This window comes from Juglans microcarpa x Juglans regia, chromosome 4D (genome assembly GCF_004785595.1).
Source record: "Juglans microcarpa x Juglans regia isolate MS1-56 chromosome 4D, Jm3101_v1.0, whole genome shotgun sequence".
NCBI classification, from domain to species: domain Eukaryota; kingdom Viridiplantae; phylum Streptophyta; class Magnoliopsida; order Fagales; family Juglandaceae; genus Juglans; species Juglans microcarpa x Juglans regia.
Genome location: NC_054600.1, coordinates 19,954,252 through 20,026,340, shown reverse-complemented (window position 1 = coordinate 20,026,340; position 72,089 = coordinate 19,954,252). Strand labels below are relative to the sequence as shown.

General features: G+C 36.6%; 5 protein-coding genes, 2 long non-coding RNA genes and 2 pseudogenes across 7 annotated transcripts; 3 read left to right on the top strand and 6 right to left on the bottom strand.

Annotated features, from left to right (window-relative positions):
• Positions 1–5,298: 5,298 nt before the first annotated feature.
• Positions 5,299–6,648, bottom strand: LOC121260205 (disease resistance protein RPV1-like). Its single transcript, XM_041162045.1, has 3 exons — positions 6,320–6,648; positions 5,513–6,232; positions 5,299–5,412 (listed from the first exon to the last, which is right to left on the bottom strand). Exons 1-3 carry the CDS (start codon positions 6,455–6,457, stop codon positions 5,299–5,301), a joined length of 972 nt encoding a protein of 323 aa, XP_041017979.1. The 5' UTR covers positions 6,458–6,648.
• Positions 6,463–7,692, bottom strand: LOC121260204 (annotated as a pseudogene).
• A 9,426-nt stretch (positions 7,693–17,118) lies between these two features.
• Positions 17,119–19,647, top strand: LOC121260203 (annotated as a pseudogene).
• Positions 19,648–28,633: 8,986 nt separating this feature from the next.
• Positions 28,634–29,305, bottom strand: LOC121260202 (uncharacterized protein At4g02000-like). The gene has a single exon (XM_041162043.1). The coding sequence runs from the start codon at positions 29,303–29,305 to the stop codon at positions 28,634–28,636; it is 672 nt and encodes a 223-aa protein (XP_041017977.1).
• Positions 29,306–32,978: 3,673 nt separating this feature from the next.
• On the bottom strand, positions 32,979–33,755 carry LOC121260201 (disease resistance protein Roq1-like). Its single transcript, XM_041162042.1, has one exon. It carries the CDS (start codon positions 33,753–33,755, stop codon positions 32,979–32,981), a length of 777 nt encoding a protein of 258 aa, XP_041017976.1.
• A 5,432-nt stretch (positions 33,756–39,187) lies between these two features.
• Positions 39,188–40,467, top strand: LOC121260615 (protein FAR1-RELATED SEQUENCE 5-like). The gene is made up of 2 exons (XM_041162555.1): positions 39,188–39,338; positions 39,416–40,467. Exons 1-2 carry the CDS (start codon positions 39,194–39,196, stop codon positions 39,868–39,870), a joined length of 600 nt encoding a protein of 199 aa, XP_041018489.1. The 5' UTR covers positions 39,188–39,193; the 3' UTR covers positions 39,871–40,467.
• On the top strand, positions 39,883–42,086 carry LOC121260200 (protein FAR-RED IMPAIRED RESPONSE 1-like). The gene is made up of 4 exons (XM_041162041.1): positions 39,883–40,534; positions 41,136–41,241; positions 41,274–41,364; positions 41,833–42,086. Exons 1-4 carry the CDS (start codon positions 39,883–39,885, stop codon positions 41,857–41,859), a joined length of 876 nt encoding a protein of 291 aa, XP_041017975.1. The 3' UTR covers positions 41,860–42,086.
• A 256-nt stretch (positions 42,087–42,342) lies between these two features.
• LOC121260616 lies at positions 42,343–44,869 on the bottom strand. Its single transcript, XR_005939753.1, has 3 exons — positions 44,700–44,869; positions 42,685–42,856; positions 42,343–42,587 (listed from the first exon to the last, which is right to left on the bottom strand). It is a non-coding gene; the product is annotated as an uncharacterized LOC121260616 (long non-coding RNA).
• A 4,408-nt stretch (positions 44,870–49,277) lies between these two features.
• LOC121260617 lies at positions 49,278–50,641 on the bottom strand. The gene is made up of 3 exons (XR_005939754.1): positions 50,602–50,641; positions 50,416–50,500; positions 49,278–49,319 (listed from the first exon to the last, which is right to left on the bottom strand). It is a non-coding gene; the product is annotated as an uncharacterized LOC121260617 (long non-coding RNA).
• Between the last annotated feature and the right edge of the window lie 21,448 nt (positions 50,642–72,089).

Here is a 72,089-nt window from a genome sequence, read left to right as displayed (position 1 = left end):
AGTTGGTGAAGGTTTGACCGAACCATTTAATGTAGAGGATATGCTGGCATGATGCATGGGAACAAATTGTACAATGTCAATACCAATTTCCTCGTTTTTCTTTGACGCCGCCTCAGGTAGAGAGAGTCCATATCACATTCAAGTATTTTCCTTTCTCATTTACATGCCTAGGAAATGTCCGCCAACCTTAAATTCTATGGACCACACGCTTTTGAGGACTCATATGCTGTACATTTTGATGTTTTTTTAATTTTTTTTATCTTTTATTTTGAAAGGGATTGCTGTAAATTTGAAGCAATGGGACACCGTCTAGAAGTGTGTTTCGTCTTGGTTATTTTTTTATAAGTATAAATTTATTCATATCAATAGGCGTAGCCGAGTACATTGAATGTATACAAGAGAAAACACCTAACTAGAAAATAGAAATAGATACAAGGAAATCATGCACATTAAGCCTACGATATAGTTTTACTAGCCAAACCTTAAAAAAGATGTCAAGCAGTTCATTAGAAGTTGTGATTTGTGCCAAAGAGTTAAGGTGGAAAATACTCTGCCTAATGGATTACTGTAGCCACTACTAGTGCCATACCAACCTTGGACATATATCATTATGGATTTCATTTAGAGGCTTCCTAATTCAAAAGACTTTAACAACTTGTGGGTAGTTGTCGACAGACTCACTAAATATAGGCCTTCACACCCCTAAAACATCCCTACATTACCAAGATAGTGGCCGAGTAATTCCTAAAAAATGTGTTTAAATACCATGACCTACCCAACTCAATCGAATTGGACCGAGATAATACTTTTACCAATAGGTTTGACAAGAGTCTTTTCACTCTCCAAGGGGTGAAAATGAACATGAGTACTCTATATCATCCCCAAAGCGATGGACAAACAAAATTTGTCAACAATCTAAGGTGCTTCATGGGGGATTGACCAAAGGATTGGTCTATTTGGGTTCCCCTGGCCAAACGGTGGTACAACTCTACTCAACACCACTAAACCAAACTTACCCCCTTTGAAGCCCTCTATGGGTATCCTACACTGTGACTCCTCAGTTATGTGCCGAGAACTGCCCATTTGGAGGCTGTGGAAGTTAGCCTTTGAACTAGAGACCAGATCTTATAGATTTTGTGTCATAACCAGCACATGGTACAAGAAAGAATGAAAAAATATGCTAATCTAAGAAGTAAAAAACAAGATTATAGTATCAAAGATTGGGTGTACCTCCATCTTCAACCCTACCGGTAGATCTATGTGTCTCACTGCTGAAATCTAAGCTAGCACCCAAGTATTTCGGGTCCTTCAAGATCGTGCAAAGGATTGGCCATGTTGCTTATAGACTCAATCTGCCAACCACAACACGAATACACCCAACCTTCCATATCTCACAACTCGAGAAGAAATTGGGAAATAGGTTCACTATTGTGTCGATGCTTCCTCCAGTAGACTCCATGGACGTTTTGAAGCCGGAGGCCCGGAACCAGAAGAAGTTTTGGGGCACCTTCTGACGAAGGCCCAGAACTAAGCACGGGTAGAACTCTTTGTCCAATGACAAAGACATGAGGTAGACGATACTACATGGGAGCCCTATGATCAATTTAAAGAAGCATACCCGTACCTTGTGGGCAAGGTGGCATGAAGGGAGAGGGTTTGTCAATGGTGTGAAGGGAGTTAGAGATCAAGAAGGATCTGGAGCTTGTCTAACCTTAAGGCTCATGGGCCTCACTATGTTATTTCTTTATGCTTTTAGTCTTTATGTTATCTTAGTTGGACCTTAGTGTAGCAGTTAATGGGCTTAGGGCGTAGGCTTTATTTGCAGGTTGTTATTTACTTTGTTGTTCGGCCGAGGCCCGTGATAGGAACAATACCGTTAGAATATGCCACCTAGACGTAATGGACAGTGATGCTCTGCAAAGATATCTAGAAAGAAAACGAAAAATTCTTATTTCTATCTTTTCTCTCTTTTTTCATTGCAAAAATTAATTCACATTTCACAAGGAATTGTTACGGAGAGAGAGAGATTTTATAATTAATACTGCTAAGTGTTTTGGGTTTTCAAATCTTTTAGGCAAATGTTTTGCTAGGGACCAAATGAAATATGCTTATCTAGTGGTGCCTTGGGGAAAAAAAAGATTGCGTCTCATACACAAATTCCGTTATAGCTGTTGTATTGCAGGCACCTTGGGGCTGCCTCAAGCCTATTTGAATAGTAAAAATATTTCATCTTAACTCATCATTATAATTTTTTTTCTTATACACAAACTCCGTTTTAGCTGTCGTATTACGGTGACCTTGGGACTTCCTCAAGCCTGTTTGAATTGTGAAAGTGTTTCATTACAGCTTATCATTACAATTTTTTTAAATTTTCACATTAAAAATAATAAACAATTCAATTTTCTCAATTTTTATAATAATAATAATATTAAAAAATAATATTTTAACAATATTTTATTCAACTTTCATCTCAATTCATCTCATCTCGACTCATTATCCAAACGATACCTCAGTTGTTCCGAGTTTCAATTAACTATGTGTTCGATAATTCTATTCAGATGGTAGATTTCATAACCCACTTTATTTTAGATTCTAATTTACAGTAATATATCCAACCCTATTATTACGCCCACTATCACACTGTTGTTGACCTTACCAAGGAACCAAAGACAATATGCTATGCCATTAACCATGCCAGCTGGACTAGAGCACTACAAGATGAGATCCAAGCTATCCAAGACAGAAACACATGGACACTCGTGCCTCGTTCCCCTCACATGGATGTTATTGGTTACAAGTGGGTCTTCAAGACCAAAATCAATGCCGACGGTACTCTCAATCAGTTGAAAGCTCACATTGTTGTTAAGGGCTTCCACCAAATTGATAGTGTCAATTATATAAAGACGTTCTCTCCTGTAATCAAGCTCAGCACCATCCGGATCATTCTCAGTATTGCCCTTGTTCGCCATTGGGATATTCGCCAACTTGATATCAAGAATGCCTTCCTCCATGGTGATCTCCAGGTGGACATTTTTATTTACCAATCTCCAGCTTTTATCCATCCTACTTTTTCTTCTTATGTTTGCCAGTTAAACAAGGCCTTATATGGCTTAAAATAGATCCCTCACATCTGGTTTGTTAAGTTTAGTACTTTCCTTATTGTCTATGGTTTCTAGTATAGCTCTGCTAACCCTTCACTTTTCATATATCACTCATCTCTAGGCACTATCTTTTTACTCTTCTATGTAGATAATATTCTTCTCACTTGTTCAAACCCATCACATCTTAATGTCTTCACTACTACTCTTAGTCAACAGTTTGCAATGAAAGATCTGGTTCTCATACACTATTTTTTAGGCATTCAAGTCACCCGCAACTCCCAGGTGTAGTTTTATCTCAATCTAAGTATGTTCTTAAGATGTGATTAAGAAAATGATTATTAGTGAATTTGTATTTTTTCTTAATGATTAAGGATATTGAAAAAATACTTTAAAAAAATCATTTACATTAGTGTGCATATTTGAGAAGCACATTTGGTGCCGCCTAACATTATCCTAAAATAAAATAACAATATCTTAATAGGATTGGCCAACCAACTCTGATCTAGATGGGACCTATAAACTGATTGCTAACTTTCTAAATATTAAAGGTGGAAAAGGTTTGCACATTCTTTTAAGAAAAATGCTACTTTGCCAACTCAATTTGCTAATTCATTTTGACACCTCATGTATTTTTTTTTTAAATTTTTTTCTTTACTTAATAGTTAAGAAAGTGATTATTAGTGTATTGATATTTTTTTTTATATTTTTTAAAATGTTTTAAAATGAAAAAAAATATGAATAAAAATATTGAGAAAAAATAAAAATGTGATTTTGGCCTAGTGGTAAGTTGCAACGGGCTACTCTGAGCGGCAGAGTAGCACCGCTCTTCTTTTAATACACCTGAATGGCCGTGAGATTTGGACAATCTCTCCAAGTGGTAGTTCGAATAGTGACTACAAAGCCTTTTAAAATTAAAATTAGGAGGGATGCTAAACATCATCTCCCACGATACATTTTATATATTTTAGATTTTATTTTATTTTATTTTTACTAAACTAATTAAGTTGTTCTGCTCATTATTCATACATCACATACTTTTTATGAAAAAGAGAAAAAGATAAAATAAAAGAGATATGGTGTGTGGTGTATGGAATGATAAGAAAAATTATTATAAAATTAGAATTTATAAAGGTTTCGGGCTCATATTGTAGGATTTATTGATTCAGTTTATTGTAAAGTAATTAATGAAATCACGACGTGGTGATGTGTGATTGAAGAGCATAAAAACCATTTTTACATATAAAAGATTGAGATCAGAGGGGTTGAAAAAAAACCCTAATGAATTGTAAATGATATATGGTAGATTTTTATAAAATTTTAAAAATTTGTTTCTGTACATAATATTAGAAATATATTATAAACTCTTTTACACATGACACACATATATTTAGGAGGGCGGTCGATTTTGTTATAATAGAAATTTGTGGAAAAAATGTAAAGGAACACTGCTAAGGTCGGTCGATGTTAACCTAAGGGAAATTTTACCTGAATTAAATCTGGAATTGCTTAGCTGATCTCTTTTGTACAGTCGGAATGAAGAGTTGTATCTCATAATTAATGTACAATTGGTATAGAGCGCTGCAAATCTCACACTTCTGCATTCTCAAATTAACGTCTTGTCCATTCCCTGGCATTAAGATTTGATGAAGCCTTAATATATACATGAATTGCATCCATTTAAACAGCTTGGCCTGGAGTACTAATCCACCTCACATATTTTAATTCCTTACCATGCCTTAGAAACGAATAGGTACAACATTATGACTACCCATTTCCAAACAAGAAAGATGATGCCTAATTTCTAATTTTCTTTTTTTAGGAATATGGGTATGAATATAGAATTCAGAATAAGGATGTTGAGATACAAGGAGCGCCCTGCACTCTTTCACCTTCACGTTCGAGCTACTTATTTTAACTGATGCTCTAATGTAGCTCCATCCATCCAAATTATTTAACTGCTCCAAAAATCACTTGGCTGGTAGATACACCCCAACAATTGTCTACAAAAGGGTCTTCGGGGGCACGAAGGACTAAGGGTTCTTTTAGAGTACCTTCATTAGCCTCAAAATGATAAACAAACTCAAAAAACTGGCCTTCATTAGGATGACTGCCCTTGAAAATCCTTGGATTTGAATTCTCTACCTCATCATCAACTTCATAAATAGTAAGAAGAACATATCCCTCCCGCTTACTATTATTATCTAAGTTGATGTGTTACATGAGAACCAAAACTTGTCATGTTGAACCACTTTGGAATTTCAGCTCCCAAGGAAGATGCACACATTACCTTGGGATTAAAACAATTATTTTCCTGCATGTGAAGTAAGAACAAAAAACAGAAAGATGTTAATTGGAGTATATTAAATAACCACTCCCACAAAACATCTCATGAAGAGATCAAAGATACTCACAACGTCATAGCTTTTTTTCTGCAAATTACTCTCTTCATGATTCAAGCTTCTAATGTAGTAGACTCTGTCATCAAAACCAATATAGAAGGCCCCAACAGAGTCATCATTGATCATAAACATTTCTTGTGTATAGCAAGCATCATTTGAGCCAAACTCTGGCACTGCGAAAAACTTAGTGAATTTGATAGCAGTTCCACCTTTATACAATTGTTCCAGATACCCCTCACCATTCACGTCTTCAAATCCACGAAGTGCTAGGCAATCAGATACATCCATAATTTTAAGAGATGACAAACTACCAATAACCCTAGGAAAAATTGAGAGTTTTTTGCAATTATGTAAAGACAATATGGAAAGGCTGCATAAACTCTTAAATGATGGGGGTAGTTCCTTTATGGCAGTACCATCCAAATAAAGTAACCGCAATGAAGTCATGTTTCCCACAATGTCTGGAAACTTCTCAAATCTTGAACAATCAGAAAGATAAAAATATTCTAGAGACTCCAACCTAATCTCATTTGGAAAGCTTTTAAGGTGTTTGCAAGCATGTAGATTCAATCTTCTAAGTTGTTTGAGAACACCAATAAATTTGTGGACCTTAGATAAACTTGTACAACCTTCAAGGTCTAGTGTCTCGAGACTTGGGATTCCGGTGAAGTCTGGTGCCTCCAACAAGTTTTGAGAGCTGCTAAGATCAAAGCATTTCAAACTCCCAAAACTCTGTTATAAAACAATAAATATTGAAAAAAAGGCATTAACGAGCTTAGTACAGTTAGTAGAGAGAAGAACAAGAAGAAAACACCTCACACTAATTCCCTTCCATAGTTGCGTGATGTGACTGCATGGAAATCTAAGTTCAATAAGATTGTCTGCTTGAAAGCTGTTTGACAAGGATTTTGAAGGATATTCAAACCATTCTAGCACCCGTAACCCATGTATTGGCATGAATCTTAAAGGGTCGCCGCTTGCCAATGCAGATTCAATAACTTATCACAGAGATTAGAAAAACTCATGTTGACAAAACTTGTATTGCGAATTTTAAGAATTCTCAATTTCTTCATCTTTGAGAAGGCTCTAACACTGAATCGTTCCTCATTTTGAGTAGGTAAGTTTAGCACTATGTCTTCAATCACGCCAATTCCCTAAAAATCAAGAATAATAAAATTGTGTGACAAATATTTGCAAAAAACTTAAGAATTAGAATGAAAATACACTATACATTTATATCTGGATTAATCCACTTATAGTATTATTCTTTAACATGTGAATGACATCCTTATAATGCCACAATCTACTATGCCGGCCAGGCTCTTAGGGGGATTCATCATAAATTATTTCTTGACCCATTTTTTGTAGCAAATCATGCATCCTCAACCTTTTAGATGAGATGGTTATAAGTCATTTCTCCATGAGAATATTAATATTGAGGTATGGGTAGTAACCAAAACTTTCTAATATATCCATTAAAATGTTATCTAAAACCTCTCCATTGAAAAAACAAGCAATGTCTAAAAACAGTTTCTTTTGCAAATCCTCCAATCTATCAAAAGCTACTTGAAGTATATCTAAAATTCCTTTATTAGGATTTGCTTTCAGTTGATCCCAAGCACCTTTCCATTTCCATGCATTTGTTCCTCTACCAAACAAGGAGGACCCTACAACTTTGAGAGCTAAAGGAAGGCCTTGAGCATATTTCACAAAGCCTTTGGATAAATCCACATAATTTTCTTTAGGTTAAGGTTTCTTGAAAGCTGCAAAACTAAAGAGCTACAATGCTTCATCATTATTCAACTCATTAACCCAATAGATCTGATCATTCACTCCATGTATTTTCAATAAATGGTTATCTTTGCTCGTTAAAATGATTCTACTCCCCGGACCAAACCAATCATGGCTCCCTACTAATGCTGTTAGATGTTCTTCCCTGTCCACATCATCAAGGACTAAAAATACTTTTTTATAACATAGTCTATTCCGTATCACATTCATTCCCTCACGATTGTCCCATATGTTAATTTCCCTTTCCATGAAGATCTTATAAAGAAGTTGTTTTTGTAAAGAAACTAAACCACGATTTATAGTTTCTTCTCTAATACAGGCAATAAAGCTGCTAGCTTAAATTGGTAAGATATTCTATCATAAATGACTTTTGCCAAAGTTGTCTTACCCACTCTAGCCATACCATGAATTCCTACAAAGCGAACATCATCCAATCCAATACCAAGTATGTTTATCATTTCCTCCACACAGGATTCTATTCCAACAAGGTCCTTGGAAAGAGTTGAAAAGTTAGGACTCAATCCTTCAAGTATCCTTTTAATGATTTCTTGGACAATTGTTGATTCATACCTGGGAAAAATGATAAGATAATTAATTATTATGAGATGGTGATTGACTTTCAAGAGCCAAATGTATGATAATGTATTAATGTGCAATATAACACATTATAAGGAGCATGGTTTTGGGATTTTGGTTGTAACCTCGATGATCCCTTTGTATAAGGTATTACTCTACCATAAATAAGGGTTATCAATAAAATTAGAGTATTGTTCTCATATCTACAATATTATAGCACCTTAATAATGTTTAACTTTTGACCCTTACATTTCCATTGTCTTTTTGTGAGAATTAGGAGAGTTTGGGTGTTGTTTCTAAATTAGAATCCATAGGAGAATTGAAGGTTTTGACAAGGAATCAGGGCTTCTTGGTACGTTGGTGATCTTGGAGTTGCTGTTGATGCCAAATCCAAAGGGACAAGGCATCATGATGTAGTTTAATATAATTGATAGTATAAGTACAAGGGAATTGACTTTGGGAGCAATGTAATGATATGTAGTCAAAAGTAACTTATGCATATAGTAAAGTGGCCATAGGAAGGAAGTTGTAGCTTTCAGGATGAAGGGATGCCATGGAAATTATGACTTTTAGAGGAATGGATATGGATGCAAATTAAGAAGGTAGTCAAGTCCCTAGAGAGGAGGAACCATGAGTGATGATACTATTAATAGTCAGACAAATATACATATTTAAAAAAAATCCAACCAAGAGGGAAAATTGGGTGATAGCAATAGCTAAATGGCCAATGGTCGCAGATGATACGATTAATATTAGGGGGCAAGCACCAGTTGAATGGGCAGGCAGATCTCCCTTATCGTTTCCCTAAATTCATGGTCATCCACAACCAAAAGCAACCAAATAGATCTTGATTCGGAAACATTAAATAGATAATCAAATATTCAATCTGAATCTAGCGTACCACGTAAAGCCATATTAGTTAATAAATTTATTTTTGTGAATTCTCTTAAAGGGAGGCTTGGATACTGAGTTGAGATGAAAGTTGAAAGTTGTATAAAATATTATTGGAATATTATTTTTTAATATTATTATTCTTTTGAGATTTGAAAAAATTAAATTGTTTATTATATTTTGTATGAAAATTTGAGAAATTTGTAATGATCTAGATGAGATAAGATGAGATTGAGATGAAATATTTTTCGCATCCAAACCTAATCATGGCAGTAGCACTTCTCTAACAAAAAAGTAATAGATCATAAGGATCAAATGTTAAATTTATTTAATTAAAGGGATTAGATTTCACATCAAGAATTTATAATTTTTGTCACATGAGCTCGATCGCTAATTGATCAATGCGAGTCTAACATGTGTATTTATATGGATCCAATTAAATTTGATTGCTACAACTGGCCAGAATCCAATTTTATTGGGGTAAATATTTGAGAATCTCCAACATATCCATGCATGCTCTTGCTATAAGAATACAAGAAAACATGTTACCTAAGATGAAAATGCCATCCGGATATGTTGCCCACTTCTTTCAGAGCAACTCCCCACGTTTGCATATTCTCCATATCAATATTAGGGTCTTCTTCATGCCTAGCAAAAGCTTTTGCAAAAGCCCTAGTTTGGTTTCGTACCTCAAAGGGATCAACAAGGTAGAAAATAGGCAAAATTGTCAAACCTGTCTCTCTCATGCATTCGACAATCTGGGCAAGTTCAGTCAAGCACTATCTTGAGGAAGCATAGTTTTTTGAGATAATGGGGATGGCGTACATGGATTCACGTATTGCTTTCAAGAGCTCTTGAGAAATATGTTTTCCTCGCTCAAGTTTCTCGTCGTCTTTAAAGGTGATAATGCCTTTCTTTTCTAAAGCGATGTATAAATGGTTTGTAAAACTCTTGTGGGTGTCTTTGCCATGGAAATTGAGGAAAACATCATATATCCATTGAGGTCTTGGAGAAGTGGAAAAAGACCGTGGTACTGATGATGAGGCTCTTTGAGTGCTTAGGGGAACCTTTGGACACTTGAAATAAAAAAACTTGTTTAAAGAAATGTTTGCTAGTAATTTGGAGATCACTTGGAAAATTATCAGAAGAGCTAGCACTAACAGGCTAGCTAGAGATATATATAGGAAAGAGGCTCCCTTGCTTTCGTAACTATCAAACAACTTAACAAACATCACCGTTAGTGGGAATCAGGCCAGCTTGATCATGGGTTGATGTTAATTTCAGCCAAGAAGACGTAAACAAGACGGAAGAAAATTTGAGATTAGTTGACTTGGACAATTAATGGTCTTGGCCCGTGATAGGAACAATACCGTTAGAAATATGCCAGCTATATGTAATGAACAGTGATGCTCTGCAAAAATCGTCCAGAAAGAAAACGAAAGATTCTTATTTCTATCTTTTCTCTCTTTTTTCATTACAAAAATTAATTTACATTTCACAAGGAATTGTTACGGAGAGAGATATTTTATAATTGGTACTGCTAAGTGTTTTGGGTTTTCAAATCTTTTAGGCAAATCTTTTGCTAGGGGTCAAATGAAATATGCTTATCTAGTGGTGCCTTGGGGGAAAAATAAAGATTGTCACTTCTTTTTTCTCATACATAAATTCTGTTTAGTTGTCGTATTATAGGCACCTTAGGGCTGCCTGAAACCCGTTTGAATAGTGAAAGTGTTTCATCTCAGCTCACCATTATAATTTTTTTTTCTCATACACAAACTTCCTTTTAGCTGTCGTATTACGGGCACCTTGGGGCTGCCTCAAGCCCGTTTGAATAGTGAAAGTATTTATCTCAGCTCATCATTATAATTTTGTCAAATTTTCATATAAAATATAATAAACAATTCAACTTTCTCAATTTTTAAAATAATAATAATATTCTAATAATATTTTAGTCAACTTTTATCTCAATTTATCTCATCTCGACTTACAAACCAAATGACACCTCAGTTGTTCCAAGTTTCAATTAACTATGTGCTCGATAATTCTATTCAGATGGTAGATTTCATAATCCACTTTATTTTAGATTCTAATTTACAGTAATATATCCCCGATCCAAATATTATGCAGTTAACTTGTTGGATTTGTGAGAGAGTTTTTTGCTTGCTTGAGATCTTGATGCCTTCCTCACATGTTTTGCGCGATTAAGCCTCTCTCTTTGCACTCTTGTATTTCTCTGCACATCACTGGACCCTAATGTTAAATACAAAGAGTTAGATCTCTTACCATGCGCTAAGACCAGCGCATCCTTAGTGATCTTCCAAGCTCCTCCAGAGAACGATACTACAAAATCGCTGTCATCAAGCTGTCCCACAGAGATCAAGTTTTTTTTTTCAGATCTGGAACATATCTGACTTGCTGTAAAGTCCACACGCTCCTGTTTGGAAGTGTGATATGCACATCACCTACTCCCACTACACCCAATGCCTCTCCATCAGCCGCATAAATCTTCCCAAAATCACCAACAACATAATTCTGCATGATTTCTCAATGTGCGGTGCTATGGAACAAAGACCCTGAATCGAACACCTAATCATCAATTGGATTGTGCATTGCAAGAAGTAAGGCATCATGAATTTCTTCTATCACTACATTCACAATATCATCATCAGAACTTTCTTGATTCCTGCAATTTTTATTGATGTGACCCGGCTTGCCACAACTCCAGCACGTGATCTGCTGTCCAGATCTCATCTTGCTCTTCCTCTTGCTCTTGGATCTTGACCTACCATGTCCTCTGCCCCTATTGTCAACAATCAGGGGAGATCCTGAACCCGAGGACTCATCTGAGTCTCTCCTACGTACCTCTTCAGCAAGCATAATGTCACGTATGTCATCGTAGTTCAGTTTTGCCTTGCCAGCTGAATTACTCACAACCATCCTCATGGCCTCCCAACTATTTGACAGCGATGCCAATAGAACCAATGTTCTGATCTCATCATCAAACCCAATCTCTACAGAAGACATTTGATTTGTGATCGTATTGAATTCATTTAAGTGTTGGGCTACAAACATACATTCCAACATCTTCAGATTGAACAATTTCTTCATAAAGTACACCTTATTGTTTGCAAACGGCTTTTCGTACATACCTGACAAAGTCGCCATGAGATCCACCGTGGTTCTTTCCTTACTGACAATGTGCGCCACTATTCTAGATAAAGTCAGCCAAACAAGACCTAGAACTTGTCGATCTAATAGGGTCCAGTCAGCATCAGCCATGCTCTCCGGCTTTTTTCCCAACAGTGGAAGGTGGAGCCTCTTCCCGTAGAGATAATCCTCAATCTGCATCTTCCAGTGCCCAAAATCAGTGCCTTCAAACTTCTCGATCCCGAGTGAGTTCACTTTATCTCCAGCCATCATTCATCTTCAGATTCGACCTTGGCTCTTGATACCAGTTGTTGTGAAATGTTATGCAAACACACACAACAACGATGACAAATAAAGTAAAAACAACACAATCAAGAACACGACACACAATATACGTAGTTCGGCAAATTACCTACGTCCACAGAGCTGCAAAAATCTTATTAACAAGAGGAGATTACAATCACTCAATCTCAACTCATACTCTCTAGACAATTGTTCTCTCTCAAAATATGCTTGAGGCCGTCCAACACAAGTCTAATATGATATATTTATAGCGAGTGGCGCTGGAAACCTAATCTGTCAAAAACTGCATACTTCGCTTGAGCGAAGTGTTGAGTGAGACTCAAATGAACAACCAAATGAACATTGGCTCAAGCGGAGTGTCGAGCGAACACTAGGGTTTCTGTCTTGCTCGAGCAGAGTGTCGAGCATGACTTGAGCGAACTTTTCTGACTTGAGCTTAGCACGAGCTGTATGTCTGGCGACGTCGAGTGAACTTTGTCTTGAGCCAACTGTCAAGCCAACTTTCAGTTAAGAAATTTATTTTTGTGAAATTTCTTACGAGAGGTTTGGATAGTGAGTTGAAAGTTGTGAAATCTCTACTATACGTCCCAACTATGTTTATAAATCTCTTTATTTTCAGAGCAGTGCTATATACAGTCCTCCTCAAAGAACTATATTGCAGAGGACTGTATTGCAGTCCCAGTATAAAATGATCAAATTGTCCTATTTTTAGACTTGAATTGACTACATTACCCCTCTTTCTTCTACAACCTAAAGCCAAAATAAATTTCAGATTTTTGTTTTCTCTGCCGCACACCCCACAACCCAATCTCCTTCACCTTCGTCGACCACCACAAGCCAATCTCCTCCACCATTGACAAAACAACCACCTCCACTATTGACGAATTCACAAAGCAATGACAAATGTTGGGGTGTTGGATCACCATTGACCCCACGAAAATGGGCTTTCGATGGTGATCGAAAAAGTAGATAGATGCAGTGCACCAAGCTCCCTCGAATGCTAACTCACAGGTATCACTTTGGCAAAGCCTTGTTGATAAGAAAAACTGAGGGGTTGTGGAAAGTAGGAAGAAGCACAAATGGTCAATGGCCTTGATGGAGAAGACTTAAGATTTTTCTACAAACAGTTAGCTTTTCGTGTCAAAGTGGCTTTAGCTTTAAATGTAACCTTGGCTTCTTTTGCTAAGAGGGCTTGAGATAACCTTGGCAATTTGGCAACCTCTTTTGAACATGGGTTTTGGAGATCCTTAATCTGATTTTGTCAAGTGCGATTGGGATGACAAAGACATTTGATGGGAAGTTCAAAATATTACAACATTTGTCTCTAGTCAAGATGGATGGTTCAATTTCAACTAGTCCACTGGCTATCCAAAAATTCTCAGATCAAACCCATTTGAATTTGGCCAAACAGCTTATAGCTTAAGTTCGTAAACTTGTCATTGATGAAAAAAAACACCAAAACTAAAAAAGAAGATTGTAAAAATCTTCTGCTGAAAATTTACATTAAAACCTCAATTGCTTAATTGTATTGCTTGGAAAATTGTCGGGCATACAACACTCACATCAGCACGGCCCAATATAAAATCACGAGTATTGATCAGCACTCATATCCAAAGCATTCTGAGTTCTGCTACTTGTATTCACATTATTGACTTCTATCATACTTGTGTTCCTATCAGTGAAGTAGTTGGATGTCATCTTTTGAATGCCTTTTAGTTCTTCAAAGAAGTATCTAGGAAAGTACTAGTTTCATGCCAATTTTTCTCTCTTTCTACTTTAATTTGAGTCTAAAACCATTCTCTCATCACCTGAAGTTACTTCAAGTATGATACAAGAACTGATGTTCTATCTTTGTATCTTTTATTGTCGTATTTGGCATACACCAGAGGATGCTAGAAGGGTTTTGCTTGATGGGAAGAGAAGGCAACAACTATCAAGAGGGGATTCAGTGCGAATATATATGAGCCAGCTGGGAGGGGGGCTGCTTGTTGCAGATTTCACTTTCCCTCTAATGAAACGCAGCGTTTCATTATTAAATGAAACCAACGCAGTCTCAGAATGGGGACTGCAATAAGAATTTTCCTTATTTTATTTTTTCTCTTTTTAAAAAAATAAAAAATAAATATAAAAACTCTCCATCTTTTCTCCAAATCATCACAAAAACGTCACTCTATTGAGTCATCGGTCTAACATCCAAGTACACGACCAAATAAATATTTATAAGATGATCAACAAATGAAGACCACATGCTACCCATAAGAGAGCCGGCCTATCTTATCTTTTTCGGCTGCAAACATCCATTATTTCCATTTCCTATTTTTAGAGTATAGGGTATGTGGGCATGGAAAGCTCTCTTACATGCTCCAAACACCAAAGAAACCAAGTTTAGCATATCATTATTCATTACCACACCCTTGAAATATAGTATAACTTAATTATAACCGTCCCTAAGTCGTATTAACTATTTCATTTAATTAAGAAAAAATTATAGATATACAATTTTTTTAAAATGATTTATACAATTATATTTTAAATGAAAGACATTTTTATAAAATAACTTATAAAATTAATATCATTTTGTATAAATATTCTAATTTTATAACATTATTATAAAACGATTAGTTGTGTATATCATTCCATTATAAAATCTTGTTTTCCTAAAAAGGAAGAGCCCTAGCTAGCTGTTTAACTAGAAGTTTAGAAAGAAAGGTTCACTTGAGCAGGCAAAAAGTGCATAATTAATTAAGTAGATATTATAGGAAAGTTGTTCATATTTCCACGTGTACGGTCAACTTCGTCCGTTTTTAAAGTAGATGATACTCAATTATGGTGGTGCGTTGTGCACATCAAGATAATCATTGTCATATCACCTTGTTAAAAGGTTTTTAAATTATATGTATAAGAAAAGAATAGACTGAAATCGAAGAATCAAATGCTATACTTTGTAGTTATACTTTGTAGTGATTAAGAGTGCAATCGGTTCGGTTCGATTTGATTTTGAATAAAATTTAAGATTAAATCGGTATATATCGATTTTGTATTTTCGAATATTGATTACGCATCGATTACCTTCTTAAATCGGTACTTTGATTTTACCGATTCCGGTTTGGTTCGATCTGATTTTTCAGTTTTAATAGTTTTAGTATTAGGGCATAAAATGTAATTAATATACTAATATACATTAGTATACTAATTTATACTAATTAATTAAAATGAAATGTAATTAATATACTAATGTATATTAGTATTACTAATGTATTATATATTTATCAAAATGAATATGTTGAGAATTTATTAGGTCATAAAACGTTATTAATATATATATTTTATGTTTAAAGCATATGATCAAATAAATTTTCATGTTTAAGATTAAAATTTTATGTTATAAATTATAATAACATTATTTTATATGTAATTATAATTTATATTATTATATACAAAAATTATATATAATATTAAAATATTATATTTAATATTAAAAAAATTAATTTAAAATATATAATATAGTGAACCGGTTCGGTCCGGTCTGATCCTAAAAAGCATAGAATTGGAACCAGACCGGTACCGGCCAGTTTTGGAACTAAGGCAACAGTCCTGGACTGGACAGGTCCAAAACCGGACTAGTTCCACCGGTTCAAGCCAGTCCGGGCCGATTTTTCAGTCTTCCGCTTAATTTTTACATCCTTAAAAATGAGCCTTCGTTGTAAATATTGTGAATTGCTATTGGAATTTGGAAGGAAGATCGTAAGGCGTTGGGCAAGCTCATACTATCCTACCCACGATTTGTGAAAAGAGTAAACCAGAGGAATCTAAAGAAATTGGGCCCAGACAGCGTCCACCACGAGAAAGGGATTCGGTCAGCAGTTGGTCCCCTTTCCTCATTAATTTGGGCTCGATGCTTGTTATTGATGGCCTCATTAAATGTCGTATCTCGCCGTCACCATGAAAAGTGGGAATGATCGTTACATACGAGTTTCATGAGGAACGATGCAAAAGCGAACCCGTGACAATATTTAAAAAGGCGAAAAGCTACAAAAGACAGGAAAACGATACTCAACCCTGGATACTTGAAAAACAGAAGGAGAGTTCACTGACTTTGACATCGGATGCTTCCCAGCTTTAGCAAACCTTCCCCTCCTATTGCAGGTAGCAGGTTGAAGACAACTCCTTCAATGGGTAGTACACAAAACAAGTCCTAAAAGCTGGTGCCGTCTATGAGATCCAATCTTATTTGGCCTAACAACAATAGTGTGCCATTTGTATGTTGGACCCCACACGCTCACTCCCAACATTTGAGTAGCAATCCTCACTCACGAACATGGAAGGTAGAATGGTGGCGATGGAGGAACTAATAAAGAAACTGATAGCAGACACTGAGGCTCTGAGGCGAGAGGGCAAAGTGCTAAGGAAACGAGCGCGAAACTTGGGGAGGATGCTAGCCTGAGTAAAGTTAAGAAAATGGACAGAGAGTCACAGGCCGTTGGTGAGGTATGCAGACAAATGAGCGACGAGCTACGGGGCCTCAAAGACAAGTACGAGGAGATGTCGAATAGATTGGGAGGGTCCTTGTCTGTAGATCAAATACTAAGCAACACAGACTTGTTGTACAGTCTAGAGGTGATGGCAGTGCCACTCCTACCCAAGTTCAAAGCCCCCCAAATAGAAATGTATGACAGATCCAAGGATCTGACGAAACACTTAGAAACTTTCAAAACCCAGATGACACTAAATGGCTTCTCGGGAGAGATAGCGTGCCGGGCGCTCCCCCTCACGCTGAAAAGTTCTGCCCAACCATGGTTCGAGACTCTTCGATCGGGCTTCGTTCATAGCTTTGAAAAGCTTGATCGACAGTTCTTAACTTAATTCATGGCAGCCGAAACAAAAGACGACCAACCACTTACTTACTCACCATGAAGCAAAGGGAAGAAGAGAGCTTAAAAGCGTACCTATATCGCTTCAACAAGGAGTTTCTGGCCACCGACAATCAAGATGAAACAATAACGTTGGTAGCACTCCTGGGAGGCTTGTGGCCTTTCAGCTCAATTATGGTCGAAATCGAGAGGAAGACTTCTGTGACCTTGTGGGAATTCATCGATTAGGTGGACGATTTTGTCAATGCTGAAGACATCTTTCAAGTCACAAAGGGGGGGAATTCATGGAAGCTCCGTGCTCACTCTTCGATGGCTGAAGGGGGGAACCCCTTTCTGAAGTGTACCAGTTTCTCCGCTCTTGCCAGTGAGGTCGATCTCAGATCCCGCCTAGCCCCCGAGGCTGATTTTTCGTACTCGCACTTCGATGTCCTAAGGAAAGAAAACCTTTCCCAAGTGTCCCATTCTCTCCTCACCTGCCATGCAGTCGATGTCAAATTTTGCTTGACCCTTGAGGTTGATGCTCTACGCTCATGCCTTTATGGTTGAAGGGGAACACATCTCCCAAGTGTCCCATTCTCCCCTTGCTAGCTAGGGTGGTCGATCTCGGATCCTGCATGGCCCCCAAGGCCGATGCTTCACATTTACACCTCACCTGTGCCATGTGTCCCACTCTCTCATCCTCGCCAAGGACTGTTGACTTAGGCCTAAGTCACAAGGGAGAGTTCCATGCAAGGCCTGGGCTGGCCAGGGACAGCTTTTGCAGGTTTCGATAGCTATGCCTAGACTTACGATGAAAGGAACACAAGAACAAGGACGATAGACAGCAAAGCCAAGCACGCAAAAAGGAGAAAGATGAAAGTTCAAGAGGAAACCTCGTTCGTTGAAAACAAGTTTACAAATACTAGGTGGGAACCTTAGTAGAGGATTCCTAGGAAAAAAAGAGTTAGGGCCGTTGGCAAGGCAACGGGGCAGGGAAGGCGTCATGCATCAGACTGTGCCCCAAGGAATTAAGAGGGAGACAATCCGCCTGAGTCGGGGCAAACTGCGCAAGATCCAAAGCCCCAGTGAGAGTAGTGAGGATTGACATCCAGTGCTTCTTCAGTTTCTCTAGCCCTCGGGAGTATTCACGACTCCAAGCTTGGTTGCGGAGGCGCTTCGCCACTGTAAGCTTAAGAGTAAACGGGGCAAGTTTCACATTGGCCGCAACAAGCTCGACCTCCAATTTTGTCAGCCTTTTGCCCCGAGACCCCCCCTCTAGTTGCGTATGGGACTCCGACAACTCCAAGAGTTGGGACTCAGCAACCTCCTTACCTTCTCATAGCTCGAAACATTGTGCTGTTAGTGTGTCCTTTAGGACTACAGCCGGTTGAGGCACCCCTGTGAGTTACGGACTGCGTCCACCACCTTCATTAGGGTAGCGAAATACTCTTCTCCCAACATTTTTTAGACTCCTTTGCCTCCTCTTCGAGGCAGCGTATCATTGCCTGCTATAGCGCCCTTTCCTCTTCGGCGATGGTTGTAGTAGATAGTAGACAGGAGGTCTCCTACCTCAAAGACTCCTTTTCAGCTTGGAGATTAGACACCACCTTGTGTTGGTACTTATGGCGTAAAATGTCAAATTTTTATAGTTTGAACATGCAATGTGTGAATTTTGTTAACTTGAGGTACAAAATGTAAAAACTTTATAATTTGTTGATGGAAGAAAATATACTTTTACCTAAAAACAACTTTTGGCTAGCCAACATATGTGTGTGTGTGTGTAATCAGAACTTGACCATGTTTTGAATATGCAGAGTGGTGTACCCAGTTGGGAGGTTCCATTAGGATGATGGGACTCCAGAGGTGCAAGCTTGAGTGGCTCAAACAACAACATCCCAGCTCCAAACAACACATTCCAGACTATCCTCACAAAGTTCAAGTGACAAGGACATAATGTCGTTGATCTTGTTGCACTATCTGATAATATTTAAAGAGGTAGCTTGAACCTACCATTGTGCCAAACCATAATCTAGGTCCTTAATTTAAGGATAAATGATTGAGGGCATAGGTGTGGAGGAATCTAAATTACCCAGAACACACGTGATTAACATGGTTTAACTTCAAAACAAGTCACCATCTAAATTAACCTGGTTTAATTTAGTATGGCAAGAAGATTATTGATGTTTGAATAATTGTTACGTAGGGAGCCACACGATAGGAAATGCTGGTGCACCAGCTTCAGGCAGAGACTCTACAACCAGCCAGGCAATGGGTTACCTGACAACACAGTTGGTCAATCATATGTTGCCCAATTGAGAACCAGATGCCCAAGATCAGGTGGTGATCAGAACCTATTTTTCTTGGACTTTGTCAGCCCAACAAAATTCGACAACAACTATTTGAAGAACTTGTTGCATTCTAAAGGCCTTTTAAGATCTGATCAAGTTCTTCTCACAAAGAATGAAGCATCCATGGAATTGGTGAAGAAATATTCTGAAAACAACGAGCTGTTCTTCGAGCAGTTTGCCCAATCCATTGACAGGTTCAAGGGGAGAGATTAGAAAGCATTGCAGGAAGATTAACTCCTAATTAGCTCCATTATAATACTACAGTTCCATCAAGTGTCGTGTGTTTTTATCAATTAGCTAATTAACAATTGATTATTCTTATAATTATGAATTTTATGGTGTTAATTTTTCTACTAAGAAAAGGGCGACCAATTGCACATTGTTAAACGGATGAGTGAAGGGTAACTCATATGTACTGTCTTCACTACTTGAAGCACACTTCTCCACTCAATTTCGAATTGCTTCTAAAGAAGTGTGACATTAACGATTGGGACATCCCAAGCATCTGTACATAGTGTTCTTGGTTCTCAAAGCCTTATTTCTTGTTCTCAACAAAACTAAAAACAACTCTCTTTGTGAGAGTTGCCAATTAGGCAAAATGAGCAACTTTCATTTTTTCCCTTTTCTATTATTGGTTTAAATGTATTTCATAAAGTTTATTGTGATTTATGGGGACCCGTACTAATTTTATTTGTTGACAAATTTTAATATTATGCATGTCTGGTTGATGTTTTCTCTAAATATATGCAGTTTATTCATTTACAGAAAAAAATATGATTTCTTAATGTCTTTATTTTATTTCAAAAATTTGTTGAACGTCAATTCAATAAAAATATCAAAATCTTTCAAACCGATGGTGGTGGTTTGTTCACCAACGCCCAACTCAATCTTCACCTTCAATAGCAAGGTATTCTCCATCAATACTCATGCCTTCATACCCCAGAACAGAATGGCTATGTGGAACAACGATATTGAACAATTCGTGAATTAGGTATGACCTTACTTTTTCAAAGTAGTGTTCCAAAACCTTTTTGGGTCGAAGGTGAAAACCCTAAATTGACCCATTTGATTTTAATGTGATTTTGGAAGCCAACTAAATTTTTTTAGCTTGTGTTTTGGTGTAGTTAAATTCCTATATTGCAAATAATATGTATACCCTAGTTTTGGCCCAAACCGAACGGTATTATGGTTGTTTTGCTATGTATTTTTCTATATTTCGAAAATGCTATGTTGCTATTAAACTTGGTTTAATCATAGGTGATGATTAAAGTGATTTTAGTTTATATATGTTGGTACCATGTGTTTTGTGTTGAGGTTGGTTGGTAATCTATTTTTAGGATGCTAGAGGTTCGGTTTAGTGGTTTTGCTTGGGTCTTGTAATTTTATATCTTGCGTTTGAAAGGTATTAAGTGAGTAAAGCAAAAGGTTGAGTATTTAAAGGTTTTAAAGTTGCTTAATGGATAACCTTACTATACTTTATACTATTCTAATTTTAATGGGATATGTTATCTAAACTATTTAAAATATTTCTTGTGTGATTAGATTATAGCATAGTTGGTTTGGGTATAAGAGATTAATTGTGCATGATATATTACAATATGTAAAGCTGTCCAAGTACCTCTAAGCCCATGTCATGCCACGTCTTGATGTAAAAATAACCCATGTATGTTGTCCCTCGTTTGGTTAAATTCTACCTAATCCAAGAGTCCAAAATATTGATAAGCTAACCTTTTATAATGAGGGAGCACAACTTACCTTTTATAATGAGGGAGCACAAGTTCATTTAAATGGCATATTTCCTAAACTTGTTTAGCCTACTTGAGATGCCTAAATCAATTTTAAAGCCCATTGTTGAGAATTTTCAGATTTTATCTCCTAATGTCCATAACCCAAGTGAGCTTGAACCAAAGAGACCTTGCTTGAAGCCTACGAATTCTTAACTACTTTTCATGTAAGCTTTTTTAAATATCCTTCTGTGGACAGCTAACATATCTTAATATTTAATTTATTGCTCTTGTAAGTTGAGATGAGGAGTTGTCATCGGGTTAATACTATGCATAGAAGGGATGTTAGATTGTAATATCGTGACTCTCTCTTTTAAAGAGAGGGCTAAAGAATATTGTATGAGTATTAACACGCTTATGCTATTTATTGGAATAGGACCTATATTGACGTTGGAATCATCGAGGGGCATAGAGGTAAGTAGCTATGACCATGCTTCTTACACCAAGTTCTCTTCATGAAAAAGTGTCTCTCTCTCTGTTATTGAAAATGTTCTTCTAAAGAAAAGAACACATGGATATAGTATGTACAAGCACTTTCTTGATAGCCCATGTTAAACATCCTATAAGTTATGATTGGTTGTAAAGTATGAAATAGTGCATTCGCGAATTATTCTAAAATCATGAACTCTTATCATGCATGCTCTCTCAAGAAACTTATTGATTATTCCTATATGTAGTAGAGCATGAAAATGTATCTTGTTCATTAAAATGCATATGCATCAGACTAAGAAAGATGATGAAAATGTTTTGATTGCAAAAAAAATGAAAGGAAAGGACTGAAAAGAAATGAATGTTTTAATGTATGAAACCATGTAGTGGCCATGATTGATAAATCAATGATGGTACCAAAGCACTAGGCAGATTGCAATGTAGGGTAAGTAGTACTGGCAATGCACCCAGTGCTACCCCCTGACTGAGGGATTCCCAACCCACGCCTACTGGCGGAATCAGGTCCAAAGGAAGACCGTTAATCCTAATACACGGGGCGTAATAGTGTGTACCGGCCAAAAGGAAAGTGAAACATGAAAGCATTGTTATTTCTCAAAGATGTTTATGCATGAAAGTATTGCTTATTCCTTAAAATGTTTATGCATGAAAACATTTTCAAATTCTCAAAATTTTTATGTATGCATGTTTTCAAAAGAAAAAGAATAGGTGATTAGTACATTAACGACATGGTGTACTACTTACTGAGTATTAGAGTCACTTTGTATTTATGTTTTAAACGTTCAGGTAATGACGAAGAGGTTGAGGAGCAAGGCACTACTGCAGTGGGAGAGGTAGACACTTAGTGTCTTCCGTGTTGGTTCAACCTTGCATGGATGATGGGTTATATGTATAGATGCTTTTATGTTGGGATGGGTCCCTTGTTGGGACATTTTGTTGGGTTTGACTTTAAACCATGTATCTTTTGGTATGGTGTAACTGTTATGGTGGGGTGATGGTAATCCCATATACATTGACTTAGTTCCTTTTGTATGTATGGTAGGGACGGAGTCCTTTCCTAGCTAGAACTAGTTATGTTTTGTGTGATTATGATGAACTTAAGAGTTTTTTATGGATGAATGTTCAAATAGAATGTCTATCAGGTATTCCACTTTATTAAATTAGAAATTTAGAATACACGTGTGTTATGTTCATGCTGATCGCATATTATTAGAAAAAAAAAAAGAGAACACATATGTAAGTAGCGATTCCACCCTTCCCAGGGCGGGATTGTTACAAATCAAGCTCGGCACCATTCAGATCGTTCTTAGTATTGCCCTTGTTTGCCATTGGGATATTCACCAACTCAATGTCAAGAATGCCTCCACCATGGTCATCTCCAGGAGGACATGTTTATTGACCAATCTTCAAGTTTTATGCATCCTACTTTTTATTCTTAGGTTTGCAAGCTAAACAAGGCCTTATATGACTTAAAAACAGGCCCCTCATGTCTAGTTTGTCTAGTTTGATAAATTTAGTACTTTCCTTATTGCCTATGGTTTCCAATGTAGCTCTGCTGACCCTTCACTTTTCATATATCACTCACCTCTAGGCACTATCTTTTTACTATTATATGTAGATGGTATTCTTCTCACTTGTTCAAACCCTTCATATCTTAATGCCTTCACTAGTATTCTTAGTCAACAGTTTGTTATGAAAAATCTGGGTCCCATACACTAATTTTTGGGCATTCAATTCTGTCCAACTCCTATGGTGTAGTCTTTTCTCAATCTAACTATGCGCTTGAGATGTGATTAAGGAAGTGATTATTAGTGAATTCATATTTTTTTTCTTAATGATTAGGATGTTTAAAATATAGTTAAAAGAAAAATAGAAAAAGAAAAAAAATCATTTACATTAATGTGCATATTTGAGATGCATATTTTTTTTTTTTTTTGAAAAAACAGAGAATATGATTCCATTACTTCAAAGCAAAACAGTAAATGGCTTCTCAAACAAAGTGACTGACAAAACTTCCGGAGGGCCCTCCTTTATCCACACTGATTCACTATCTAAATACATGCCTAACTTTGCAGCAACATGAGCAACTTTATTTCCAGGTCTCTTAGTAAAAATCAAGCTCCAATCTGTAAGTCCATTCATTAAGAATTGTATGTCTTCAATCAAAAGCCCTTGCCAGGAATGGTTGTTGTTATAACCATTAACACTATCCACTACTGCCTTTTTTGCATCACCCTCGAGCACCACCTGGTATAAGCATAACTCTTGGCATAACTTGATGCTTCTTAAAAGTACATAGCATTTTAAAGAAAATGCAGAACAAACATGACTTTTTGGAGCAGAAACCACGGCTAGCACCTCACCTCTGTTGTTCCTCACCACTATGCCAATACCCATCAGCCTCTTCTCAAAATCAAAAGCAGCATCAAAATTTAACTTATAAAAGGGATCTGCTGGTGGCCTCCATTCTACTCCAGTGATCTGTTGAGGTATGTTGTCTGCAACATAGGTTAATCTCAACTGAGATTCATGAAAAACTTCTACATCATTCAAAGCTGATTTAACTAAAGCAAGAGGACTATTAAAAATGTTTTAAAGACAAAACAATTCCTTCTAGCCCAGATCTTGTAAAGAATAACAGCCACTCGATCTAGCTACACAACATCCAACTTGTTAACCATGTCCAACCATAACAATCTGAAAGCCTTATAATTAGAGCTCCATTTATTTAGAAGGCTCTCTCTCTCTCTCCCCAAACATCCATAGCAGCAGAACAATTCCAAAGAACATGAATAACATTCTCCTCATTGCCTTGACAGATAGGACATAAACCATCTTCCACAATTTGTTTTTTCAGTAACACCTGTTTTGTAGGTAGAATGTCAGTAAGTGCCTTCCATAGAAAGTGTTTGATCTTCCCTGAAACATGTAACTGCCATAGATTCCTCCATAGCTCTTCTACAGCCACTCCATTTGAAGCTTCCCCAACAGACTGTTTTGTCATAAGACAATCCAAGAAATAAGCACTATTCACAGAGAAAACACCCTTTACATTTCTTACCCATATCATTTTGTCACTGTCATTCCTCAGACTGAGTGGAATACTACAGATTAATTGTGCCTCATCGGAATTAAATACTCCTTCTACTAAGTCAGTCTTCCATGTTAAAATATCAGCATCAATCAGCTCAGCCACTTTTGAATCTGTAGATAGTCTATTGATAGGAGTTTGAACTCTATAAGTAAGAGGCTGTGGAAGCCATTTTTCATGCCATACTCGAATGCTATGTCCATTCCCTACATGCCACACTACCCCTTTTTTGACCAAATTAATAGAAGACCAAATGCTTTGCCAAATGTGAGAAGGAGAATAACCTGGCTTAGAGTCCAAAATATTACAATTTTGGAAATATTTCCCTTTGTAGATCTGTGCCACCAAGGAATTTGGTGCTTGAAGTAGTCTCCAAACTTGTTAGCCAATAGGGCCCTATTAAAACTAGTTAGATTCCTGAAACCCAGTCCTCCTTTATTTTTAACTTCCCCTAGTCTTGCCTAACTCCTCCAATGAATACCTTTACCTGTTTTCTTGTGACTCCACCAGAATCTAGAAATCATAGCTTCTATTTCTTTTAACAAAGTAGATGGTAAGCTAAACACACTCATGGTGTATGCCGGAATAGCTTGCAAAACACTCTTTATAAGGATTTCCTTTCCTGCTGCCGATAACATGTCTGTTTTCCAGCTATTAATTCTTCTCCAAACCTTCTCTTTCAAACATCTAAAAGTGTTGTACTTAGACCTACCTACCATTGTAGGTAAGCCTAAATACTTGTTGTACTTACCAAATAGTACCCCATTTGTAGACTCAATGATCAACTCTCTTGTTGCAGTGACAGTATTTGAACTAAAGAGTATAGATGTTTTTTGCTTGTTCATAGTCTGGCCTGAAGCACACTCATACTGCCATAGGATCTGTTCTATGTGACTCCACTCCTCTTGCTTTGCTTTACAGAAAATGACACAGTCGTCTGCAAAAAGAAGGTGATTAATGGGCATACCTCCCCTTGAAGCATCAACACCCTTAAGAAGACCATTTCTCTCAGCTTGTTGGAATAAAGAGTTGAGGCCTTCAGCACATAGAAGGAATAAATAAGGAGACAATGGGTCTCCGTGTCTAAGGCCTCTAGAAGGGAAAATAATGTTAACTAGAACCCCATTTACCTTAACAAAATAAGGAACAGATTTTACACAAGTCATTATCAAACTTGTCCACTTGTTACCAAATCCCAATTTCAACATCATGGCTTCCAAAAAATCACACTCCACCCTGTCATATGCTTTGGACATATCTAAATTAATGGCCATACTTCCCACCTTACTTTTTTTTCGAGACTGCATAGTATGAAGGAGTTCATAGGCTACTATAATATTATCAGTTATGAGCCTACCTAGGATAAATGCACTTTGGTTCCATGAAATAACCTTAGTCAGCACCTTTTTCATTCTGTTTGCCAAGACTTTTGAAATCAGCTTATATAATACATTACATAAGCTGATTGGTCAAAAATCATGCATAGAGGAAGGAGTATTAACTTTTGGCACCAAAGCAATCAAAGTATGATTTAGTCCTGCAGGCATAATTCCATTACTCAAGAACTCCAAGTCAGCATTAGAGACATCCGTTCCCACAATATCCCAGTGATCTAAAAAGAAACCAGCACTAAACCCATCTGCCCCGGGGGATTTAAAAGGAGACATTTGTTTCAATGCAAATAATACATCCGCACTTGAGAAACCCCTCTCCAGATCTAGTCTCATGTCATCAGAAATTCTAGTATCCACTCCTGCTAAACACAGCAAAATGATATCTCTATGAGGATGAGTAGAAAGAAATACCTGAGAAAAGTGCTGCCCAAAGCCAAGCAAAATTTCTCCAGGTTCTGTCAAAAGCACCCCTTCAGCAGTTACAACTTTTTTGATTGAATTTTTCTTCTTCCTCTGATTGACACATGCATGATAAAACTTAGTGTTACGATCCCCCTTTTCTAGCCAATGTTTCTTTGCCTTTTGCTTCCATTTGATATCCTCTTGATCTAGAAGAAAATCTATATCCTTCTGAAGCTGTTGCTGAGCAGTCATAGAACACGGGTCTTCATTTTGTTGAAGCTGATCCAACAGTATTGAATTTTCCTTTATGGCTTTAGTTCTATCACTATCCAAGTTCTTGCTCCATTTCTTAAGGCCCTTACTGCAATACTTTAGCTTGGACTGCACAGTTTCTAACATATTAGTCCCCACAGTTGCATTTCACCATTCTGATGCTACTAAAGCACTGCAACCAGCTTCTCTACCCCAATTATGTTTATACTTGAAACTGCTAGAACCCCATCTCCGAACTGCACTGCCCAAACCCCATTCAAGTAGAATAGGTCGATGATCAGAGCAAATAGCTACTAGAGAGTCAACCTTATACTGACTATTATCATCTATCCAGTTCTGAGTAGCCAGAACTCTATAAGTCTCTCCTTGGTGTAGGTAGCATCTCCATGTCGATTACTCCACGTATACTTCTCCCCTCTCCAGCCCAAATCATGTAACCGTCCCTATTCTAAAACTTGTCTAAACAACTCCATTTGACTCTCACTTCGCACACTGCCTCCCACCTTCTCATCATTGAAAAGAATCTCATTGAAATCTCCAATAACACACCAGCTTGATAGAACAGGTTTAAAAGAGTTTAATAAATCCCAAGATCTTCTTCTCTGACTAATCTCTAGATGACCATAAAAACAAGTAAGTAGCCATTTATTCTCACCACAAGAATCTGAAACCACGACATTAATATGCCTACTAGAGTAATTAAGCAATTCAATATTTTGATCATGTTTCCACATAAGCATAAGACCACCACTCCTTCCAATAGCATCCACCCCCAAGCAATTGTCATACCTTGCTTTTGTTGCTATTAATCTTGCACGCTGAACTGATAGCTTCGTCTCCATAACAAATACAACCTCGGGCCCTTTAGCCTTCACTATGGAGCAATGGCTTTGAACTGTTCGGGGGTTCCCAAGCCCCTGACAGTTCCAACTTAGGATTCTCATAATGCTTGGCGAGGCTGACACACAGCCTCTGCCAAATCATTTTGTGGATCCCCCTCAAGTCTTCCTTTCTTCAAACATATTGTAGCTGGGAACAATTCTTCATCTTCATCAACCAATCTTTTCCTACTAGATTGAGAAGTAGGTAGTGAAGCAGACTAGGCTTAAAGACGGGCCCGGTGCTTCCACTTGCCACCCCTCGTCTGTAAGCACTGAATAGGATCACTTTCACTGACCTGTATCACCTGCCGATTGGTTGATGTATCTAACAGAGAAGCTGTTAAGTCCGTTGAGACTTGGGATGCAGGACTGCTAGGCCTTCCCCCTTTTTGTTGTAACCTATTGGGCTTCTTAACCAAATCCAAAGAAGCTAGTTGGACAGGTCGTGAAAGCCCATCATGGAATTTCTTTTGTATCGTGTTTTCAATAGAAGTTTGCGGGTTAAAAGGAGTAGCATTCACATTACTATCATTCTCATTTATCCGCTGTTTTGAAATTCCCTCACTTTCAGATTCCTGAGGTAAAGGTGGCTCATTCCCGAATTTCATTCCTGAAAACTTGCTACTTTCAAAACAAAATCCACGTGCATTCAACACCTGCTTATCCATTCCCCCTATCCAATTGTGGAACAACAATTGACCCCTCTCCGAGATTCATGCCTGTAAAATTGCCACTACCATGGCCACTAGCCCCCTTATCCTGCGGACCTGCACTGACTGCACCTCCTCTACCATCGTAGGCTGATGACCATGCTCCTCCATCACCACACCACCATCTCCCTCCTTCGTGCCCTACTTTGCAACAGGAGACAAAGGAGGTAATTTACGACGGGTACCCCCCTCCGCACGAAGCCATGCACCAAATTGCATGGATAAGTTATCATCCATGACAAACCCTAGTCCACTTTTAGAACAACCACATCATCATGAACCAGCCATCCACACCTGAAACAAATCTTTGGAAGTTTCTCATATTGAAAAGGCACCCATAGCTTCCCATCTGTCGAGTGAATAAATCTCCCACGAGCAATAGGTTTGGAAAGAGGCATATCAATTTTCACACGAAGAAATCTTCCCCACCCTACACCATCATCCATTGCATCCACCTCTAAAACCTTGCCAACAGAGGCACCTATCTGCTCTCCACATTCCTTTGTCATCTTCCCTAGAGGTAGGTTTTGTATTTGTAACCAGAAGATCTCAGATTCGAACTTAATCTGAGTAGGTTGCAGCCTGCCATCATAATGACGCAGGGGAAACAACATATTATCAAAAGGCCAAGGCCTTCCTTTTAAAATTATGTTCTTATCTGCATGCGTTTCAAAAGTTACTATGAAAACATTCTTCTCCACCTCTTGGAACACAAATCTTTTGCTCATCCTCCAGATTTTAGCCATCGTATTTGAAATAAAATCTTTCCCAATGACATGATCAGTGCATACTTTCCCAATGAGACTACGTTCGCCTTTACGTAGTACTTCCTCTTCTTCCTCAACAGGAATCTCGAGGACTACCTCCTCCTCTGAAGAGAAGCGTAGTTGTTTCCAACGAACTTCCAAATCTTCCATCTTGAGTAGCTTTGGCCTACCACACACACTCCTTTTGAAATTTTAAAACACCACCTCTAGAATAGCCAGAGGGTAAACCAGAGAGGAGACTACTTGGTACATTTGAGATGCATATTTGGTACTTCCTAACATTTTCCTAAAATAAAATAACAATATCTTATTAGGAATGTCTAGTCAACTCTAACCTAGATGAGGCCGATAAATTAATTGCTAACATTCTAAATATTAAGGAAAAAGCTACGCCCACCGCTCGTTTGATCCTGCTCCTAGCTCCCACTTGACGTGGCTTCCATAGAATAAATTAAAAAATTAAAAACCCTCGTCTTCTTCAAGAAATAGAACAAAACCTAGCTTGCCTCCACAAAATGAAACCTAGCCAATATACCCTTTCGTTGCCTCCACAGACCAACCTTACCCTTTCGTCTCCTCCACCTTACCCTTCCATCACCTCCACAGAGAACTTGTGTGGAGATATTCCTTTAGAGGATTTGAAAAGATCACTATACTTGCAGGAAGGGCTTTGCCAGAAGATTGAAGAAGAAGTTTGCGAAACGGATTTAGTGAATGTGTACTTGGATATTTTTTCCAAAACTCTACAGGAGAGTTTGGGTGAACTTGGTTGTGAATTTATACTTGTGAAAGAGAAACTGGAAGAATGTACATGGCAGTTGGAGATTTCAACCAAATCCAAGGAGTTATAGATGCTTAGGCTGCAAGAAGGTTTGGATGATGTTCATTCTCTTAGTGATTACTAAGGCACTTTTAGAATCAAATTTAAAAAATATTACCCAAGAAAATCATTTTCTCAATCGAAAGATTAGGAAGCATTGATAACAGAGTACGAAAGTTATGAGAGTACATATGAGGCCTGCACTGTAGAAAAGTTAGAGTTGGAAAACTCATTGAACCAAAAGACCTTAGAAAATCACAAGCTTCAAAATGATGTTTCCTGTTTTCAGAAATGATGGATCCTGTTGTTCTTTTTCTACTTCTTCTTTCTCCTCATTCTTTTCTTCTTCTAACTGAATTTGATGGGCTGACTTATGAGAAGGAGAATCTAGAGGAGCAGAAAGGGGTTCTCAGGATTGTGAAATGAAGGATCACCTTCTTCTTTCTTTTTTTTTTGTAATAATTAAAATAAAGATGTGGCTACCAGGTGGCAAACCACGTCAAGTGGGATCTACGAGCGGGGTCTGTAGAACTACCAAATATTAAAGGTGGAAAAAGTTGGCACATTCTTTTAATACGCCTGAATGGCCGTGAGATTTTAATACGTATGAATGCGGATATTCATGTAATATTATAAATTTTTGGAAAAAATGTCAAGGAACACTGCTAAGGTCGGTCGATGTTAAGCCAAGGGAAATTTTATTTGAATTAGATCTGGATTTGCTTAGCAGATCTCTTTTGTACAACCTAAACATTGAAGAGTTGTATCTTATAATTAATGTACATGATCAACTGGTATAGAGCACTTTTGCATTCTCAAATGTCTTTTCCAATTACTGGCATTAAGAATTGATGAAACCTCAAAATATACATGAATTGCATCCATTTAAACAACTTGGCCTGGAGTACTGAGTACTGACGGCCACCTCACATATTTTAATTCCTTACTATGGCCTTAGAAACGAATAGGTACAACAACATGACTACCCATTTCCAAACAACAAAAAAGATGATGCCTAATTTCAAATTTTAAACTATAAAGAACAGAGGTATTATAGAATCCATAATGAGGATGTTGAGATACAAGGTCCACCCTGCACTCTTTCACCTTCACATTCGAGCTGTTTGTTTTAACTGATGCTCCAGTGTAGCTCCATCCTTCCAAATTATTTGACTGCTCGAAAAACCACTTGGCTGGTAGATACACCCCAAACCCAATTGGCCCTACAGAAGGGTCTTTGGGGGCATGTAGGACTAAGGGTTCTTTTAGAGGACCTTCATTAGTCTCGAAATGAAAAACAAACTCAACAAATTGGCCTTCATCAAGATGACTGCCCTTGAAAATCCTTGGATCTGAATTCTCTACCTCATCATCAACTTCGTAAATAGTAAGATGAGCATATCCCTTCCACTTACAATTATTATGTAAGTTTGGATGGATTTGAAGTGTCACATGAGAACCAAAACTTCTCATGTTGAGCTCTGGCATTTCAGCTCCAAAGGAAGGTCCACACATTACCTTGGGATTAAAACTATTAGTTTCCTGCATGTGAAGTAAGAACAAAAAACAGAAAGATGTTAATTGGAGTATATTAAAAATCCACTCTCACAAAACATCTTATGAAGAGATCAAAGAGACTCACAACGTCATAGCCATTTGTCTGCAAATTACTTTCTTCATGATTCAAGCTTCTAATGTAGTAGACTATTTCATCAAAACCAATATAGAAGGCCCCAATAGAGTCATCATTGGTCATAAACATTTCTTGCGAAGAGCAAGCATCATTTGAGCCAAATTCTGGCACTGCAAAAAACTTAGTGAATTTGATAGCAGTTCCACCTTCATACAATTGTTCCAAATACCCGTCACCATTCATGTCTTGAATTCCACCAAGTGCTAGGCAATCTGATACATCTAGAATTTTTAGAGATGACAAACTATAAATAACGCTTGGAAAAATTGAGAGCTTTTTGCAGTTATGTAAAGACAATATGGAAAGGCCGCATAAACTCTTAAATGATGGGGGTAGTTCCTCTATGGCAGTACCGTCCAAATAAAGTAACCGCAAAGAAGTCATGTTTCCCACAATGTCTGGGAACTTCTCAAATCTTGAACAATCACAAAGATAAAAATATTCAAGAGACCCCAAGCTAATCTCATTTGGAAACCTTTTAAGACGTTTGCAAGCATGTAGATTCAATCGTCTAAGCCGTTTGAGAACACCAATAGATTTGTGGGGCTTAGATAAACTTGTACAACCTTCAAGGTCTAGTGTCTCAAGACTCAGGACTCCGGTGAAGTTTGGTGTCTCCATCAAGTTTCTAGAGCCGCTAAGATCAAAGCGTTTCAAACTCCCAAAACTCTGTTATAAAAAATAAATATTGAACAAAAAAAAAGCACTAACGAGCTTCGTACCATTAGTAGAAAGAAGAACAAGAAGAAAACATCTTACACTAATTCCCTTCCATAGTTGCTTGATGTGACAGCATTGAAATCTAAGTTCAATAAGATTGTCTGCTTGAAAGCTGTTTGACATGGATTTTGAGGGATATTTAGACCATTCTAGCACCCATAACCCATGTGTTGGCATGAATCTTAAAGGGTCGCTGAGCCAATGCAGATTCAATAACTTATCATAGAGATTAGAAAAAGTCATGTTGACAAAACATGTGTTGCGAATATTAAGAATTCTCAATTTCTTCATCTTTGAGAAGGCTTTAACACTGAATCGTTCCTCATTTTGATTAGGTAAGTTTAACACTATGCCTTCAATCACGCCAGTTCCCTAAAAACCAAGAACAATAAGATTGTGTGAGAAATATTTGCAAAATACTTAAGAATTAGAATAAAAATACACTATACATTAATATCTGGATTCATCCACTTACAGTATTATTCTTCAACACGTGAAAGATATCCTTATAATGCCACAATCTACTACGCCGGCCAAGCTCTTCAGGGGATTCGTCATAAATTATTTCTTGACCCATTTTTTGCAGCAAATCATGCATCCTCTATGAGAATTTCAATATTGAGGTATGGGTAGTAACCAAAACTTTCTAATATATCCATTAAAATGTTATCTAAGACCTCTCCATTGAAAAAACAAGCAATATCTAAAAACAATTTCTTTTGCAAATCCTCCAATCTATCAAAACCTACTTGAAGTATATCTAAAATTCCTTTATTAGGATTTGCTTTCAGTTGATCCCAAGCACCTTTCCATGCATTTGTTCCTCTACCAAACAAGGAGGACCCTAAAGCTTTGAGAGCTAAAGGAAGGCCTTGAGCATATTTCACAAAGCCTTTGGATAAATCCACATAATTTTCTTGAGGATGGGGTTTCTTGAAAGCTACCCAACTAAAGAGCTGCAATGCTTCATCTTTATTCAACTCATTGACCTTATAGATATCATTCACTCCATGTCTTTTCAATAGATGGTTATCTCTGCTTGTTAAAATGATTCTACTCCCCAGACCAAACCAATCATGGCTCCCTGCTAATGCTGTTTGATGTTCTACTCTGTCCACATCGTCAAGGACTAAAAATACTTTTTTATAACATAGTCTATTTCTTATCATACTCATTCCCTCACGATCGTCCCATATATTTATTGCCCTTTCCATGAAAATCTTAGAAAGAAGTTGTTTTTGTAAAGAATCTAAACCACGATTTCTAGTTTCTTCTCTAATACAGGCAATAAAGCTGCTAGCTTCAAATTGGTAAGATATTCTATCACAAATGACTTTTGCCAAAGTTGTCTTACCCACTCCTGCCATACCATGAATTCATATAAAGCGAACATCATCCAATCCAATACCAAGTATGTTAATCATTTCCTCCACACAGGATTCTATTCCAACAAGGTCCTTGGAATGAGTTGAAAAGTTACGACTCAATCCTTGAAGTATCCTTTTAATGATTTCTTGGACAATTATTGATTCATACCTGGGAAAAATGATAAGATAATTAATTATTATGAGATAGTGATAGCATTTTAAGAGCCAAATGTATGATAATGTATTAATGTGCAATATAGCACATTATAAGGAGCATGGTTTTGGGATTTTGGTTGAAACCTCCATGCTCCCTTTGTATAAGGTATTATTCTACCATAAATAAGGGTTATCAATAAAATTAGAGTACCGCTCTCATATCTACAATGTTATAGGACCCAATAATGTTTATCTTTTGACCCTTATATTTCCATTGTTTTTTGGTGAGAATTAAGAGAGTTTGGGTATTGTTTCAAAATTAGAATTCATTGGAGAATTGTAGGTTTTGATAAGAAATCAGAGTTTCTTGGTACATTGATGATCTGGGAGTTGCTGTTGATGCCAAATCCAAAGGGACAAGGCATGAAGTAGTTTTAGATAATTCATAGTAAAGTACAAGGGAATTTGCTTAGGGAGCAATGTAATGATATGTAGTCAAAAGTAACAAGTGCATATAGTAAAGCGGCTACAAGAAGGAAGTTGTGGCTCTAGGGATGAAGGGAAGCGATTGAATGCATGCTGAATTTTAGACGAATAGATATGGATGCAAATCAAGAAGGTAGTCAGTCCCTAAAGAGGAGGAACCATGAGTGATGATACAATTAATAGTCTGACAAATATACATATTTTAAAAAAATCCAACCGAGAGGGAAAATTGGGTGATGGCAATAGCTAAATGGCCAATGGTCGAAGATGAAACGATTAATATTAGGGGGCAAGCACCAGTTGAATGGGTAGGCAGATCTCCTTCATCGTTTCTATAAATTCGTGGTCATCCACAACCAAAAGCAACCAACTAGATCTTGATTTAGAAACATTAAATAGATCATCAAATATTCAATTTGATATACAAATCTAGCGTACCACGTAAAACCATATTAGTTTATAAATTTATTTTGTGAAATCTCTTACAGGAGGTTTGGATAGTAAGTTGAGATGAAAGTTGAAAGTGGAATAAAATATTGTTAGAATATTATTTTTTAATGTTATTTCTTTGAGATTTGAAAAAGTTAAATTATTTATTTTATTTTGCGCAAAAATTTAAGAAATTTGTAATGATCTAGATGAGATAAGATGAGATTGAGATGAAATGTTTTTTGTATCCAAACCTAATCCGCAGTAGCACTTCTCTAAAAAAAAGTAATAGATCGTAAGGATCAAATGTTAGATTTATTTAATTAAAGGGATTAGATTTCACATCTAGAATTTATAATTTTTGTCACAACTAGATCTTTAGCTGATCAACACGAGTCTAACATGTGTATTTGTGTATTTATATGGATCCAATTAAATTTGATTGGTACAACGGGCCGGAATCCAATTTTATGGGGGTACAAATTTGAGAATCTCCAACATATACATGCATGCTCTCGCTATAAGAATAAAAGAAAAAATGTTACCTAAGATGAAAATGCCATCCGGATATGTTGCCCACTTCTTTCAAAGCAATTCTCCACGTTTGCATCTTCTCCATATCAATATTAGGGTCTTCTTCATGCCTAGCAAAAGCTTATGTAAAAGCCCCAGTTTGATTTCGTACCTCAGAGGGATCAACATGGTAGAAAATAGGCAAAACTGTCACACCCGTCTCTCTCATGCATTCGATAATCTGGGCAAGTTCAGTCAAGCACCATATTGAGGAAGCATAGTTTTTTGAGATAATGGAGATGGTGTACATGGATTCATGTATTGCTTTCAAGAGCTCTTGAGAAATATATTTTCCTCGCTCAAGTTTCTCGTCGTCTTTAAAGGCAATAACACATTTCTTTTCTAAAGTAGTGTATAAATGGTCTGTAAAACTCTTGCGGGTGTCTTCGCCATGGAAATTGAGGAAAACATTATGTATCCATCGAGGTCTTGGAGAAGTGGAAGAAGATGGTGGTACTGATGATGAGGGTCTTTGAGTGCTTAGGGGAACCGTTGGACACTTGAAAAAAAAAAAAAAAAAAAAACAAACTTGTTTAAAGAAATGTTTGCTAGTAATTTGGAGATCACTTGGAGAATTATGAGAAGAGCTAGCACTAACAGGCTAGCTAGAGATATATATATAGAGGAAGGTGGCTCCCTTGCTTTCCAAACTATCAAACAATTTAACAAATATTGGTAAGAAAATTTTAGATCAGTTAACTTGGCCGACAATTGATCATGCACATTAATGGTCTTGGGCGCGGGTCTTCCATTGCCAATCACGTCTTCCACAGCATGATCACTAGTCCCAACTTCTAGTTGATCTATTGTTTGGCAAACCGCGTCATTAGAAGATTTTATTCTTCATCTTAAATTTAGGTTTCTTCAAAATATATTGGGAAATAGGCATAAAATTTATATTTGGTAAATATCCGACCGTGTTTATGTTAAGAAAGTTGTTAATTTGGTAAATATGTTACAAGTTATTTTTGTGGTTTTTTTTTTTTCTTTCAATGTACTAATTTTGAATTAAAAACATTTTTATAATTTTAGGCTTTCTTTTTAAATTTAGCTTTATTTTCTTTATTTCAATTACTTTATTTTATTTTATGTTAATTGAATTTTTTTAGATTTTTTAACATGGCATGTTGATTAGGCATTTTAGTTTCTCTTAAAATACAAACTATGTATTTTAACGAGGCATATTACATGATTAGTTTTGATACATCAAGAGGGTAACATTTCAACCAATTTGAAGTTATATATATATATAACCACTAGCTAATCCAAAGTCATCCCCTCCATTCTCTCATCTTCCATCCTTTTCTTAGATTATCTATGTCTCCTCTATTTGCTCCATTAGACGTCCCAGCTATCTAAATCAATCTCTTTATTTCAATTTTTCTCTTTTTAAAAAAATAAAAGATAAAAACTCCCCATCCGGCCTATCTTATCTTTTGTCAACTGCAAATATCCATTATTTCTGTTTCTTAGTTTTAGGGTATAGGGTATGTGGGCATGGAAAGCCCTCTTACATGCTCGAAACTCCAAAGGAATCAAATTTAGCATATCATTATTGATTACCACACCTTGAAATATAGTATAATTTCATTATAACTGGCCCTAAGTTGTTTTAACTATTTCATTTAATTAAAAAAAGTATAGACATACAATTTTTTAAAATAATTTGTATAATTATATTTGAAATCAAAGATATTTTTATAAAATAATTTATAAAATTAATATCATTTTCTATAAATATTGTAATTTTAAAACATAATTATAAAAAATTAGTTGCGTATATCATTCCTTTATACAATCTTGTTTTCCTAAAAATAAGAGCCCTAGCTAGCTTTTTACCGAGAAGCTTAGAAAGAAAGGTTTACTTAAGCCGGCTAAAAGTGCATAACTAATTAAGTAGATATTATAGGAAAGTTGTTACTCATATTTCAACGTGTACGGTCAACTTCGTCCGTTTTTAAAGTAGACGATACTCAATTATGATGGTGCCACGTGTATATCAAGATAATCATTGTCATATCACCTTGTTAAAAGGGTTGCATTTAAATTATGAGTAACACTATACGGAATCCACTGTAGCGGTGCACTCAGTGCACTCAGTACGTGGATTTCATTTTTTTTTTAAAAAAAAAAAAAAAATCAAAACGTGCGTTTTGATTGAAGACTGGTTTGAAAATTCGTTTCATTCGTTTCTACCATTTGAACTCATGCCGCGAAACCCCTGCTCCATCGCGACCCGCATCTCCTTCCACAACCCATCACCTCCCGGCGACGCCGTCTGTCTCATCAGTGCCACCGAGCGGCAGTCCTCCGAGTGCCCAGTGCCTCCACTGTCCCGTGAGCTCGTTTGAACGGAACAAAGAATATTTGAATCCCGCGAAACCCCCTTCCTCGCCACGAACCCGCGTCCATCGGCTTCCGCTTGCCACCTCGCGACGACTTCTTCTTCCCAGCGCCACCTCGAGACGCTCGTAAGTCTACCCAGCGCCGCCGCTCCCCGCGAGCTGATCGAACGGACCAAACCAACGACGGGTAAGAGTGCTCTGTTTCGCCAAATGGTTTTGTAGGTAAATATTATACTACCATTTTCCCGTCCATACATGCTATGTACATCATGATTTTTGTGTTTTCTGAGATGGGTATGCTTAGGGCATGGAGAAAATTCCAGAAAATGATATTTGCTATTATAATCTGTATTTACATGTGAAAACATTGAGGAAAACCTGTGTGTTGTCTCCTAATGTTATCAAGATGCAACTGAGGTTGTCATTAACAAATATGCTAAATTTTAATTTTCAGATTTAATATTTATGCTGATGTGTGAAAGCTTGATCAGAAGTTGTTTATTAGTGATCATAGTTAATATTTGAGCTTATTTAATTTTGGTTGCTTTAAAAGTTGTTTATTAGTGATCATAGTTAATCATTCCAATGAATTGTTCCGTCTGAAACATATATTTTTTTAAGAGTATAATTAATTAGAAGAAAATGTGGTAAAATAGAAAATAGTTTCATGTCAACAAAAGAACAAAATCTTTTAAACTTCATGTGTAGTGAAGACCAATTTGATTAAACAGTATGAGAACAAAGCAAACTTTTGACTTCTTAAATAATAGGAAGTCTCAAAATATGGCTTAGCATAGATAGGATGCTGTCAAAGTAATTGTTTTTGCAATATTCATAAAAAAAATAAAAATAAATAAAAATAAATGTGTCCAATAAGTGTCTTGCAATAGTTTCATGAAAACACTATTAGAAACTATTCCGAGCACTGAGATTAGAATATATTTTAACTCATTTTTTTTGTTCTTGACAAGTAGAAAGACATGAAAATAGACTAACTAAATACTTGCTACATGATTCGATGGATTCCATGAATTGGAAATATCTGTTTCTGCTCACTGAGAGTGATTTGTTTCTATTTTTTCCGTTCAAACAATAATTGTACGTTTGTATTTCATTTACGTAGAAAGTGCTTATATTTTCAGATTTTGCATTACGTATGAGGGTTTAATCTTTATTTTTCTTCTTTTGCCATCTTGGAAGACTGGATAGAAATTATCGGAAGACATTCTTAGCCTTATTGTGATGGGGGAAAATGAAGATAGAATGCATCCTTTTGATATAAATATGCCCTACAATTCCCCGAGTACTCCAGTAGATTATAGCCCATTTTCTGATTCATTTGAGGTATATTTATTTGAATTTTTATATTTCAGAAGTTAACATGTTAAATTTTTTAGAGTCATCCAATTTTCCCTAACAACGTGCCTGTTGCAGCATATGCCACCTTATATGTCCTACCACCCTCCGCCGAGTAATCCAGATGACTTGAGGCAAGAAGTGCCCCCGACGTCAATTGTGCCAACCGATACCACATTTGAACAAAATCTTGGAAGTACATCACGGATGACTGCTGAAAGTTGTCTTGATGCCGATGGTAGTACAGTTTTATTTGCCTTGATTATAATCATTGTAATTTTGTTTTGATGCTAATCCATATGTTTCCATTTTTAGACATGGTCTTCGACATAAATGAATATTTAGAGGGTACCACTGTTGTCGATGATGATGAAGTACGAGTTGAAGCACCAAGATCTGGGATGGAATTTGACAGTATGAAAGATCTTACAGCCTACTATAAGCAGTATGCGAAGCAAGAGGGTTTTGGTGTACGGACACAAAGGACTAGGAAAGATGATGAAGGGAGGCCTGTGTACGTGACTGTTGGTTGTGCCCGTGGCGGAAAGTACAATCCTACGAACAATAATATCTCGAAGCCACGACCAACAACTAGAACGGATTGTAAAGCGAGAGTAAATGCGACATTGAGCAAGAATGATAAATGGGTTTTCACCACTGTTGAAAATGTGCACAACCACATAACTGTGAGCCCCAAGAAGATAAGATTCTTGCGATCTCACAAACATCTAGATGAATACAGTCAAAGGATCCTCGACCTAAATGATTGAGCCGGTATACGAATGAACAAGAATTTTTATTCTCTTGTCGTTGATGCGGGGGGTTTTGAGAATCTTCAGTTTCAAGAGAAAGATTGTCGGAATTTCATTGACAAGGCTCGACATTTAAGGTTGGGTAAAGGTGGTGGCGAAGCACTTAATCAGTATTTCCAAAGAATGAGAGATCGGAATGATGGGTTCGTTTCTAACATGGACTTGGATGATGAGGGAAGGTTACGAAATGTATTTTGGGCTGATGCTCGGAGTCGAGCGGCGTATGAGTATTTCGGAGACGTAGTAACATTTGATACAACGTACCTAACAAATAGGTACGGGATGCCTTTTGCGCCATTCGTTGGTGTTAATCATCATGGTCAGTCCATATTATTAGGAGCGGGATTGCTTTCAAACGAGGACACTGAAACTTTTGTGTGGTTGTTCCGAATGTGGTTGGATTGTATGAATGGTCGGGCGCCCAAAGCCATGATAACCGACCAAGATCGGGCAATGAAGAGTGCTATTGCCATTGTATTCCCTGAAACTCGTCACAGATATTGTTTATGGCATATAATGCGCAAACTTCCAGAGAAGTTAGGATCTCATGCGCAATTCAATGGTGGTTTTTCCATTGCTTCATTGTCAAAAGTTCTTGTCATTAACTTCAATGGGACAATGGGTCAGCCGTCTTATTTGTGATTCTGTGGAAGGCAGCAATGGCTACTTTTGTTGCGTAATAATCACTTTTCTTGCTGGTGGAAGGCAGCAATGGCTTGTTTTAATAACTTCCTTGCTTTTTATATCATGCAGTTATATTTTTTATCATAGATTGCCATTTTAGATTTGGTACATTTGGTACATTTGAACATTTGGTACATTTGAACATGACTCAGTAATCTATTACTCCTATCAGCTTCCATTTCTTTGACTTATTCATCTCATTTCTTCATTGCACATATGAGTTTATAGTTTGGTTGGGGTGATTTTTAAATGAAGTTTCTTTCCAAGATAAATAATGTTCTATTTCTTCATGTTTTTAAATGTTCTATTTCTTTCCAACACAATTGGTTCTTATGTTTCTATTTGAAAGTAATGTGTATTTTTTCTTTTCCAGGGGCTTCTGTAATGCTGGCAGAGTTGGCAATAGCTTGTGTTGTTATATATGAATAAAATTATTTATTTGAAACATTGAATATCTGATGCAAGTTGTCAGCTTTATGATTATAAACCTTGAAGGAGCATATGTTTAATTTTGTATGGTTAATTATCTGGGTTTGTAGTTGGAGCCGAAGCTGATGATGATAAGATAGTGCTTCTTCTGTCACTGGTCAAGGGCAAAGACATTACAGAACTTATTGCTACTGGGCGGGAGAAGTTGGCCATTATGTCTTCTGCTCATGATGGTTTTGCAGTTGCAGCCACCGTGCAGATGGTGGTGCTGTTGCTCATGCTGCTGCGGAGCCAAAGAAAGAGCTGGAAAAGGTGGAGGAGAAAGAGGAATCTGATGAAGTAAGCTCTTGATCTTGACGTACATTATGATCATTTTCCTCTAATTTTGCACCGCTCGTATTCTAATATTAAAATTGTAGTTGTGTCCAGTGGCATGCTAAATTTAATTAATTTACGTCATTGAATTTAATTACATTGTCTTAGATCTTTCCTGCCCATGTTAATGTAATAACAGTTTTACTTGTTCAATTGAGTACTACTGCTGCACGCATTATAGCCTATAGGGCGTTCAAAAAGATTGATTATATCATTATATAGCATGCATCTCTTTACCACCTAAGCAGTCAGCTTAAGTACTATATATTTATTTAGGTTAGATGGGCTAATAAATGTAATGTGCCACCTATATATTTTCATGTACTCCAACAAGAGAAAAAAAAAATGTTGACATATATATATATATATATATATATATTATGATCTATTTCTTCATATTATCTGATTTGTTTTGCCTTGAACTTGTTGCAGGAAATGTGCTTCAGTCTCTTTGATTAAGAAGTACTTGGTTCATTTGTCAGTCTATGAATATCCAAGCTCCAATACACGGCGCCGGCGTGAGAATGAATTGTAGTAGTTTATAGCTTATAATTTTGTAGTTTATAGCTTAGTTTTAGGCAGAAAAAAGGCTGGATCAGTACTTACCACCCTAATGTCATATTTGAATTTGTTCTATTATTTTATCCGAGGATTTGATTTATTATATATCTTACTTATATCTTGCCCCTCTTGGCATATGATCTAAAATTCTGGGTTTATTGCTATCAACAACCAAAATAGATTCAGAAACCGGATGATTCGGAAACAAGCCAGCAATGGCTTGAAGAGAATAGATTCAGCTCATTTAATCGAGCTCAGCAGTAGCTTCAAACTGTTATTCTAACAGATTAGAGTAAGTCCTAATTTATACAACATGCTTTTTAATCTAATGTGTCTACATCAAAAATTACATAATTTATACAACGTGCTTTTTACATTACATTTATCCAAACCAAGCAAACAATATTACAAAGGTGATAATCCAGTACAAATACAATAACTTTCGCTTTTCCTTTTTCAGATTCTTCGCTATCTCTCTCACTTTTTCTTCCCTTTTCCGAACGGCATACTCGCGGCATAATACATCATCCCATGTATTACGCCGCGAGTTCTGTTTTAATAACATGTTCTCCACTAACAACTGAAAAAATATCCGCCCATACGAAGAATTCACACCTCGCATCTTCCTGCACACAATACGAACTCCCAAATTAATATGACACAAAGTACAACCCGCAACAGCAAATCAATTAGTTTAATATGACAAATATTAAGTTGCTTTACCGTATTATATTTGGGGCAGGCAAAAAATCTCCTTCCTGGATTTTTCTTAGTGTAGGACGTCTTTAGTGGTGTTTTCAAACCACACCAACAAGTTGGTGACTCCATCACAAAATCATTATCTAAAGATAATGATTGAGAAGATGCCATAGTGATTCTGTCAAAGGAAAGACAACTACAAACACAAGAGTCTGTCTCATATGAACAAAATTGAATACATAGTAATATTGCCTAGTGAATGTCTGATTAACTAAGACCATCATCAAATTTAAACATAACTTGATTTCAAGTAACCCAACACTAGCAGCTCATTATCATGTTTATGACAATAACCACACACTTCCATTCAAGGATACAATATTTATAAAGTTAAAATAATTAATGATGTAGTTAGTCATGGTAAATTTATATCTAAGTACACATTAGTGTTCCCAAATGGATAAAGATGCCAAAAAGAATACAGATTTGGATATTCAAGTTGCAGGGTTCAGTTTTCAGCTAGGAAAGTCCAGTTAATTGCAACATGATTGGCCGTTTATTATTATTTATTTGTATGGTTCTATATACAAGTACAAGTAGAGAAGATTAATTTTGAGTCATGGAGAAAAAATAAAGTTTCAGGAAAAGAAAAATCACAACACAAGCAAAGAAAGGTGAGTCTAAATAGACATGCATTTAAAATGTGCCACTTAATAGATTTGGTTAAAGAGACAAAATTTAAGAAGATGAGTTTTACTCATATCTCATTTCTAGGTTACTTTCACTGCAATAGCCTTATTGTGATGGCATTGCTACTCAAACCTTGGAGAGTGCAATAATTTTTTTTCTTCGGTAAGGGGGTTTAACTACACTAATAGAAAGCCATAGTCTAATTTTCTATTAACTAGTGTCAATAAAGTACAACCACATGCATGGTCTATTTCAAAGTAATCAAACCCAACCTAGGTAAGTGAAGAGAATATGCATTTTATTCTAATGAGAGTTGGACATATTGGAAGACAATAGTCTCCCCCAAAGCTAGTCCGAACCAGAGAGCTAATATAATAGGCAAAAACATCTCTCTTGCTGAAGATACTCAAGAAGCTTGTCTTGTTTTGATGACTCTCGAACCCTTGCAAAGCTCTCAGCTAGTTTGTTTCCCTATGCTTGCAAATATATATATATATATATATACACACACACATATTCTCAGATCATCTCTGGAAAATGTCAAGTAGATTATGCCTTGACATTTTTTTTACTAAAGAGGAAAAAATAATAAGGGTAAGTTATATTGGATGAGCGAGTTTGGCTCCAAGGAAAGGGGGGGGGGGGGAGAGGCTGGAAAAATGAACTGGAATTTACATATATCATACATACATAAATTATGGTCTTTTTTGGTAAGATGGCTGATCTGTAGCAGTTGGGGGTTTTCTAAAGTTTGGAGGACCATTGACCGAATTTAAGAAATTCAATTTTATAGTGATAATGCTTTCACTTATACATCGAGATAAAAGAAGAAAAGTCAGAAAGGTGCAATCTCTTTCAAGATATGAATAAGAAATACCATTATTGTCTGGTCAGTTCTATATTCAGGTTTGTTAAGATGGATAGCCGATGGAAAAATTGTTTCTCAAATTTGTTTAACCTGATATAAGACATTAACACATGGAAGTCCACTATTGTACAAACCCTTTCTAATAATCTCTTTCAAGCTTCATCACGAATTCTTAAAACCTGTGCTAATATGCTTGCCTAGATAAATCTCAGACTGGAATGTGTTTATAATTGGTTAAAGAGACAGTTTCTTCTTTAAGTTTCATATTGTTTGCTGACACATTACTGCTATTGAGGATTTCTCTGCTTGTTCATATATTTGACCAGTAAACCTACAGCTCATATAACTAAACCCTAGAGGAAAAAAAATGCTGTAAACACAGAGAAAAAAAAATAATCATATGACTAAACCCTAGAATCAGATAGGAAAAAAACGTAATACATGAAAAAGCTTCAGGAAAATTATTTACAAGAAACTGTACATTACCCCTCCCGCAGCTCTGGGCTTCGTGTCGGTGGATTGAGGGCTTCAATCTGAGTGTGTCGAACACAGAGAGAGAGAAGAAGAAGAAACCTTAGCGAATAAGTGTAAATCTTAGAGGAGGAGAAGACGAAGAAGAAGATATAACCTACGAGGAGCTCGGCCTTCGAGGGAGGAACTCAAAATCGCGGGACAGGGCCTCCCTTAGGGCAGAGGAGTCTCGGGGTGGGGGGGAGAATAAGGAAAGAGAAGGGATGGGAGACAAAACTGGGAGGGAGGCAACGCGGGGTGTTGGGGGAGAGTGAATCTTGAAGACGAAAGGGCAATCTCGCGTCTGGGGGGCTAGGGGAAACGACGCGGTAGGGTTGGGGGAGAGGAACGAATGTTGAAGACGAACGAATGATGGGGGTAAATTCAAAATGAAACGAAAACGTGCGTTTGGGGGGAGGGGGGGTCTCGGACACGTCATGTGTGTAAATGAGTGCAGCAAACAGTGGATGTATAATAGAGTTTTCCTTAAATTATATGTATAAGAAAAGAATCGCTTGAGATCGAAGAATCAAGTGCTATACTTTGCAGTGATTAGGAGCGTAATCGATTTGGTTCGGTTCGGTTCGGTTCGATTTGATTTTAGATAAAATTTATGATTGAATCGATATATATCGATTTTACATTTTTTAAAATCGATTACGCATCAGTTATCCTTCTAAACCGATACTTATGATTTTACCGATTCCAGTTCTGTTCGATCCGATTTTTCGATTTTAATAGTATTAGTATTAGGGTATAAAATGCAATTAATATACTAATATACATATATTAGTATACTAATGTATGATAATTAATTAAAATGAGATGTAATTAATATACTAATGTATATTAGTGTTACTAATGTATTACATATTTATCAAAAAGAATATGTTGAGAATTTATTAGGCCATAAAACGTTATTAATTTATATATATTTTATGTTTAAAGTATATGATCAAATAAATTTTCGTGTTTAAGATTAAAATTTTATGTTATAAATTATAATAACATTATGTTGTATATAATTATAATTTATATTATTATATATATTATATATAAAAATTATATATAATATTAAAAAAATAATTTAAAATATATAATATAGTGAACCGGCTCGGTTCTAAAAAATATAGAATCGGAGCTGGACTGGTATTGGCCGGTTTTGGAACTAAGGGAACGGATCCCAGACTGGGCAAGTCCAAAACCGGACCAGTTCCACTTGTTCGGGCCGATCCAAGCCGATTTTTCAATTTTTCGATTAATTTTTACATCCCTAATAGTGACCCTTCGTTGTAAAAATTGTGTATTGCTATTGGAATTTGGAAGGGAGATCTTAACTTGTTGGGCCAAGCCCATACCATCCTACCCACGATTTGTGAAAAGAGTAAACCAGAGGAATATGAAGAAATTGGGCCTAGACAGCGTCCACCACGAGAACGGGATTCGGTCAGCAGCTCCTCCCCTTTCCTCATTAAATTGGGCTCGATGCCTGTTACTGATGGCCACATTAAATGTTGTATCCTATCGTTACCATGAAAAGCAGGAATGATCTTGACAGACGGGTTTCATGAGGAACGATGCAAAAGTGAACCCATGACAATAGTTAACATGGCAAAAACAAACAGAAGACTGGAAAATGATACTCAGTCTCTGGATCCTTGAAAAACGGAAGGAGAGTTCACTGACTTCGACATCAAAGGCTTCCCAGCTTCGGCCAACCTTCCCTTCCTATTATAGGTAGCAGGTTGAAGACAACTCCTTCAATGGGCAGTACATAAAACAAGTTCTAACAGTTGGAGCCGTCTATGAGATCCAATCTTATTTGGCCTAACAACAATAGTGTGCCATTTGTATGCTGGACCCCTCACGCTCACGCCGAACATTTTTGCAACAATCCTCACTCACGGACATGGAAGGTAGAATGGGGGAGATGGAGGAACTAATAAAGAAACTGATGGCAGACACTAAGGCTCTGAAGCGAGAGGGCAAAGTGCTAAGGAAAATGAGCACGAAACTCGAGGAGGATGCCAACATGAGAAAAGCTAAGAAAATGGAGGGAGACTCACAGGCCGTTGGCAAGGTATGCAGACGAATGAGTGACGAGCTACGGGGCCTCAAAGACAAGTACGAGGAGATGGCGAATAGATTGGGAGGGTCCTCATATGTAGATCAAATACTGAGCAACACAGACTTGTTGTACAATCTAGAGGTGATGGCATTGCCACTCCCACCCAATTTCAAAGCCCCCCAGATAGAAATATATGATAGATCCAAGGATCCGACTGAACACTTAGAAACTTTCAAAGCCCACATGACACTAGATGGCTTCTCCCTCACTCTGAAAAGTTTTTTCAAGCCATGGTTAGAGACTCTCCGGTCGGGCTCCGTTCATAGCTTTGAAAAGCTTGATCAACAGTTCTTAACTTAATTCATGGCTAGCCGAAACAGAATATGACTAGCCACTTACTTACTCACCATGAAGCAAAGGGAAGAAGAGAGCCTGAAAGCGCACCTATATTGCTTCAACAAGGAGTGACTGGCCATCAACGATCAAGATGAAACAATCACGTTGGCGGCACTCCTGGGAGGCTTGTGGCCTTTCAACTCATTTATGGTTGAAATCGCGAGGAAGACCTTTGTGACCTTGAGGGAATTCATCAATTAGGTGGACGATTATGTCAATGTTGAAGACATCCTTCAAGTAACAGGGGGGGGGTTCATGGATGCTCCATGCTCGCTCTTCGACGGCCTAAAGGGGGAACCCCTTTCCCAAGTGTACCATTTTCTCCTCTCTTTCTAGTGAGGTTGATCTTGAATCCCGCCTAGCCCCTGAGTCCAATTTTCCATACTTGCGCCTCGATGGCCTATAGGAAGAAAACATTTCCCAAGTGTCGCATTCTCCTCTCACCCACCAATGCAGTCTATCTCGAATCTCGTCTGACCCCCAAGGTCGATGCTCCACTCTCGTGCCTCGACGGTTGAAGGGGAAATACATCTCTCAAGTGTCCCATTCTCCCCTTGCTGCCAGGACGATTGATCTCGGATCCTGCATGGCTGTCACAACCCCGCCCCGGGAAGGGCAGGATCGCGACGTACATACCTGTCCTTCTCTTTCTTTCATTTCTTTTCTTTTGTTTTGTTTTTCTAATAATATGTGATCGGCTTGAACTGGACACACGTGTATACTAATTTTTTATTCAATAAAGGGAATACCTGATAAATATTCTATTCAAACATTTATCCACAAAAGACTCTCAGAGTCCATCATACGTTCATAAAGAAACATAATTGTTCTAGTTAGGAAGAGACTCCATCCCAACATAAAAACATCTATACATAAACATAACCCATCATTCATAAACATAACTATTCTAGTTAGGGAAGACACTAAGCGTCTGCCTCTCCCTGTGCAGTAGTGCCTTGCTACCCAGCCTTTTCGTCATTACATGGACGTTTAAAACATAAACACAAAGTAAGTCGAATACTCAGTAAGCAGTACACCATGCTGTTAACTTATTAATCACATAATCTTTTCTTTTGAAAACATGCATCATAAACATTTGCTAATATGGACAGTGCTTTCATGCATAAACAGTTTAAGGAATAAGCCATACTTTCGTACATAAACATTTAAGAAATAAGCAATAACTATGCTTTCATGCATAAACATTTTAGGAAATAACTATACTTTCATGTATCACTTTCTTTGGCAGGTACACACTATTACGCCCAGTGTGTTGGGTTAGCGGTCTTCCTTTGGACTTGGATTCTGCCCGTGGCTACAAGTTGGGAATCCCTTTCAGTCAGGGGGTAGCACTGGGTGCACTGCCAGTACTACTTACCCCGCATTGCAATCTACCCATTCTTTTGGTACCATTTTCATTCATATGGACATTATGTATTTTCATACATTAAAACATTCATTCATTCAATCATTTATTTCTTTCATTCATGCCAGTCCTTTTAGTCCTTTTTTTTCAGTAATTTTCATTTAATAGTTCATTCATGGAAGAAGATCATTTAAAAGCATGAGCTTAAACATCATCTTTCATGGCATCTATAAAATTTCAGTTCATAGGGACATTTTAACATCAGTTCATAGGGACAATTTAAAATACTTTCTTCATGTCATTTAAAGCATCAATTCATAAGGACATTTTAAAACATTTTATTCGCGTCATTTAAAGCATCACTTAAAGCATAAGGCATGAGACATTCATTTCCATTCCTTTGCAATAAAAATATTTTCATCATCTTTCTTACTCTGATGCACATGCATTTTTATGAACAAGATATATTTTCATGTTATACTACATATATGAATAATCAATAAGTTTATTGAGAGAGCATGTATATAAATCTCATGACTTAGGACCTACGCATGCATTACCTTATATACACACACAATTATAATCGATAGGGTGCTTAACAAGGGCTATCAAGACATACTATATTTATTTACTCTTTTCTTTATAAGAACATTTGTGATAAGAGAGAGGAACATTTTTTCATAAAGAGAACTTTGTGTAAGAAGCATGGTCATAGTTACTTACCTCTATGCTCCTCGATACATCCAACTTCAATATAAGTCCTATTCCAATAAATAGCATAAGCGTGTTAATACTCACATAATATTCTTTAGCCCTCCTTTTAAAAGAGAAAACCACGATCTTATAATCAATTGTCCTTTCTATGTTTAGCATTAATCCAAATGACTACTCCTTACCTCAACTTACAAGAGAAATAACTTAAATATTAAGACATGCTAGCTGTCCATGGAAAGACTATTTTAAAAGCTTACATGAAAAGTAGTTAAGAAAGTCATCGGCTTTAAGCAAGGTCTCTTTGGTTCAAGCTCACTTTGGGTTATGGACATTAGGAGATAAAATCTAAAAATTTTCAACAATGGGCTTTAAGATAGATTTAGGCATCTCAAGTAGGCTAAACAAGTTTAGGAAATATGCCATTCAAATCAACTTGTAGTCCCTCATTATAAAAAGGTTAGTTTATCAATATTTTGGACTCTTGGGTTAGGTAGAACTTAACCAAATGAGAGACAACATAAATGGGCTATTTTTTTACAGTAAGACATGGTATGACATGGACTTAGGAATACTTGGACAGGTTTACATATCATAATACATCATGCCCAAATAATCTCTTATATCTAAACTAACTAAGTTATAACCTATCCACATAAGCAATATTTTAATTAGTTTAGATAACATATCCCCATTAAAATTAAAGTAGCATAAGTATAACAAAGTTACTCATAAACAAACTTTTAAACTTTTAAATACTCAAGTTCAAGCTTTATCCACTTAATACCCTTTAAAAGCAAAAATATAAAATTATAGAATCAAGCAAGACCTTTAACCAAACCTCTTAGCATTCTAAAATCAAATCACCAATAAATCTCAACACAAAACACATGGTACCAACATATATACGTTAAAATCACACTAATCATCACCTATGATTAAACCAACTTAGTAGAAACATATCATTTTTGAAATATAGGAAAATACTTAGCAAAACAACTATAATACCATTCGGTTTGGGCCAAAAATAGGGCATACATATTTATTTTCAACATAGGAAATTAACTACACCTAAACACAAGCTAAAAAAATTTAGTTGTTTTCCAAAATCACATTAAAACAATTGAGTCAAATTAGGGTTTTTACCTTAATCTCTTAGTCCCTTCCAAAACACGACATGGAGGACTAATTAATGGTGTAGTCGTGTAGATGAAGAGCAAGGATGATTGCACTATTTTAAGCAACAAAACCGAAACATCGCAGGTAAGAAAAACGGTGAAACTCAAAACCCACATGTAAATCATACTAGGGGATAAACCAAAAGTCTATTACCTTCAAGATTTCACCCTTTGAAAGATGAAATCAAGCTTTGGTTCCAAGCTTGAAATCAAGCTTTGGTTCTAAGCTTTGAACCAAAACCGAAAATGGGTAGAGATGAGGTACACACGGCTTGAAGATGGAGGAAGATGTTTTCTTCTCTTGCTATGGAGTGGCACGGCTTGAAGGAGATGAAAGGAACTTGCTTTCTTGAAGATGAAAAGAAAAAAGGAAGGAAAGGGATGAAGGTGGCTTCGGCCATGGTTTTCTTGGAGAGAAAGATAAAGTTTTTCTTCTTCTTCCTTGGGTGTTGACCGATGGGTGTGGGGTAGAATGCCTTAGGATTAGTTTTTGTTTTTCTTCTCTCTTTTGTTGCCTTAACCAATGGGTGCAAGGAAAAGGAAAATAATTTAGTGGCTTGCTTAGGAAGCTTATGGGTCCAAGGGAGAAAAGGACTTTAGTTGCTTTAGTAAAAACTTATCCCATAAGCTAGGGAGATAAATGGTGGAGATTGAATGTGGAAAGATATTTCTCTCACCTATCCGTTCTATGGTAGAGAATAATTGGGTCATTTCTTAAATGAATAAAAAATTAGTGGGCTTAAGGAAAAATATTTCAAAGTTTCAAAAATATACCCTTGATTTATTTTAATAAATCATATTTTAAAATAAGACATATTCATCATAAAATAAAATAATAAAAATCTTTATCTCAAAATATTTAACTTAAAGAATTAATAATATGATGTAAGGACCTACGTAGTAGGACTCGGGTATTACAATGGCCCCCGAGGCTGACACTCTGCACTTACGCCTCACTTGTGCTACATAAAGGGGGAACACCTCTGCCAAGTGTCCCACTCTCCCCTCCATGCCAACGACCATTGATTTAGCCTAAGTCACAAAGGAGAGTTCAACAGAAGGTTTGGGCTAGCTAGGGATTGCATGTGCGGGTCCCGATAGCTATGCCTAGACCCACGACGAAAGTAACACAAGAACAAGGACGACAGACAGCAAAGCCAAGCAAGCAAAAAGGTGAAAGATGAAAGATGAAAGTTCAAGAGGAAACCTCATTCATTGATAACAAGTTTACAAATACAAGTTTACAAATACTAGTGCGGAGGTGCTTGGCCACTGTAAGCTCGGGAGTAAATCGGGCAAGTTTCACATTGGCCGCATCAAGCTTGAACTTTAGTTTTGTCACCTTCTTGCCCCGAGAGCCCCCCTCTAGTTGCCTATGGGACACTTACAGCTCCAAGAGTTGGGACTCAGCTGCCTCCTTACCTTCTCATAGCTCGAAACATTGCACTGTCAATGCGTCCTTCTAAGACTGCAGCCGGTTGAGGCACCCTTGTGAGTCACGGACCGTGTCCACCACCTTCGCCAGGGTAGCAAAATACTCTTCCCAACACTTTTGAGTCACCTTTGCCTCCTCTTTGAGGTGGGGTACCCTTGCCTGCTTTAGCCCTTCTCCTTGGCGGCAATGGTTGTGGCAGACTATAGACGAGAGATCTCCTACCTCAAAGACTCCTTATCAGATTAGAGAGTAGACGCCACCTTGTGTTGGTCCTTGCGCCGTAAAATGTCAATTTTGTATAGTTTGAATGTGCAATGTGTGAATTTTGTTAGCGTGAGGTACAAAATGTAAAAACTTTATAATTTGTTGATAGAGGAAAATATACTTTTACCTAAAAACAACTTTTGGCTAGCCAGTGTGTGTGTGTGTGTGTAATCAGAACTTGACCGTGTTTTGAATATGCAGAGTAGTGTACCCAGCTGGGAGGTTCTACTAGGAAGAAGGGACTCCAGAGGTGCAACCTTGAGTGGCTCAAACAACAACGTCCCTAATCCAAACAAAACATTCTAGACTATCCTCACCAAGTTCAAGCAACAAGGACTTAATGTCGTTGATCTTGTTGTGCTATCCGGTTATATTTAAAGAGCTAGTTTGAACCTACCATTGTGCCAAACCATAATTTGGGTCCTTAATACAAGGATAAATGATTGATGGAATGGGTGTCCATTGAGATTTTTGATAGTTATGCAAGGAGCCACACAATAGGAAATGCCTATTGTCCCAGCTTCAGGCAGAGACTCTACAACTAGTCAAGCAATGGGCTACCCGACAGTACAATTGATTAATCATATGCTGCCCAATTGAGAACCAGATGCCCGAGATCAGGTGGTGATCATAACCTATTTTTCTTGGACTTTGTCAGCCCACTTGTTGTATTCTAAATGCCTTTTAAGCTCTGATCAAGTTCTTCTCATAAAGAACCAAGCATCCATGGAATTGGTGAAGAAATATTCGGAAAACAACGAGCTGTTCTTCGAGCAGTTTGCCCAATCCATGATTAAGATGGGAAATATTTCTCCATTCACAGGTTCAAGGGGAGAGATTAGAAATAATTGCAGGAAGTTAACTCCTGATTAGCTCCATTATAACACTGCAGTTCCATCGAGTGTCATGTGCTTTTCCTACAATGTATTCCTGATTAGTTAATACTATATGACATATTTTAAGTGCTTGGTATATGAACCCACATAAATGTGCTATATTTACGAGTGATTGAGAATGAAAAGATCTAAGATGAAAAGTAATATTAATCTTTGAGAACTATCTCATGATTTTAGTAGGTAGGTCACCAAACAACATAAAATAAAGGAAAATGCTCAGACACTCCTACCACGGATACAATTTCACACAAGGAAACTCTACACCCAATGGCTCCTATTTCACAAAACGAAACTCTACACCCAACGGCTACATGCACTAGAATGGAAATCGCATCCACCAAATCCTCTTAATTTACTTTTACAAACTTTGTAACGTTAAACAAAATACTTCTTTGTACATGCATATATAACACAAGGGCTCTCAATAGACTCTCACGGTGTGTAAGAATTTTTCACAAACACCTGCTATTCAATTATCTTTATGGTAATCAGAGCCTTGTGCGAGCAAGCGAGCCTTACTCCCATGGTGTCAATTTCACTTTCGGTCAACAATTTCATGACATTACGGTTGAACTAGGGAAATTACCCCTTATGGTGGGAATGGGTCGTGGCCTTGGCTGAGAGCCAAGACCTCATGGGACACCTCACAGACACTGCCTCCCCTCCACCTTATGATCACATCCCAAATGAAGCCACAACAACAAGTCACAAAGAACTGAGTTGTACATACCTGAGATGGAGGAAATTTGACCGACTACTCCATGGATAAATTATCGGTACCCTCTCTGAGGAGTCGCTTGGCTTGGTGGTCGGGCTTGAGACTTCATATCAAGTCTGCCATGCCCTTCAAGAAGCCTATGCCCCAGAATCCCAAGAAAGGGAGTTCTAGCTTACTCAAAGATTGACATACATGAGGAAGGAAGCCATGACGTCGTTGCAAGATCACCTCCAAAGCTTCAAGACAGTGTGCGACCACCTAGCTGCAATCGGACGTCGCGTGAGTGACAAGATGAAGGTTTTTTCCCTCCTCAACAGCTTGGGTCCGAAATACGAACCCTTCACCACCTCCATGCTCAAGCGGTCAATGCCCTCCTACGCCGAGCTTGTGCCACTGCTGCAAGGATACCATTTGTGGAAAAAATGCCAAGGAACATTGCTAAAGTCGATTGATTTTTTTTTTAAACTGTCGGTCGATGTTAATCTAGGGGAAATTTTATCTGAATTAGATATGGGGAAATTAAGTCTTTCCCCATACCCGTCGGTCTACACTCAAGAAAAAAAGAAAATTTCATATTCCTCTCCAAGAAAGCTAGAGTCGATGCCACCTCCCTCTCTTTTTCTCTTCTCTTCTCATCTTCTTCAAGCTTTGTGACTTGATCGGTGCAAAACTGCAAGTGCACAGTATCGTAGTTTTATAGTAACGTGATGAGAAGAGTATCGTCCTCAGGGATTGGTAACTTACTTTTGACAAATACCGAAATTATATTAATCTCAACTTTATTTAGAAAAAGTCACTAAGATTTTTGTAATTACAATATAAAATAAAATTAATTCAAACAAAATACTCAAAGCAAAAGAAAACTGTTGTTCAAATATCAAATCAATGAGAAAGAAAACTTCTAGGAAATCGATTTCACCTAATTCCTCAGTATGCTTTACTCATCTAACTAATTGAATTTAAATTCTCTCTGTGTGTTAGCAAATTTTCACAAACATCCAAAAGTCTCATTCGATAGTCAATTGGAAATTATTCTTGTTCATTATTTTACACAAGAGTATGCAAATTAATAAAGCAAGAAAGCAATAAGACCAATGATTTTAATACTACATAGATTCATATAAGTCTTTCGATCTCTATATTTACCTATGCCGAAATATCTAAGATCTATCCTATAATTTCCTATTTCGAGAGCAAATCACAAGATTAAAATCATCTAATTAATGGCCAGTTAATTAAAAACAATAAACTCAGAATAAATCAAATAAACATAGAAAAGAATTACTTCAAATTAGAATAGAAAGGCAAACATAGTTCAGAACTAGATTATATCGTTTTTTTAAAATAAAGAAAATTTAGTTCATGCTAAAAATTAAATTTAACAAAAACGAATTCACCATAATTTTTCTAAAAAAAAATAGAAGAAAATGAATGCTGAAAATGCTCATCGTAGTCCAAGCCTTCCAAGTCGCAAGTCACACGTCCAAAACCAAAAAAAAAAAAAAATCCTCCCTCGTCAATTGTGCAAAAAGCCAAAAAATAAAAAATATGCTCTCTCTGTCTTTTTTTTTCGTTTCTTCACCTTTTTATTTTCTTTTTTTCTTCTGTTACGTCGCTCCCTGCTTTTTCAGAAACTAGAATTCAAATTTTTTTTTTTTCTCCCATGCGTTGGCAGAGGCTAAGAACCAAGGACTCGCCTTACGTCCGCGTGGCAAATGCCGAAGGCCCGTTCCGTGCGTTACGTCTCTTCTCCTGCACGCCAATCCGTTTCGTTCATCTTCCAGCCTTTCATCCCGCATGATGCATCTCAACCAAGTCAAACCCGCTTCAGTCCCGCATCCAACTCCATGAAGACCAAATCAAAATCAAAACTTTAATTGCAGCGTCAGTCCGTGTAAAAGCCAATAGAAGAATGAAATCTCATTTGTGTCGAGCCGTTCGTGCATGCGTTTTTTCTCTTTTATTCAACAACTCTTATATTTAAATAATATCTTCATTTAAATGAAAGAATTCCTAGACAATAGACTTGTTAAATTGGGTCTTTATTTTCTTCAAATCTAAAATAAATTTAAATAATGAAAATCAACAAAAATAAATAAAATTAGACTAAAGTTTAAAATTAAGAGGTGATAAAATATAAGAAATTATACAAGTCATCATGACTCCATAGCAAGGGAAGAAGAAAAATATTTTTCTCTCATCCTCTTCAAGCCGTACGAGAACACTCCTTCCATACCGATTTTCGGTTATGAATCAAAGCTTGATTTCATCTTCCAAATGGTGAAATCTTGAAGGTAATAGACATTTGGTTTATTCCCTATTATGATTTACATATGGGTTTCGAGTATTCTCATTTTTCTTACCTATGATGTTTTAGTTTTAGGGTTTAACACAGTGCCATCATTTCATTCATAAGGTAAAAACCCCTACTACTTGGTCCTCCACTTGTGTTTTGAAAGGGAGTAAGAGCTTAAGGTAAAAACTCCAACTTGACCCATTTGACTTTAATGTGATTTTGAAAGCCAACTAAGTTGTTTTAGCTTGCGTTTTGGTATAATTAAATTTCTATGTTGTAAATAATATGTATGCCCTGTTTTTGGCCCAAAGCGAATAGTATTATGGTTGTTTTGCTATGTATTTTCCTATATTTCGAAAATGCAATGTTGTTATTAAACTTAGTTTAATCATAGGTGATGATTAAAGTGATTTTAGATTATATATGTTGGTACTATGTGTCTTGTGTTGAGGTTGGTTGGTAATCTATTTTTAGGATGCTAGAGGTTCAGTTTAGAGGTTTTGCTTGGGTCTTGTAATTTTATATCTTATTTTTGAAAGGTATTAAGTGAGTAAAGCATAAGATTGAGTATTTAAAGGTTTTAAAGTTGCTAAATGGGTAACCTTGCTATACTTTATGCTACTCTAATTTTAATGGGATATGTCATCTAAACTATTTAAAATATAGCTTGTGTGATTAGATTATAGCATAGTTAGTTTAGGCATAGGAGATTAATTGTGCATGATATATTACGATATGTAAAGCTGTCCAAGTACCCCTAAGCCCATGTCATGCCACGTCTTGATGTAAAAATAGTCCATGTATGTTGTCTCTTATTTGGTTAAATTCTACCTAACTCAATAGTCCAAAATATTGATAAGCTAACCTTTTATAATGAGGGACTGCAAGTTGATTTAAAGGGCATGTTTCCTAAACTTGTTTAGCCTACTTGAGATGCCTAAATCTATTTTAAAGCTTATTGTTGAGAATTTCCAGATTTTATCTCTTAATGTCCATAACCCAAAGTGAGCTTGAACCAAAGAAACCTTGCTTGAAGCCTATGAATTCTTAACTACTTTTCATGTAAGCTTTTTTATATAGTCTTTCATGGACAGCTAGCATGTCTTAATATTTAATTTATTGCTCTTGTAAGTTGAGGTGAGGAGTAGTCATCGGATTAATGCCAAGCATAGAAAGGACATTAGATTGTAATATCGTGGCTCTTTCTTTTAAAGGTAGGGCTAAAAAATATTGTACGAGTATTAACACGCTTATACTATTTATTGGAGTATGACCTATATTGTCGTTCAAAGTATCGAGGAGTATAAAGGTAAGTAGCTATGACCATACTTCTTACACCAAGTTCTCTTTATGAAAGAATATCTCTCTCTCTCTTATTTCAAACGTTCTTCTAAAGAAAAAAGTAAATGAATATAGAATGTACAAGCCCTTTCTTGATAGCTCCTGTTAAGCATCCTATAAGTTATGATTGATTACAAAGTATGAAATAGTGCATTCGCGAATCATTCTAAAATCATGAACTCTTATAATGCATGCTCTCTCAAGAAAGTTATTGATTATTCCTATATATAGTATAGCATGAAAATGTATCTTGTTCATTAAAATGTATATGCATCAGACTAAGAAAGATGATGAAAATGTTTTGATTGTAAAGGAAATGAAAGGAAATGACTGAAAAGAAATTAATGTTTTAATGTATGAAACTACGTAATGGCCATGACTGATAAATGAATGACAGTACCAATGGAAGATCGTTAATCCTAACACACGGGGCGTAGTAGTGTGTACCAACCAAAAAGAAAGTGAAACATGAAAGCATAGTTATTTCTCAAAGATGTTTATACATGAAAGTATTGTTTATTCCTTAAAATATTTACACATGAAAGCATTGCCAATTTCTCAAAACGTTTATTAATGCATGTTTTCAAAAGAAAAAGAATAGATGATTAGTACATTAACGGCATGGTATACTACTTACTGAGTATTAGACTTACTTTGTGTTTATATTTTAAACGTCTAGGTAATGATGAAGAGGCTGAGGAACAAGACACTACTACAGCGGGAGAGGCAGACGCTTAGTGTCTTCCTGTTGGTTCGACCTTGCATGGATGATGGGTTATATGTACAGATGTTTTTATGTTGAGATGGGTCCCTTGTATGTATGGTAGAGACGGAGTCCCTTCCTAGCTAGAACTAGTTATGTATCGTGTAATTATGATGGACTCTAAGAGTCTTTTATAGATGAATGTTCGAATAGAATGTCTATCAGGTGTTGCCCTTTATTGAATTAGAAATTTAGAGTACACGCGTGTTATGTTCATGTTGATCACATATTATTAAAAAAAAACAAAGAGAACACGTATGTAAGTAGTGATTCCACCCTTCCCAGGGCGGGGTTGTTACAAATCAAGCTCGGCACCATCTGGATCATTCTAAGTATTGCCCTTGTTCGCCATTGGGATATTCGTCAACTCGATGTCAAGAATGCCTTCTTCCATGGTGATCACTAGGAGGACGTGTTTATTGACCAATCTCCAGGTTTTATCCATCCTACTTTTTATTCTTAGGTTTGCAAGCTAAACAAGGCCTTATATGACTTAAAAACAGGCCCCTCATGTCTAGTTTGATAAATTTAGCACTTTCCTTATTGCCTATGGTTTCCAGTGTAGCTCTGCTGACCCTTCACTTTTCATATATCACTCATCTCTAGGCACCATTTTTTTACTATTATATGTAGATGATATTCTTCTCACTTGTTCAAACCCCTCACATCTTAATGCCTTCACTAGTACTCTTAGTCAACAGTTTGTTATGAAAGATTTGGGTCCCATACACTAATTTCTGGGCATTCAAGTCAGTCCAACTCCCATGGTGTAGTCTTATCTCTATCTAAGAATGCTCTTGAGATGTGATGAAGGAAGTGATTATTAGTGAATTCGCATTTTTTTCTTAATTATTAAGATGTTTAACAAATAGTTAAAAGAAAGAAAAAAGAATCATTAACATTACTGTGTATATTTAAGATGCACATTTGGTACACCCTAACATTGTCCTAAAATAAAATAACAATATCTTATTAGGATTGGCCAATTAACTATGACCTTGATGGGGTGAATAAACTGATTGCTAACTTTCCAAATATTAAGGAAAAAGCTACGCCCACCGCTTATTTGATCCTGCTCCCAACTCCCGCTTGACGTGGCTGCCACAAAATAAATTAAAAAAATTAAAAACCAAATTAAAAACCCTTCTTCAAGAAATAGAACAAAATGTAGCTTGCCTCCATAGAATGAAATCTAGCCAACATACCCTTCCGTCGCCTCCACAGAACGACAAGAAACCCAGCCAATTCCAAGCCTCCACCTTACCCTTCTGTCGCCTCCACATAGAACTTGTGTGGAGATATTCCTTTAGAGGATTTGAAAATATCATTATGCTTGCCCGAAGGGCTTTGCCAGAAGATTGAAGAAGAAGTTTGCTAAATGCATTTAGTGAACACGTACTTGGATATTGTTTCCAAAACTCTACAAGAGAGTTTGGATGAAGCAGGTTGTGAATTTGTACTTGTGAAAGAGAAACTGGAAGAATGTACACGATAGCTGGAGCTTTCAACCAAATCTAAGGAGTTACTGATGCTTAAGCTGCAGGATGGTTTGGATGATGTTCATTCTCTTCATGATTACAAAGCTACTTTCAGAATCAAATTTACAAAATGTTACCCATGAAAATCATTTTCTCAATCGAAAGATTACTGAATGGGAAGCATTGATAATAGAGTACAAAAGTTATAAGAGTACATATGAGGCCTGCAACGTAGAGAAGTTGGAGTTGGAAAACTCATTGAACCAAAAGATCTTAGAAAATCACAAACTTCAAAATGATGTTTCCACTTCTTAGAAATGAAGGATCCTTTTCTTCTACTTCTTCCTTCTCCTTCTTCTTCTTCTTCTTCTAACTGAATTTGATGGGCTGACTTCTGAGAAGGAGAAACTAGAGGAGCAGAAAGGGGTTTTCGGGATTGTGAAATGAAAGATCCCTTTCTTCTTTCCTCTTTTTTAATAATTAAAATAAAGACGTGGCTGCCACGTGGCAAGGCACATCAAGCAGGATCTATGAGTAAGGTCTGTAGAGCTACCAAGTATTAAAGGTGGAAAAAGTTGGCACATTCTTTTAATACGCTTGAATGGCCATGAGATTTTAATACATACGAATGGTTGATATTCATGCAATATTAGAAATTTGTGTAAAAAAATGTCAAGGAACACTGCTAAGGACGGTCGATGTTAATCCAAGGGAAATTTTATCTGAATTAGATCTAGAATTGCTTAGCTGATATCTTTTGTACAGCCTGAACATTGAAGAGTTGTATCTCATAATTAATGTATATGATCAGCTGGTATAGAGCACTGCAAATCTCACACTTCTGCATTCTCAAACATCTTGTCCAATCGTTGGCATTAACAATTGATGAAGCCTCAATATAAACATGAATTGCATCCATTTAATAAACTTGGCTTGGAGTACTGAGTACTGACGGCCACTTCACATATTTTAATTCCTTACTATGTCCCTAGAAATGAATAGGTACAACAATATGACTACCCATTTCCAAACAACAAAAAAGATGATGCCTATTTTCGAATTTTAAACCATTAGGAATAAAGGTATTATAGAATTTACAATGAGGATGTTGAGATACAAGGAGTGCCCTGCACTCTTTCACCTTCATGTTCGAGCTACCTATTTTAACTGATGCTCCAATGTAGCTCCATCCATCCAAATTATTTGACTGCTCCAAAAACCACTTGGCTGGTAGATACACCCCAAATCCAATTGGCCCTATAAAAGGGTCTTCAGGGGCACGTAGGACTACGGGTTCTTTTATAGGACCTTCATTAGTCTCAGAATGATAAACAAGCTCACCAAACTGGCCTTCATCAGGATGATTGCCCTTGAAAATCCTTGGATCTGAATTCTCAACCTCATCATCAACTTCATAAATAGTAAGATGAACATATCCCTCCCACTTACTATTATTTTCTAAGTTTGGATGGATTTAAAGTGTTACATGAGAACCTAAACATCTCATGTTGAACCACTTTGGAATTTAAGCTCCCAAGGAAGGTCCACACATTGCCTTGGGATTAAAACTTTTAGTTTCTTGCATGTGAATTACGAACAAAAAACAAAAAGATGTTAATTAGAGTATATTAAATAACCACTCCCACAAAACATCTTATGAAGAGATCAAAGAGACTCACAACTTCATAGCCTTTTGTCTGCAAATACTTTCTTCATGATTAAGCTTCTAATGTAGTAGACTCTGTCATCAAAACCAATATAGAAGTTCCTAATAGAGTCATCATTGGTCATAAACATTTCTCGCATAGAGCAAGCATCATTTGAGGCAAACTCTGGCACTGCAAAAAACATAGTGAATTTGATAGCAGTTCCACCTTTATACAATTGTTCCAGATACTCCTCATCATTCATGTCTTGAATTCCACCAAGTGATAGGCAATCAGATACATCCATAATTTTAAGAGATGACAAACTACAAATAATGCTCAGAAAAATTGAGAGCTTTTTGCAATTATGTAAAGACAATACAAAAAGGCCGCATAAACTCTTAAATGATAGGGGTAGTTCCCTTATGGCAGTACCATCCAAATAAAGTAGCCGCAATGAAGTCATGTTTCCCAAATCTACATGTCTGGGAACTTCTCAAATCTTGAACAATCAGAAAGATAAAAATGTTCAAGAGACTCCAAGCTAATCTCATTTGGAATGCATTTAAGGCATTTGCAAGCATGTAGATTCAATCGTCTAAGCTGTTTGAGAACACCAACAGATTTGTGGACCTTAGATAGACTTGTACAACCTTCAAGGTCTAGTGTCTCAAGACTTGGGACTCTGGTGAAGTCTGGTATCTCCAACAAGTTTTGAGAGCCACAAAGATCAAAGCTTTTCAAACTCCCAAAACTCTGTTATAAAACGATAAATATTGAACCAAAAAAAAAAGCATTAACGAGCTTAGTACCATTAGTAGAAAGAATAACAAGAAGAAAACACCTTACACAAATTTCCTTCCGCAGTTGCTTGATGTGACTGCATGGAAATCTAAGTTCAATAAGATTGTTTGCTTGAAAGCTGTTTGACAAGGATTTTGAAGGATATTTAGACCATTCTAGCACCCGTAACCCATGTGTTGGCATGAATCTTAAAGGGTCGTTGTGCTAATGCAGATTCAATAACTTATCACAGAGATTAGAAAAACTCATGTTGACAAAACTTGTGTTGTGAATTTGAGGAATTCTCAATTTCTTCATCTTTAAGAAGGCTCTAACACTGTATCGTTCCTCATTTTGATTAGGTAAGTTTAGCACTATGCCTTCAATCACGTCAGTTCCCTAAAAACCAAGAACAATAAAATTGTGTGAGAAATATTTGCAAAAAACTTAAGAATTAGAATGAAAATACACTATACATTTAAAAACAAGCAATATCTAAAAACAGTTTCTTTTGCAAATCCTCCGATCCATCAAAACCTACTTGAAGTATATCTAAAATTATTTTATTAGGATTTGCTTTCAATTGATCCCAAGCACCTTTCCATGCATTTTTTCCTCTACCAAGCAAGGAGGACCCTAAAACTTTGAGAGCTAAAGGAAGGCCTTGAGCATATTTCACAAAGCCTTCGGAAAAATCGACATAATTTTCTTCAGGATGGGGTTTCTTGAAAGTTGTCGAACTATAGAGCTACAATGCTTCATCATTATTCAACTCATTAACCTTATAGATATCATTCACTCCATGTCTATTAATTAGATGGTTATCTCCGCTTGTTAAAATGATTCTACTCGCCGGACCAAAGCAATCATGGCTCCCTGCTAATGCTGTTAGATGTTCTTCTTTGTCCACATCATCATGGACTAAAAAGACTTTTTTTATAAAAAAAGTCTATTCCATATCATATTCATTCCCTCACGATCATCCCATATATTTATTTCCCTTTCCATGAAGATCTTATAAAGAAGTTTTTGTAAAGAAACTAAACCATGATTTCTAGTTGCTTCTCTAATACAGGCAATAAAGCTGCTAGCTTCAAATTGGTAAGATATTCTATAATAAAAGACTTCTGCCAAAGTTGTCATGCCCACTCCACCCATACAATGGATTCCTATAACGCATACATCGTCCAATCCAATACCAAGTACGTTCATCATTTCCTCCACACGAGATTCTATTCCAACAAGGTCTTTGGAAAGAATTGCAAAGTTATGACTCAATCCTTGAAGTATTCTTTTATTGATTTCTTGGACAATTGTTGATTCATACCTGAGAAAAATGATAAGATAATTAATTATTATGAGATAGTGATAGCCTTTCAAGAGCCAAATGTATGATATATAATGTATTAATGTGCAATATAGCACATTATAAGGAGCATGGTTTTGAGATTCTGGTTGTAACCTCCACGCTCCCTTTGTATATGGGATTACTTTACCATCAATAAGGTTTATCAATAAAATTAGAGTAGCATTCTCATATCTACAATATTATAGCACCCTAATAAGGTTTAACTTTTGACCCTTACATTTCCTTTGTTTTTTGGTGAGAATTAGGAGAGTTTGGGTGTTGTTTCTAAATTAGAATCCAAACGAGAATTGTAAGTTATGATAAGGAATTTGGGTTTCTTGGTACGTTGATGATCTGGGAGTTGCTGTTGATGCCAAATCCAAAGGACAAGGCATCATGATGTAGTTTCATATAATTGACACTAAAGTACAAGGGAATCGGCTTAGGGAGCAATGTAATGATATGTAGTCAAAAGTAACTGATGCATATAGTCAAGCTAGAGGAAGGAAGTTGTGGCTCTAAGGATGAGAGGAAGCCATAGAAATGCTGAATTTTAGAGGAATAAATATGGATGCAAATTAAGAAGGTAGTCAATCCCTAGAGAGGAGAAACTGTTGGGTTAAACTGGTTATCAAAGACTAATTTGAAGTATAACAGCGGAAGAAAACAAAAGAAATAACAACATTGACACACAAAACACCAAGATTTAAGTGGTTCAGCTCAATGTGAGCCTACGTCCACTAGTGGTTGCTTGAGCTATGGTCAAGCCACAGTCGAGCCAAGGTCAAGCAACAGTCAAGCCAAGCCTCAAAAATGGCATTTTCAGTAGGAAATCAAACCACACTCAACAAATATCCACCTTCGGTTGAATTCCCTCAAGCTAAACAAAAAAACCATTAACCAAAGAACCGACCCCCTCCATCAAATCCCCTAAGGGAATCACATACCCCGAACACCAAATAAAGTTTGAACGTGTATACTGGAACTGGCTTTGTCATCATATTGGTTGGATTCTCAGTAGTAGCAATCTATTGAATTTCTAACGCTCCCTCTGTAACAATTTCCCAAAGAAAATGATATCTGACGTCAACATGCTTTGTTCTCTCATGATACATTTGATTTTTGATCAAATGTATTCCACTCTGGCTGTCACAAAACACTGAAATTTCATCTTGATGTAGTCCCAAATCACTTATCAGCCCTTTCAACTCGACTGGTGCCATATACTCTGCTTATGTAGTTGATAAAGCAACAATAGATTGTAGTGTTGCGTTCCAACTAATAGCAGAACCACACAAAGTGAAAATATATCCTATTAATGATCTTATCATATCTAAGTCCTCAGCATAATCAGAATCAACATAACCAACAACCCTGTAATTGTATCCAGTTTCTCTATAAAAAATCAAACCGAGGTTCGAAGTACCTCTCTCTCTCTCTCTCTCTCTCTAATTTGTGACCTGTTTGTGATTTTGATTTATATTAGAATGTCATCATCATCAATGTCTTCTTCATCCTTTGCTGCCAATCATTCTGCTTCCGTGAGGTTGAAGTCACACTGAGATACTCAAATACTGCAAAAAATCTAGAACGACCCTTCTTAGGGTGTCCAAAGTACAACACAAAGGTAAATACATCATTTGTACATCTAATTTTTGTCATATTTGCATTAATAAAATATAAATAAACATGTAATATTAAAAATGTGCACCTGTTTACGTTTCCCTTTTACTGGTGCTTTCTTCATTTTCACTTTAATTTCTACATGTCTTTCTCCATCCTAGATACACTCCTCAAAGATGGAGGTCTGCCTTTTCCTCTCACAACAAGTGGACTGAGTACTTGCTTGGAACTACCAACTGTAATTGTGTTATTTGTCGGATAACCAACATTAGAACCCATTAGGGCCATCGATAGGGGTTCTTGGTTGTCACGATATAAGTCAATCATTGCATATAACTTATTAGTTGCATCCTCAGTATGCTCTTCCGAACTCGCTGCATGAGTAATCATCTGATAACAAATATTCAATAGACTTGAATATATGTTAGCATCTACCTGCTGATCCCCTACGTCATAGCTACTGTGAATTAACGTATATCTCCTTGATGTCCTTCCTCCATCGATCTAAAATGTACCTATTTGGCAAATATTTTATCCTGTTACATTTGAATATGACCAAAATATGCTTACACAGTATCCCCCTCATGAACACTTTGCAATGTAGTCTTCTTCATTAAAGTCTACAGAATGAGTAACTAGCTTAGTGAACTCTTCAATACAAACTTTATCTTTTATTAGATAGGTTTTTATTACACCATCCCTTCTAAGTAGAGCTGGATCCATATCAAGCACACCCACAAGTTGCGTTTGGACTTCCCTAAATTTAGCGTTCATGTAACAACTCTTGAAATCTCTTTTCAATTGGAGATCTAGATATGCATGAAATGTGATGCTAAGTCTTCGCATGAACATAATCGTAAAAAAAAAACATTCATGCTCTTGTTCCACTGGGTTGTACTCATTCTAGCTCAAAAGAACTCTTTTAAGAATGTCGGTATCCAATGCTCATGCTCAGCGTTTAAACTTTATAACCAGGCATTCTCATGCAAGTTGTACGTGGTGATTAACTAATCCTAACATTTCTCAAACTCTTCAACACTTTGAGTGTCATACACATATTTCATCAATTGATTTTTCAGCTTACTTTTGTAGGAACCATGGGAGCCAAACTTCTCAGCGACTTTCTTCAGTATATGCCACGAGCAAATCTATGTTGGCTTTTTAGAAAGACAATAGTAATTGCATTTTTCATTGCCCTGTCTTGATCTATGATAATAGCTTTCGGAGGTATATCATCCATACACTACAACCAGGTCTTGAATAATCACACAAAGGTCTCCATATCCTCAATGGAAATCAATCTTGCTCCCAACAGAATTGGCTGCTCATAGTAGTTTATATCAACAAATGGCATTCCTTATCAACTCGTCAGGTATGTGGTGCCGATCAAATGTGACCACATCGTCAAAATATTGATAGATTGCCCTACTACGAGGGTCTACCCAGAACACATTCTTTAACCTCCTATCATCATCTAAGTCCATCAATGCAAAAAACCTGTTCTTTTTGTACGGCATCCTACAAAAATACTCTCAAAGCGCTCCAGCACCCGTTTCCCAAGTTGTAGATGTATTGACTTGTCAATGTAATTACGACAATCCTTTTCAAAAAAGGGAGGTTCTCGAATCCACTCATGCCAACGACAAGAGATCTGAAGCTCTTATTCATTTGGATGCCAGCCAAGTCATTTGTATTTAGGACTCTTTTTTACAGAGTCACTTACTTCCCTATTACATCGAAAGAAGCGGGTTTTCTTTGGACTAAGGCTATGGTTATGGATATTATGAACTATTGTCAACCGAAACTTTCCCTCAACTTCTAAGGCATTATTCTTTGTCTTACCATCCGTCTTTCATGTCGAACATGATTTGGCGACATTCAACGTCCTATTCCGGGCCTTCCCACCACAGGCATAACAAATGGTGATATATCTAATAGTCTCATCCTCTCCCCTCTCATTCCTTTTTGTCATCACTCCAAACCCGCATTTCTTAGCATATTCCTTATAATAACTCATTAATTCTTCAAAAGAATTAAACTCCATCCCTTAATTTGGCTCCTCAATCATATCACCACCATCCATTTGCACTAACTGAGGTGTCTGCTACTTCCATCCTCGGTTTCCCGTGATTTTGGTCTATCCTCTTTGCTTTTTAAAACTCTAGAGGAGATACATGGTGCATTTTGTGGAAAGAACAAAAAATCTATTACATTAAACTTCCAAAAAAAGCAAACTTATAAAAAAAAAATACAAGAACACCGTTGCATTACCACCTGAGTGTTGCTTAGATATTCTTTGTCATCTGGATATGGCAGAAAAGCCGGTGACCATGCAAGAAGTGGTCCACAATAACTGTGCATGTAATTTGTGAAGTTTGGAAAAGTTGATAGTATGTCCTAACATGTTATTAGACAAATTATTCATGTATTTTGAAAATAAATATCAACTCAACATATTCCAACAAATTTTTAAAAGATATAACATACTGCGGTTGGGAGAGTTGTGCTAGATGGTATTAGCGAAGACGAATGTTCTTCCTCTTTTCCCATGTTGAGAGGGAGACACATGCATTGATTTTATAATATTAATTATTGTCAATATAAATCTCTTCAATAATATTAAATATTTTATACATGTTGTATAACTCACACATTAAAATCTATGACTTTAAAATCCATGTTGGAAATATAATCAATTGAATCTCAAAACAATGATTTATAACAGCTACCTAGCGCAACATCTTCTAAGTCATGTTAGACAAATCAATTAAATCTGCAAACATCTATAACAAATCCATAGTTCTACCAATAACACATTATATTGAAGTTTATTGAACTAGAATTTGATCGTGTTATATATACGTGACACTAATCCAATAGATATACAAATGGGGAAGAATATCCCGACATACCTAACTAGCACATTTGCCATGCCATAGACACACGACTTGTAAAACCACATACACATATCTTCTTTTTTTTTTCTTTTCTGCTCAACATTCTTTTCCTCAAGCTCCTAACAAGAATTAAGTCCTCCATTAAATGGGTATATGCCGGGACCCCGAAAATATACTGGAAAATAAATCAAAACCCCAACTAGAATATCGTTCAGAGCATGAATCAAAATGATTAGTGGGTATAGATAAAGACGAAACTTTTTCCAAATGGATAATTTGGGAAAAAAGCTACTAACCCGTAAGAGCACAAAATCTTAGGTGAACCGGGCTTCAACCCACGGCGACAAACACAGATGCAGATTCGGTCCTACCCACGAAGACGACGACAAATGTAGATTTGGCTACCTACAACGACGACCACCAACACAGATTCAGTCCTACCAAATGATGACGATGACAGGCTTAATTCTCCTACCCACAATGCACGACGACACTCTCTTAGACTCTTTTTCTCCTTTCTTCGTCTTCTTATTTTTCGTCTGGTTGTGTTTTATTTTTCTTTTTTTTTATAATATATTGGCTGACGTAATGCCATGTCAACCGATTCCCCAATGGATCCCCACCCCAGTTGCATATAGAAAAACTGTTCTTTTAATACGCCTAAATGGCCTTGAGATTTTGACAATCTCTCCATGTGGTAGTCCAAATAATCACTACAAAGCCTCTTAAAATTAAAATTAGGAGGGATGCTAAAAATCCTCCCACACCGTAATCTTACATATTTTAGATTTTATTTTATTTTTACTAAACTAATTAAGTTTTTCTATTCATCATCTATACATCACATATCTTTTATAAAAAAAAAAGAAAAGAAAAGAAAAGAGAAACGAAAAGAGATATGGTGTGTGGTGTGTGAAATTATAAGAAGAATTATTCTAAAATTAAGATTTATAAAAGTATAGGGCTCATATTTTAGGATTTATTGATTTAGTTTACTATAAAGTAATTAATGAAATCACGACATGGTGATGTGTGATTGGAGAGCATAAAAGCCATTTTTACAGATTATAGATTGAGATCATAGGGGGTTGAAAAAAAATAAAAACCCTAATGAATTGTAAATGATATATGGTAGATTTTTCTAAAAATTTAAAACTTTGCTTCTGTATGTAATATTAGAAATATATTATAAACTCTTTTACACACACACACACACACACACATATATTTAGGAGGGCAGTCGATATTGTTATATTAGAAATTTGTGAAAAAAATATAAAGGAACATTGCTAAGGTCGGTCGATGTTAATCCAAGGGAAATTTTATCTGAATTAAATCTGGAATTGCTTAGTTGATCTCTTTTGTACAGCCTGAATGAAGAATTCCATCTCATAATTAATGTACAACTGGTGTAGAGCACTGCAAATCTCACACTTTTGCATTGTCAAACGTCTTGTCCAATAGCTAGCATTAATAATTGATGAAAGCCTCAATATATACATGAATTGGATCCATTTACACAACTTGGCCTAGAGTACTAACCCACCTCACATATTTTAATTCCTTACTATACCTTAGAAACGAATAGGTACAACAATATGACTACCCATTTCCAAACAACAACAAAGATGATGCCTAATTTCTAATTTTAAACCATAAGGATTAAAGGTATTAAATACTTCAGGATAAGGATGTTGACATAGAAGGCACACCCCGTACTCTTTCACCTTCACATTCGAGCTACTTGTTTTAACTGATGCTCCAATGTAGCTCCATCCTTCCAAATTATTTGACTACTCCAAACACCACTCGGCTGGTAGACACACCCCAAACCCACATGGCCCTATAGAATGGTGATCTTTGGGGGCACGAAGGACTAAGGGTTCTTTTAGCGGACCTTCATTAGTCTCAAAATGTTAAACAAACTCAACAAATTGGCCTTCATTAGGATGACTGCCCTTGAAAATCCTTGGATCTGAATTCTTTACCTCATCAACTTCATAAATAGTAAAATGAACATATCTCTCCCACTTACTATTATTATCTAAGTTTTGAAGGATTTGAAGTGTGAGATGAGAACCAAAACTTATCATGTTGAACCACTCTGGAATTTCAGCTCCCACATGTTACCTTGGGAATAAAACAATTATTTTCCAACATGTGAAATAAAAACAAAAAGCAGAAAGAGGATAATTGGAGTATATGTATGTATGTATATATATATATATATATACATACATATTAAATAACCACTTCCACAAAACATTTTATGAAGACAAAGAGGTTCACAACATCATAGCCTTTTGTTTGCAAATTACTTTCTTCATGATTCAAGTTTCTAATGTAGTAGACTCTGTCATCATAACCAATATAGAAGGCCCCAATAGAATCATCATTGGTCATAAACATTTATTGCGTAGAGCGAGCATTTAAGCAAAACTCTGGCACCCGTAGCATTCATGTCTTGAATTCCGACTAGTGCTAGGCAATCAGATACATCCTGAATTTTAAGAGATGAAAGACTACAAATAACGCTCGAAAAAATTGAGAGCATTTTGCAGTTATGTAAAGACAATATGGAAAGGCCGCATAAACTCTTAAATGATAGAGGTAGTTCCTTTATGGTAGCACCATTCAAATAAAGTAACCGCAATGAAGTCATGTTTCCCACAATGTCTGAAAACTTCCCAAATCTTGAACAATCAGAAAGATAAAAGTGTTCAAGAGACTCCAAACTAATCTCTTTTGGAAAGCATTTAAGGCATTTGCAAGCATGTAGATTCAATCGTCTAAGCCTTTTGAGAACAGCAATAGATTTGTCAACCTTAGATAAACTTGTACAACCTTCAAGGTCTAGTGTCTCAAGACTTGGGACTCTAGTGAAGTCTGGTGTCTCCAACAAGTTTTTAGAGCTGCTAAGATCAAAGCGTTTCAAACTCCCAAAACTCTATTATAAAACAATAAATATTGAACAAAAAAAATAAAAAAGCATTAACGAGCTTAGTACCAGTAGTAGAAAGAAGAACAAGAAGAAAACACCTTAACCTAATTCCCTTCCGCAGTTGCTTGATGTGACTGCATGGAAATCTAAGTTCAATAAGATTGTCTGCTTGAAAGCTGTTTGACAAGGATCTTGAAGGATATTCAGACCATTCTAGCACTCGTAACCCATGCGCTAGCATGAATCTTAATGGGTCGTTGTGCCAATGCAGATTTAATAACTTATCATAGAGACTAAAAAAACTCATGTTGACCAAACTTGTGTTGTGGATTTTAAGAATTCTCGATTTCTTCATCTTTGAGAAGGCTCTAACACTGAACTGTTCCTCATTTTGGTTACGTAAGTTTAGCACTCTGCCTTCAATAACGTCGGTTCCCAAAAAACCAAGAACAATAGAATTGTGTGAGAAATATTTGCAAAGAACTTAAGAATTAGAATGAAAATACACTATACATTTATATTATCTGGATTAATCCATTTACAGTATTATTCTTCAACATGTGAAGAACATCTTTATAATGCCACAATCTACTACGCCGGTTAGGCTCTTTAGGGGATTTATCATAAATTATTTCTTGACCCATTTTTTGTAGAAAATCATGCATCCTCAACCTTTTAGATGAGATGGTTATAAGACATTTCTCCATGAGAATATCAATATTGAGCTATGGGTAGTAACCAAAACATTCTAATATATCCATTAAAAAGTTATCTAAGACCTCTCCATTGAAAAAACAAGCAATATCTAAAAACAGTTTCTTTTGCAAATTCTCCAATCCATCAAAACCCACCTGAAGTATCTCTAAAATTCCTTTATTAGGATTTGCTTTCAGTTGATCCCAAGCACCTTTCCATGCATTTGTTCCTCTACCAAACAAGGAGGACCCTAAAACTTTGAGAGCTAAAGGAAGGCCTTGAGCATATTTCACTAAGCCTTAGGATAAATCCATATAATTTTCTTCATGACAGAGTTTCTTAAAAGCTGCCAAACTATAGAGCTACAATGCATCATCATTATTCAACTCATTAACCTTACAGATATCATTCACTCCATTTTTTTCAATACGTGGTTATCTTTGCTAGTTAAAATGATTCCCTGCTAATGCTGTTAGATGTTCTTCTCTGCCCACATCATCAAGGACTAAAAATACTT

Excerpts from the sequence above, each read along its gene's own strand:
- LOC121260205 (XM_041162045.1), bottom strand. The coding sequence starts at position 6,457 with ATGCCAATACATGGGTTACGGGTGCTAGAATGGTTTGAATATCCTTCA. Across the intron at positions 6,233-6,319 it reads AACTATGGAAGGGAATTAGT|AGTTTTGGGAGTTTGAAATG; the intron begins GTGAGGTGTTTT and ends GTTTTATAACAG. Across the intron at positions 5,413-5,512 it reads AGAAAAAAAGCTATGACGTT|GAAAATAATTGTTTTAATCC; the intron begins GTGAGTATCTTT and ends CTTCACATGCAG.
- LOC121260202 (XM_041162043.1), bottom strand. The coding sequence starts at position 29,305 with ATGGAAGATTTGGAAGTTCGTTGGAAACAACTACGCTTCTCTTCAGAG.
- LOC121260200 (XM_041162041.1), top strand. The coding sequence starts at position 39,883 with ATGAACAAGAATTTTTATTCTCTTGTCGTTGATGCGGGGGGTTTTGAG. Across the intron at positions 40,535-41,135 it reads TAACTTCAATGGGACAATGG|TTGGAGCCGAAGCTGATGAT; the intron begins GTCAGCCGTCTT and ends CTGGGTTTGTAG. Across the intron at positions 41,365-41,832 it reads AGAAAGAGGAATCTGATGAA|GAAATGTGCTTCAGTCTCTT; the intron begins GTAAGCTCTTGA and ends AACTTGTTGCAG.
- LOC121260615 (XM_041162555.1), top strand. The coding sequence starts at position 39,194 with ATGTCCTACCACCCTCCGCCGAGTAATCCAGATGACTTGAGGCAAGAA. Across the intron at positions 39,339-39,415 it reads AAGTTGTCTTGATGCCGATG|ACATGGTCTTCGACATAAAT; the intron begins GTAGTACAGTTT and ends TTCCATTTTTAG.
- LOC121260201 (XM_041162042.1), bottom strand. The coding sequence starts at position 33,755 with ATGGCAGGAGTGGGTAAGACAACTTTGGCAAAAGTCATTTGTGATAGA.